General features: G+C 31.3%; 1 protein-coding gene across 2 annotated transcripts; it reads right to left on the minus strand.

The window, feature by feature from the left end:
• Nucleotides 1–6,502: 6,502 nt before the first annotated feature.
• Nucleotides 6,503–49,474, minus strand: LOC111638372 (male-specific lethal 1 homolog). Of its 2 annotated transcripts, XM_023384074.1 has the most exons (4): nt 49,069–49,473; nt 19,110–19,279; nt 18,746–18,925; nt 6,503–7,066 (listed from the first exon to the last, which is right to left on the minus strand). In XM_023384074.1, the coding sequence occupies exons 1-3, from the start codon at nt 49,369–49,371 to the stop codon at nt 18,913–18,915; spliced, it is 486 nt and encodes a 161-aa protein (XP_023239842.1). In that variant the 5' UTR covers nt 49,372–49,473; the 3' UTR covers nt 6,503–7,066; nt 18,746–18,912. The 2 variants fall into 2 exon arrangements, with proteins under 2 accessions (XP_023239842.1, XP_023239841.1); XM_023384073.1 differs by lacking the exon at nt 18,746–18,925 and having other exon boundaries at nt 6,619–7,066; nt 49,069–49,474.
• Nucleotides 49,475–56,398: the final 6,924 nt, after the last annotated feature.

Raw genomic sequence — 56,398 nt, forward strand, 5'->3', positions numbered from 1 at the left:
AAATAAATAATAATAATAATAAACACGAAAAGTCCCCTGACAGCCAACTCGGCCAGGTTACAATGGGGAGCAACAATGCAAAGAACCCCAGATGGCCAACTCGGCCATAATACAGGGGTATACAACACAACACAAGAGTCCCCTGATGGCCAACATGGCCAGGACCCAGTGGGAGTGGTAACAAGACTGGAATCTCCAAATAGCCAGTTCGGCCAGGTTACAATGGGTGTTTCGAGTGAAGCTGACAGCTAGGATGCCCAGAGAATCCTAGAACAAAGGTACCGTGACCCCGGTGCCCATGATGAAATTCTTTAAAGCGTTTAATGTCTGCTTACTCATGAAAAAGTCTTTTGGAGCACAGGGCCAATGGAGGCTACACCTGTACAAAGTCTCGGTGAGGGTGTTTCTTAGTGTCTTAAACTTGGGGCACCTGAAGATTATGTGGTGGGGATCTTCGTCTTCCCCCGAACCACAGTCACATATTCCATCTCCTTTGTGGAGAAATCTTCTTAAGTAGGCACGGAAATTCCCCAGCTATAGGGACTCGGACTCGGGCTCTGGCACAGTAGCAGCGTTGGTTGGTGAGCAGATGTATTGACAGAGAGCAGCAGTGGCGCCGATGCGATGCAAAGTGTCTTTCAATGTGCACAGGTCTTATGGAAAAAACGCTTGAGTCACATTGGCACCACTGCTGCTCTCCGTCAACACAGCCGCTGCACCAACTAGAGCAGCTAATGAGCCGGAGCCCATGTTGCTAGCTGCTATGTCATTCTGTATGTTTTGAGTGTTGAGGGACAGTAGCAGCTCCAATTTTTTTTTTCAGTGTGGGTGGCGCGAAAAAATTTGGGAGATTTTAACAGTGTTCCCGGAGTCGGGAGATTTTAAAAACTAAGGATCTTTTTCTGGGAGAATCCCAGAATTCCAAGAGAGTTGGAAACTCTAACACCAGTAGAAGAGAGGATAATAGTACAATAAATACTGTATCCATCCTCCACATCTGTCTTATTTCTTGAGTGAATGGAGTGTACTAGTTGATTTTTCAGTGTGAGCATTTTTTGTTATAAGTGTTTGGAACAGAGATGTCTATTATATAAGTAATCTTACTGCATTTGTTAATGAGAGTGATGTCAGGTCTATTGTGATAAATTGTTTTATCTGTAATTATGGCTCTGTCATAGTATATTTTGTGTGTGTCATTTTCTAAAACTGCCTTTGGAGTATATTTGTAGTATGGCACTTGGATGTTTAATAATCTATGTTTGTGTGAAAGCTCTTGTTGTGTTATATTTGCTATTTGATTATGCCTATGTAAATAGTTTGTTTGTGCTAAGAGCTTGCAACCAGGAGTTATATGTTGTATTGTTTCTGGCAGAATGTGGCATTTTCTGCAAGAGTCATTTATGAGTGATGTATCCTTTGGGATGTGTTTTCTTTAGTTTTTAGTGTTTATAATCTGATTTTGAATGGCAACCATAAACCCTTCAGTCTCTTCAAATAGACAGCTCTTAGTCAGTCATTAGTTTGATGCAGTTTTGTGAACATAGTCCTGAGCTAGGTCATTGGTGTGCCTGCCATAAAGTGCTTTTTCAGCCCAAGACTGCTTAATAGTCTATTTTTATTGTGTTGAACTATGTCAAGATGTTTAGAATGTAAGTTTAAAGGTGTGTTGTTACTGTCTGCCAGAGTTATAGCTTTATGTAATATTGATGTTTTTTGTTTTTTTGTGGAAAAACTCTTGCAGTGTCATAATTTGCTTATAGTGCAGGTTAACTATATTAGTAAGGCCACCTTCTTTATGAGGAAGAGTTAGTCTTTTAATGGATGATTTTGAGTGATATTGTTTATGCTTAGTAAGCATTATTTTTGTTTTCCTTTGGAGGTGCTTAAGATCTGTCTGTGTCCAGTGTATAACTCCAAAAGAATAAGCAAGTACAAGGACAACATATGTATTAATAGCTTTGATAGTATGTTTTGCATTTAGGTGTGTTTTTAACTGCATGTAATTTGTTCTGTATTTGAGTGTTAACCTTTGTTTTATCTGTGATTGTTCTGTAAGTTTGGCCTGTTAGAATCCTAAATATTTGTGAAACTTGCCCTCTTCCATGGGCTAGATAATATCTCCACTTCTGAATACAAAGTCTCCTTTCTTCAGCACTCCTTTTTCAATGTGAGTGTTTTTCATTTGTCTAGTCCAAACACCATTTGTATATCATTTGTGTGTGTGTATGTAGTTTCTAAGAGATGAAGAAGTTGATTCTATGTGGTGTGGATGAGTAAAATTTGATATTGCTCATTTACATGAGATGTGATAATGTGAACAATATTGTTTTGTTGTGTCTGATATTGTAACCATATTATGTTTTGTTCAATGTTTTAAATAAAAGGTAAAGTACAAGGCTGAACCAAAGAGGACTCAAGGAATTTTCTTGAAAAATTCTTCACTTGATGTATATTTGATTTGTTTTTATGTGAATGTTATGGAGGTTAAGATGTAATGTCGTTTTCCAGTGAAACATGGTAAAATAGGGAAACTAATGAGTTGGGGATGAATTTTGTAGATGTGAAGTGTGTGTAGCAGCAAAGTGTGTGGGACATTGTTGAATAATTTTCTGTAATCAATGTATGCCATGTATATGTTTGTGTTGCTTATGAACTTGCCATAGGATAACAGAGTCAATGAATAGTTGTTATTTGCAACCTTTGAGATTTCTACAGCAGCGTTTTTGTTGTTCTGTAAGTATGCCATGTTCATCAATATGATTGTATATTTTGTTTGCAATGCAAGAAGTAAGAATCTTGTAAAGTGTTGGAAGAAATGTAATTGGTCTGTACTGTGCAGGGTCTTTGGTGGGTGTGTTTTTTGGTTTCATATAGGTGATGCCTTGCATAAGAAAAATTGGCATGTTTTGTGGATTGTTGATAATATGAGTTAGAAGTTTAGCTAGTTCCTGGTGCAGGATGTGAATTTTTTTTTACCAGAAATTATAAATGTTGTCTACACCAGGTGTTATCCGGTTCTGAGCTTTCTGCATTGTGCAATGGATGTCTTGTGTATTTATTTAAACACAATGCATACTAGGTGTGTCCTGCATGTTTTTGCTCTTCTTTTTGATACAGTCTGCATCAGCATTGCACTTAACAGCAGTAGACCAAAGAGAAGACTGATAATTTGCAAGTTCCTCTTCAGTTGGCATACCATTGTGTTGGGAATCAATAGAAAATTAGGTATTAATTTGCCTTTAGTAGAGTTTTTCATTGTGAATAATTTATTTTGTTTTGTCTGTACAAAGCAAATTTTGTATCATTTGAATCGTTGTGCTTTGGTTGCAAGTTTTTGTTTGAGTGTCTGTATTCTGTGATGTGGACTTTGTGATGTTTGTGCTTTGTGCATGTTTTAATTTTCTTGAAAAGTTTTTTACTTGTTTCAGTAATTTAGATGTTGTTTTGTTATTAAAATATTGTGACAGCCTAGTTGCTATCTAATATTGTTTATTTATGTTTCTATTCTTCTTTGCCAGGAAGGACTTCTGAAGTGTTTTTGATTTGTATTCTTCTGACTGTTGATGCAGTTCTAGTCCATGGTAGGTCATTACTATGACTGCACCTGCATTGACTAGTGTGTGAAGATCTGAGAGTGCAGAAATAGAATTGTGCAATCTGGTAATATGTAAATGTTCACATAGTATAGAGTTTTCCCTATTAGTTTAGAAGTGTTGATTTCAGGAATGCTTGGCCATTGTGCAGGGTTCGTGCATGTAAAAGAAGTGAGTGCTTCCTGGAAAAGAAGAGAGAGAATATGAGTTAAAACTAAATCTATTTCAGACAGTGAAGAACTGTTATTGTCATCATCAGTGAAAATAGTGGTGGTAGAAACAGTATTGTCAATGCATGTATCTTGATGAACCTGATGGATTATGTGATCATTGATGTTGGGAGTATTTGTTTGCTGATGTAATTGTTCTGCAATTTGTTGTTTGATATGTTCTAGTGTTGTTTGTGGTGTAAGGTTGTTATGTATAATTGATTTATTTAATTAACAACCCTTTGTGCAGTGACTTTGAGATGAGGATATTGTTGTGAAAAGAAGTGATGTAACTGTTGTCTGTATACTATCATGCCTGTTTTTTCAAGTTTTGTGATGGAGAAGTAAGTATGGACAATAAACTCATTCAGTTCCTATGTCCACTTCATCCATTGGCATGGTTTACCTGCCTTAGTGGTCTCACTGTCTCAGAAACATCAAGATTAGTCGAGTTTCCCACAACTGGTATGGACATTGCAATAGCCATACTTGGATCAGTGCTGCTTTCACCAGTGGTAGCCAAGGGAGACTGACATATTTTTCGAATGAGAATCTCTGCCTAACTCACAAGCACAGACCTTGTTAACTCAGGTGATATCTGAGTCTGTATTATATTTGGATTGTGTTATCACCATGGTTAGATCTCCACAGATGTGGGTTCAGTCACTCTTGGCTTCATTTCTCTCCACAAACCTCACTGGTAAGGGTGACCCTACCAGGAGCAGAAGCTCCAGCCAGCATATCTCTATGGTTCATCAGAATTACTGAGCTCTCTCACCACAGCAAGGTAGTGACTGGTGAGAGAGTTGTTATTATTGCTATTATTATTATTTTTATTGGTATTATTATTAAAAATGTTATTATTGAGTGGAACTCTGCATAAGTTAGAAAGTATTCTGTTGGTGATTAAAGTTTAAAGCAATCATATGACCACTAAACATGATTTTTTGCAAATAAGTACAACTCGGCAATGTTGTACTTATTTGCAAGGCCAATGTTGCGATGAGGTCAGAATTATGAAATTCAAGTTATGGTCTGAGATATTCAAGGTCAAAGTTTGCCATAGTAAAGTCTATGAGCCAATTGCTGGTCACATGCTACATGTCAATCTAATTTTCCAATTGCTTTCAATTTACATTGATCTCTACAACAATTTTTTATTTTGATCTTATGATGGGCATTTAACATGTACAATACAAGCTGCAGTTGTACATGTGTATGTTTTAATCAATTGCTTAGGTTAGTAGACCAATGGCTACATGTGAGTGTTTTAAATGTTTCTTGACATTTTTGACATTAGATTTGCACATCCTTCCCAGAACTTGCATGCTTTAAACTGCTTTAGACAGAATGTTATAAGCATTTCTCCACATTTGTATTTTCATGTAAATCTGAAGCAGAAAAACCTATGTTGCAGAGCTGGGCCGTGTTCAGTAACACAGAACACCTAAGTTAGAATTCTGAGTGGCTTAGTGAGCGGAGCTAAGAATACAAAAGAAGCTAGTGGTGGGAGGAGTCAAGCAGTAGTTAGAAACGAGTTCAACATTGCAGCATAACTAGACTTAGCAAGAATTCTGCATTACTGAACATGGCCCTGTTTCATCTTCCTAGAAAATACCTAATAATGTGTAAGTATAAATAAATTATTATAATGTACAGTACATTGAGTAATTTATATTTATTAATTGATCTGTCTTTTCACATGAATGACAAACAATTATAAATTTTTCCTTTAGGACAGAATTTTTTTTGTTCATTAAATCAACAGTCAACTATATTTTTAAAACCAGCAATAAGAAATAAGTACTATTCTTAAAGATGATTTGCAAGTGCAAATCATCTTTAAGTTGGGATACACTGCAAACTATGATTTGCAGTGTATCCCAACAATAATAAATGGAATTTTAATATTTTATTTGGAGTAACTTACAATAAATTAATAATTAGCAAGAAAATTAACTTAAAATATTCCATTTTAAAACATAATACTATTATTACAAAAATTATTACTATATAACTGGATTGCTGTATATTAGATCTCTATTTAATACGTCTCTGTAATCTAACAAATGGTAGACGGACTCACAGCAAATTTTCAGTTAGGAACTACAATTTTATTCTCAAAATTGACAAATGCATTTCAGGTTGGCTCAGTACATCCCAACCCCTCATCAGTGCTAATTTTTAAAAATAATAAAAGCAAAAATAGTCAGTTCATGACAACAAACATACCAACAGAAAAAATTTTTTCTTACACACTTAACTCTTAAAGATAAAAAAATTGTGCATGGGACACCAACACAACTATAACACCAACACATGCTATACATCAATATAGCATGTGTTGGTACCGTAGAGATATCATACAAGCTCAAAGAGCACTTGAAGTGTTTAATACCACCGGATAACCTCATCACTAAAAACAAAACTTTTTAATGACTATTTTGTAGAATTAATAATGGTGTATAAAAACAACATACATTACTTACTGTTAAAATATATAGTGATATAAACAGTTTATGAACAATAATTTACAAAAAACCAAGTTAAAACCTTAGCACCTTTGAGCTTGTACGATACCTCTACGATGTATTGATGTATAATATGTGTTGGTGTTATAATTGTGTTGGTGTCCTATGCACAATTTTTTTATCTTTAAGAGTAAGTGTGTAAGAAAAAATTTTTTCTGTTGATATATTTGTTGTCATGAACTGACTATTTTTGTTTTTATTATTTTTAAAAATTAGCACTGAGGAGGGGTTGGGATGTACTGAGCCAACCTGAAATGCATTTGTCAATTTTGAGAATAAAATTGTAGTTCCTAACTGAAAATTTGCTGTGAGTCTGTCTACCATTTGTTGGATTACAGAGACGTATTACATAGAGATACAAAAATTATGTTGTATTGTTACTATAATTATAAAAAATTCCAAATATGCTGTATAATTTCTAACAATAAAAATACTATTATAATTACCTTGAATCTCATCTTGGTTTTGATTAGAATTATTTAGATCTGTATCTTCTTTTTTACAGGCAGATAAATAATATAACTCTTTTGTTTGTAGAGAGTTTGTTAATGCATTACTATTTAGACATTTTGAGACTCTCTCTGAAGTTTCTGTTTTTGTAAATGACTTTGATAATTTAGAGAAGGAAGAACTTTCAAATTTTGTATGTGGAATATTTGAATTTATTGACTGATTAATTGTAGAAACTACTTCAGAGGACTCTGACAATAAAGAGTCAGATTGATTGAATCGCCTATAATATTAAAACTTTTATTAGAAAAATTTTATAGTTTTATTATTATCTGTTATAATAAATAATAAATCTGTTACAAAAATAAAATATAACAGATATTTATATCAAGTTAAATTTTAGTATTATACATTTTATTCAATTTTGAAAGTTCTAAAATTAGTTGTTATAATATTAACACTACAGGGTGTCCCAGAAGTCTTTCCCTGATTACAAACATACAGAAGGCAGAAAATATGGCACATACACACACATCTTTTATCTTGAATTGCAGGTAACATATTCACATTTTTGTGTGTACAGTACATACATACTCACTGTTACTTTGTTTGCTACAGTACAATCACAGCCAATACCTATCTTGATATGTTGCAGTTATGTGTTTTGCTACAGATTCAGGACATTCCAGACTTAATTTTCCAACAAGATGGTGCACCACCTCATTGTGGGTTAGATTTTCATGCCTATTTGGATACAGCGTTTCCAGGAAGATGGATCATGCATGGTGGTCCCATCAACTGGCCTCCACGATCACCAGACATAACTCCAAAGGAAGACATCCAGTGGTGTTATGTCAAGGACCAGGTTTATCAAACACCAGTGAACGACATCACAGCATTACGGCACAGAATTACTGCATCATAACATCCATCCCTCACGATATGTTGAGCAACACATGGGTGAAATTGGAATATTGCCTGGATATCCTTCAAGCAACAACAGGAGCACGCATTAAAATTTATTAATGAGTATGTATGTACACACAAAACTTGGATATGTTACTTGCAATTCAAGATAAAAGATGTGTGTCTATATGTCATATTTTCTGCCTTCTGCATGTTTGTAATCAGGGAACGAGTTCTGGGACACCCTGTATTTCTAAATCATTTAATACAAATATAAAAATAATCTACAAATTGATAACTTCTATTTAATATTTTTGATATTAAATATTTTAATATAATATTTAATTTGATTTATTGACATACAATAGCATATTCAAACATTGTGAGACTCAGCACTATGTAATTTATTTACATAACTAAATCATAACATAATGTTTTGACAATAAAATTTTGTCAGATAACTGTCAACTCTCACACCTAGGAGTTAATCATTTGTTAAGTTCTCAGCAGTAAAAGCGATGCTTTCTCATAACATCATGACCTATTGTCTTGATTTCATCAGTTGAATATAGCAAGGAACTGCAAGTTTAGGCAGTCGTCACTAGTTCCTCAATCGAACCCCTCATTTTTCCTTGTGTTCTAACTTATGGATACCCTGTGCTCCTTAGGATACCTCATTTTTGGAAACCTCCTCACCTACTGCCATAATATCTATTTTTCACTCAGAACTGTCAGAATAAGAACTGTCCTCCAGAATTTTCTTCCTTTCTGTCCAACCGGCTCACAGCAGATCAAGATCTCCTACAAGATCGTCTACCTTCAGAACATCACAACCAAGATCCTCTAAAAGGTATTTATCCCAGCACATATCTCATGTAAACTCTCTCTCGCAACCGCTAGAAGGATAGGCTAAGTCAGTATAACCTAATATATCTATTGTGTATTGTATCGTGTATTCCTCTTCATTGAAAACAAATGATTATTTAGTTGTAAACTTTTGTATCTGTGTACTTTATTTTCATCAGGCTGTCTCTCAGTCCATCCAGAATCTGATTGCTCGCATATGAAGCTGCTCGTGTGACCTACATTCTAATCACGACCTATGTTCTAATTCTATACAACCTACGCCATCTTGGCTTCCGTGTCAACCGAGACATGGTAGTGTCAGTCCTGACAAGGCACTAAAGGGTGCCGACCCTCTTGTTTCCAATAAACAAGTTTTTGGTGAACATGCAATATGGAGAGACAAACTTAAATATTCATTTACTGTTACATTAAATAATATTCTATCAGATGAATTTGGAGGAAAATTCACATGTAATGATCTAGTGGAATGTATAGTTAAAACAGCAATGTCCCTAAATTTAATTTATGATGTTATATGTTGTTTAAAACGTACAGATTTAAGATATTTATGGTATGATAGTGAGTGTTGCACAATGAGAAAAAATCTGTGAAAGTTGTTTAAGAAGGCAAAAAGTTAAATATAGATGAATGTTGCACTTTGTATAAAAATTATTTAAAAGAATATAAATTACTAGCTTACCCGTCGCACATTGCTGCGATCTCAGAAGAAAGGAAATTCAAGCAAACTCATTATGATAAAATTCAATTTACATTTTATTATTTTTATTGAAACTTATTATTATTCATTTTCATCGGGAAAACATTTCAAAGTGTTGTTTCAATTCTCTTTATTTATTGGAGTGTTTGTGGATACATGATATTTTTTGTTTTTCCGTCTGGTGCGTACACGAATGAATCGGAAGGTTTTTCGACGCGTGAGCCGGCCACATACAGTTGTCCATGCGAGAAGCACGGATTCTCCAAATTTAGCCCACACACTCGCTGCGATTGTCAGAAGTGTGATATTCCCCATTTTTATATATATTTTTAAATCCTTTATAATTTTAATTATTTAATTGCTCCTTCCTCTCTTCCTTGGCATGTTGTGAAATTTCTGATAGTTGGATAATAAACCGTTTTATTGTAATTTGTCTTTTTAAATTATTAGATGATATTAAAATTTGGAAAAGGGGATCCCTAGATCGGAAAATAGGTGAATTTCCTTCTACAACTTCGGTTGCTGTTCGGTATACAGTTAAAGTTTTAACAAAGTTTGAGCAAATACGTAATTAGCAAAAAAAAAGTTGAAATAAAGTGATTAAACAAACATTATTACGAATATCGTAAATAACAGTTCACAAATGCATATATAGAAATATTTTTTGAAGGGGGAAATGGTCTTCACAATTTGAAATCGATCGAATACACTGTGCTCGAATGCTCGTGTAAACGCGCGCCATCTATCGTAGGATAAATGTATTATGCCAAGAACCTTCACGGGAGTGTATTAAAAAACTTTCCAAAGTTTTATGGCAATTGTACTATGCCACAAACCTTCGCCGGAGTATATTAAACAACTTCCCAAAGTTTCACGGCAATCGGATAAATGGTGTGGTAATGCAAGAAGGACAGACAGACACACACACATACATTCATTTTTATATATATAGATTATGTCAAAAGAAAAAAGAGTCTTGCTTTTGGAACTTAAATAAAAGATTGATGATCTCTAAAATATTTTGGCATATAATTAATGGCTTTAAACATAAAAGTTCATCATGTCATAGTTTAGGAATTTCCTTGGAAAAATGGTTCAATTTCTATGTTGCTAAATTTTCTATAGGTCATTATTTATGTATTAACAATGAACAATTGTTGATGTGTATAAAGTATTTCCAATAGGAATGGAATGTTTTACAGATTTTACACTGGAGGAGCTAAAAGGAGCTATTAATAATAAAAGCAATAGTTTCTTCTTTTTGGATTAGACTGTTGAAACTATACGATAACAGTTATGTTAAAGTAGCATATAACAAACTGTATAAATTAAGTTTGATGACAAATAATTATACATATAACTGGACATTGGCATTGAAAAATCTGTTAGATTGACACAGTTTCTCATTTCTATGATTGTCACAAGATCCTCATTTGATTGAAAGTTATCAAACATTAATTATAAAAGTGTGTTGCAAACAGAGCATACAAGAAGATTGGTCTTTGTTGGAAAAGAATAAGCATTTTCAATTATATCATGTTTTTAAAACAACTTATATGTGTGAGGATTATTTGTTTATGGACATAAATTATCATGTAAAATGATTAATTCTACAGCTGAGATACAGTCAAAATTATATTTTAACATATAACACTAGACTAATAATAGGTCCTGAGAGAATTTGCAGTAACAGTAGTTTGCAAACATATGAAACTTGGGAACATGTTCTTTCACTGTATCAAATTTGAAACAAATAGGAAGAAGCATTTGACAAGATTTAAATCCTGAAATATATCAATAATTAATTTATTGCATTTTTCAAAAAATGATTATTATTGTGTATTTTATTTTGTCTTATCCTAAGCTATTTCATTAATTTGTTAAATTTTCAAGTGTATTATACTAACATAAAAACAGTTCATTTATATCAGGGCTTATCACATCAGTTAACATGAATACAAAATTTATTAGATTCAATATACCAGGGGTGACCAACAAGTCGATTGCAATTGACCAGTCAATCGCAAAGACAATTTTGGTCAATCGCTTGCGATGTCTTCACTTAATGTGTTACACTTGTAACTGAATGCAATGTGTGAACATAACGTGCAAATGCAACTGTAGTGATATCGGACCTCCGCGTCCTCCCTCCGATGAGGTTTTGTTGGTCCATGTGCAATCCATTTGCGTACAGTTGTAAAAGGGGAATAAGAAATGTAGACAAAGGGTTGTAAAACCAAAAAAGGCAGGAAGAGGGACAGAGAGAGTAAATTGGGACACAGTAGAGAGAGGAAGGGTGAAGTGGTGGTCCCCAAAAGTGACAACAGTGAGTTTCAATTTTTCTTCTGTTTAAAATGTAAGTACTTTTTCTTCATGTTTTAAATTAAATTGTGGCTTTTCTTATCTATCTAAACATAGTATGTATTTCACACCTCCCCTTGCCACTTAGACTATGCCTACAACAACAAGCTGATTGTCACACATTTTTAAGATAAAAAGTAGATCTTATGTACACAAAAGTTGGCCACCCCTGCAATATACAGTTGAGTTACAAAAGATCTTACAAAGATTAATTAACTATATATTGAATCTAATAAATTTTGTGGTGTGATAAACTGGTGTGATAAGTCCTGATATAAATGAACTGTTTTTATGTTAATATAATACACTTGATAAGCATAAGGGCAAAAAGCAAAAACAATATCACTACATTGCTAAATTTTACTAATTTCTGATTTACATAATATGTGTAAAAATGATTATTATTGTGTTTTATTGTGTAGTACTAAGCTATTATATTAATTTGTTATATTGTACTAACTTCAGTTTCTTTGTAATACTTTAATCACCTTGTAAGGATGATGTGATGTTATGTTATGTAACTGTGATGTTATGTAACTTCAAACAATAAAGAATTGAATATAAATAAAATTTATCTGGTAACCTGTGAGGTTCTCACTAGACAAGTGTTGTTTACCTTTACATTTATATTTATTATTATGTTGGGTTTACGGGTTATACTCGATTGACACCGGTGGCTGTGTACTATGCCAGACCAGAGTCAAGGCATAGCAACCAAAACAAAACTAAAATTAGTGTGTCAGTGTGTGTGTGTCTGTATTCAGGAATTTCCTAACAATATGACATGTATTCAATATAGTGGCCTTCTGTAGTGTGATGTATGTATTTCTATTCAATTGTAATGTTCCCAGGCTTTTGTGTAGTGTGTATATGGTATCACACCTGTAGAGAAGAGAACAACAAGTACAAGAAGCACCCTATCTATCCTCCACAGATTCCTTATTTCCTGGATGAGTTCTGTATACTTGCTGATTTTTCAGTGCATGCATTTTGTATATTATGAGTGTTTGAAATGGATATGTCTATAATGTATGTGATTTTATTGTGTTTGTCAATGAGTGTGATGTCTGGTCTGTTATGGTAAATTGTTTTATCTGTAATTATGGCTCTGTCATAGTACAGTTTGTGCATGTTGTTTTCCAATACTGTCTGTGGAATATACTTGTAGTATGGTTCGTGAATGTCTACCAAGTTGTGTTTCTTTGCAAGCTCTTGGTGTATTATATTTGCTACTTGATTGTGTCTATGTAAGTAATCTGTCTGTGCCAAGAGCTTGCAACCAGAAGTGATGTGTTGTATAGTTTCTGGCATAATGTGACATTTTCCGCATGTGTCATTTGTGAGTGTTGTATCTTTGAGTATGTGTTTTCTGTAGTTTTTAGTATTTATTACCTGATCCTGTATGGCAATCATGAATCCTTTCATCTCCCCAAAGAGGCATCCCCGAGCTAACCAGCTGTTTGATGCAGTTTTGTCAACAAAATCCTGGGCCAGGTCATAGGGATGCCTGCCATGGAGTGCCTTTTGAACCCACGATTGCTTAACGGTGTCTATGCTTTTTATGTTGTGAGTGTAAATTTAATGGTGTTTTATTTGAGTCTGCTAGAGTTACTGCTTTATGTAACTGTGATGTTTCTTGTTTTTTGTAGAAAAACTTTTGCAGTGACTGTATTTGTTTGTAATGAAGGTTAACTATGTTGATCAGGCCCCATCTGCCATCTTTATGTGAAAGGGTTAATCTTTCTATGGCGGATTTAAGATGATGTTGTTTATGCTTAGTAAGTGTTGTTCTTATTTTCCTTTGGAGTTGCTCAAGATATGTGCGAGTCCAATGTATAACACCAAAAGAATAAATGAGTACTGGGACAATATATGTGTTTATTGCTTTAACTGTGTTCTGAAAATAGCATTTAACCTACTTTGGTATTCTTTAATTAATCTTTGCTTTATTTGTGTATGTTCTGTTAGTTTGGCCTGTTGGAATCCTAATACTTGTAGACCTCACCCTCTTCCATGGATTCAATAACGTCTCCATTTCCAAGTGCAAAATCTTCTTTCTTCAGGATTCCTTTTTCTATGTGAAGTGTTTTGCACTTATCTAGGCCAAATTCCATTTGTATGTCTTTGGTGTCTGAATGTGAGATTTCTGGAATCGATGAAGTTGTTTTTGTGTGGATGCATAAAGTTTTATGTCATCCATGTACATGAGATGTGACAGTGTAAACTGTGTTGTTTTTTCATGTCTGATATCGTAATCATATTGTGTGTTGTTTAACATATTAGATAATGGGTTCAAGGCTAGGCAGAACCAGAGAGAACTCAAGGAGTCTCCTTGAAAAATTCCTCGCCTAATGAATATTTGTTTTGTTAGTATTGAAGTATTATGTACCCTGAGATGTAGTATTGTTCTCCAGTATCGCATAGTGTTTTGGAAGAATGCAATGAGTGATGGATATATTTTGTATATGTGTAGAATATGTAGCAGCCAACTGTGTGGAACAATGTCAAATGCATTTCTGTAGTCTATTTATTATTATTATTAATTAACAAAAACAGTGTTCTGTATACATATCCATATTCCAGTTTCTTAATAAATTACATCAGTTACAAAGCATTTGTCATATTGTACAGATATATGTAAATCTCAGATAATTCAAAGTCATGATTATTTTGTCCTCTGAATTTCAAGCTAACAAGAATTTCCTGTATATACTCTTTAACTGAAATTAGTAGTGTTTTACCCCTGTACATCATACTTTTCCTGTTAGCAATAGTCATGCTGATCATCTATCTAATTCCTTTCAGGAGAAAATTTTGAATTAAAATAATGTGACTTCTGGTTTGCATTGGAAGTTTGTATATAGTTAATTGATGCCTCCTGCCCCTAATCTTTCCATATTGGCTTTCATCTATCTAACTGTTCTTGAGATTAAGGAAGGATAGACAGATGACAGTAGGAATTTACAGATCTATAATTTTTCAAATTGCAGCCCAATAACAAAATATACTTGTAGAGCAGAAGGGTTTCTATGGGAAGTCCAATTTCAGGCAATTTATGAGAGTTGGTATTATTATGATGATTAGAAGGGAACATTTTACCAGAATTCTCAGATCACATCATCATGTATAACAGATACATCGACAATGTCCTCATTTTGTGGTGTAATGAATATGACATTGAAAGCTTTATTTATATGAAAAGTCAATGATAAATCCATACAGCCTGTAGCTCAATTGTGAACAGAAGAGCTATAGAAATGTGCATTTCGTAGACCTATCAATTATTTTGAGAATGGAGAAATAACTAAAAAAGTTTATAGGAAATGAGAATATCATCTGCTGTACATCACTGCAATACTGAATAATCCCTTCACCTTTGAGATCACAGCCTTTATAGCCCTAATAAGAAGGAAATTCACACATTGCTCAAGCATAACAAAAACTGACCAGGAAATAAGATTCCTTACAGAAATTGTGAAGCAATATGGCTATCCATCAAGACTAATCAAGAAATTAATTTGTAAATATACTAACAAGGATCTGAAACAAAGAGACGCAATGAAAAATCAGGTTATTCCAGGGTTATTAATTATAATCACATATTTAAAAACATACACAGAGAAGTGACATGCACAAGTAATGACAACATCAGTTACAAACAAAACCTTAACTTATATCAACTATTGAAAAATGACAAAAATCAATGGGACCCCTCCAGAATCCTAGGGGATACAAAGTTCCAGTTTAAGACAACAGATTTGAAACTGAGTAAATATATAGGTTTAACATTTAACATCATTATCTGCATGCATTAAAGAACACCAATGGAGCAACAAAAAGGATATATAAGTAACTGCATTGGTAGCATGCACAACAACTTCAGAGATATAAGTCAATCTACGTGTGGTCAAGATAATCAGACCAATCAGAAAACAGGACGATCTTAGAAGCCTGGAGCAATTTGAGATACACTTATTCTCAAGAAATAAAAAAATATATAAATTGGAATGGAAAACTAGAAATGGAGACTTTATCAAGCACAAAGAAGGCAATGTGTGAAATTCAATAATAAGCAGATGGACAATAATTCCCAAGCACACACATTAATATGAAGTAAAGTGAAATAGGATTTTAATTGAAAGACTGCATTAAGAAAATATCTATATTCTATGTTATATATAAGTTTGGATTTATATTTATATGTATTTTTATTTTTATAATTTTTTTAGTTTTTAAGAATGTTAAAGAACATTAAAGTTTGAATTTCAAAATGTAAAATTTAAACTGTTCTAAATTAGAATGTCATAAGGAATGGTAACATTTGTATCCAATAAATGTTAAATTTTTCAAATCTTACTCATCTGAAGATGGCCTTTGAATAAAGTCAAAAGCATTTGCAAATTAAAAAATAGGTTACTGGAATTAGAGTATAAGGAATGGTTTCCAGTTAAGAGAATCTACTTAACCATACTACTCCAGATATATATAAACTTTTAAACAAAATCTTAGAACTGATTGATGTAATATGCTATTCGTCCTTCATCTTTGAGGACAATACAAATAAACAAAACAGAAGGGATATCTCATACCCATGATTGGTCTATTCTTTGAACTTGTCTGTAATGTAGAAAGTGTAGTTATTCCTATATTCAATTCTTATTGTATAAAATATATCAATCATATTAAAATTATATGGTACAAGAAGGTTGACATTGTAATTTCTCATGAAGATAAATGACAACCTGTACAGGCTGAAACTAAAACTAGATCAAGAAAGCAGTCCTAATGTGCATTTTGGTGATATTGACATCACATTGGCCAGAGGTCAAATTCACATAAATATAGATAGGAAACAAACTTTCAACCTTCTGTGCATCCCTGCCAACTCACACAGCCTCTTAAGATATAAAATATCAGCATTTCAAGCACTCATCCCATTGCTCAAGTGTTTATGGCAGATGGAAAAATCTATATTAAATCTGTATCTAAAAAGCTATACTGAATAATTCCTCAGATTACTTAGTTGTTTCTTGATCTAATTGTAATTTACATACAAATAATGAAAAAACTAAGTGGTTATATTTTAACTCTGTCTGATTCAATAATTAATTAGAGATCTGTAAAGCAGCCACTTGTGGCCTTCCTACATATAAAGCTGAACACAGCCTTGACAGATATACTGAAGAAAGAAAATGGCTGAAGATATTTTTATTAGAAATAGGTTTTCTTAACTTGTATTTCAAAATATTAATAAATAGGAACAAGTATCTTAGTGGCCAAACATCTGGCAGAAAATCCAATTGTGAGAAGCCATGGGTAAAGTCGATCGTTTACTTTACCACTTATTCAGCAATGAGTCAGTGAGACTCGCTCACTTTGTCAATGGATGGCTTTATTTGGATATTTGGACAAAAGAACACAAATTCTCTGTCCAGTCAGGACTGACACCAGCTAGAGTAGTATATTCGCACCCTAACTCATGATAAAACTTTAAATGAATCTAAGAAGGAGGGCTTAATTCTATGAATGAGGATATCGTAAGTTCTTCAATAGGTCTATATGTAGTTTAATTAATTAATCAAACAAATTATTTGATTAACAACGAACAAATGATGATTAAAAGTTTTTGGAAACAACTATGTCTTTTTATCTTTAAAGAAAATTTTATCATCCAATGAAATTTTAAAATTAAAAAATTTTGTAATAATTTGCCGCCAGAGGGAGGAAAGAGGATAATCTACATTAAACAGCGCAAATTTCCAGTGGATATAAGGATCCAAAACTCCCGAACGGAGAAGGATGAATAAAGCAAGACATTGTAAGGTCATCAATTCCAATTTTAAGAAAAATTATTACTTTTTAATTGGTTTATTTCTGTGTTTTAAGGAACTTTTTCCAGGACAGCCACGTAGCCTAAAAAGAAAGGTCTAGTCATCTGAAGTTTTTACTATGGAACATTAAAAAAAAAATAAATGATGGTCACCCAAGTTTTTGGAAATGACTACGTCTTTTTATTTTTAAAGAAAATTTTATCATCCAGTGAAATTTTAAAATTAAATGAAAATTTAATGAACAAAAAGGAAAATACAAATAAAAACAATATAATATCATATATACAGAGAGAGAGTTTACAAAATTATAAAAATACCTCTGTATTATATACTTTCCTTTCTTTATGGAGGTGGAAGTATGGAGACCAGGCACAAAATTATATGGCTTGACGAATCACTCGTTACGATTAATCCATGCTGAGTCTGATGTGCTAAATCCTTTTATACTTGAAGTTATCTCCAATGAGGAGTTAATTTCTTTGTCATATGACAATGAGTTGGGTTAGTTCAGAGTTTAGTCATTGGATACGATATGACTTTTTCAAGGAAGCAAATAGTTGGGAAAGGAAACTGTATTTCCTTATCCTCTCTTAATTTCCTTCAAAAAGTGGAAAAATGTACAATTTTAACATCAAAGTATTACGTTGATTTTTAAAATTTAGAAAGATAAATTAATCTAATATTCGGATTCTCAAACAATGAAATATCAAAGAAAAATAAATTTAAAATACTTTTTCGGTAAAGATTAATGAAAGTTGAAGATTTGCAATATTATCAAGTAAAAATATAATTGCAGATGGAATGACTAATTAATTAGGACCAAAACTGCTACAGAAAGCAATATGATATTATGGATTATGTGAAACTGCTTAAGGCAGTTTGTTAAATTATATATAAAATGCCATATCATAATTTTTTATGTATCTTCATATTTTCATAGCTATTTGCTCCCTATTTAAACCACAGACCAAACAAACTCTCTTGTTTCCCTCTTCATTTTGATATAAAAAATGCAGTTCAGTTCTGCTCTAGTAACGATGTGTATTGGTTGTCTTGTTTTATTAAGTTTAACTCACATTCATTTATATCCATTTAACAAAAAATTTAAAAACTTTTCTCAGACACATCATAACTATATTAAACTGTAGAGGATTATATAGCATGTTGAACTTATATAATTAATATGTTGAAGGGGAAGTTATGTAACAACATCATCTTTTTTTTCTACAATAAATACTAACTAGAACAGTAAATTAATATAAAATAACTCAAAATATGATTTACTTAAACTACTACTAACTTTTTATCCCAATTTTTGATTGTTTTCTATCATCAAAAGAAAAGTGATTGCACAATCAATGAAAGCATTTTTCCACAGTTGCACAGACCTTCAACACATCATCCAACAAGCAAGCAATTCAAATTATTTATAATTGCATATTGGTTAGGAGTATAATGACTTTTTACTCATTTTTGTATACTAAAGCAAAAGAATCAGTTTGTATCATTTTATTTAAATTATTCTAATCCAATTATTCATAATATGTTAAACTTTATACACAAAGCAAAAATGAAATATATAGTCTATAAATCAAATTTACATCTTCAAATTAAGTTTGCAAATTTTACATATATAAATTATTATATACAAAAACATTTCTTACCTTTTTGTTCCTTTTATTTTTGACTTTGTAGATGTTTTATTAAAACTATGTGGTACAACATGATTTAGAACAGGTGATTTTTTAAAATTACTGTTGAATAAGTTGTTTTCTTCTTTAATGGAAGCTTGTTGGAAAACAGGTTTTTCCAGTTTTTCAATTTGAAGTTTCAGCTAGAATAGAATTAATTAATTATTAATAATAAATCAATGCTTTAGAATACATTTAAAATATAAATTAAGATAACTGATATTTTTATTCATTATTTTGAAAAATGTTAAAATAATTATATTTAAAAATTATGATGATTAGTGTTCAGAAAAATCTAGATAATCTTTGGAATGCTAACTTTTTATCTTAGAAACTAAGATAATTTTCTTTGTTTTTTTTGTTTATATGTGTGTGAAATAAAAATTTCATTCATTTACAGTCAATCCCCCTATAACACGGGTTCCTATAGTTCGGATTCCTATATCATGGCAAAAAAATTGCGACAGTATTCGTACAAACATGCTAAAAAAAACTCCTATAATTCAGTAAAACGTCATCGCCGACTCGTGTCGTGACAGGATTGGTCGAATCTAGACCAATAGTGGATATTGCACAAACCGTTGAGTTTAAACGAGCAGCGGACCTACTAAAACCATTCATTATTTAACGTCCATAAAAATTATATTTATATTAATGATGTCTCCAAAGTTCAGCAAATTTTTCACAAAAAAAAAATAATTTATCAGGAAGCACACGAGCGCCATTCAATGACAAGCTCCATGACAAAAACAAGCTTAAGCAATGGCGTAGTCGAACGGTGCACACTCGGTAAGTAATCCTACAATTTTTTGTTTATAGCATAGTTTATATGGATTATTCCCAAAAAATTATACGTATTTTGGAAATGTTGAGTCGAATTAGTCTAGAATCAATTAATTTTATGGAAGAAACCTTTCAAACAGCCGTAGTCTGTAAACTGCATACGTGCCAGGCTGTGATTGGCTGGACTCGTAAAAAATGGATTCATAAAAACTGGAACGTATCTACCATGTTATAGAGGTGGTCAACTGTATATAATTTTAGAGGTACAGATAATTTTTGTTAGAATTGAAGCAGTCATTTACCATGGGGGTGACTAGTATATGAATATTCAATAGTAAGAAAGCTATGTTCAAATTTAAATGCATTTATCTTACTACAGTATTGTGCAAATTAATGTGAACACAAGTGAAAATTTGAAAAGAAGACATTTATTGGTTAAAGATGAATAGAATTGAAAAATGAATACAATTTAAATTGTTTTAATATGAAATATGTCCTCCCTTGGCTTTAATAACTTCTTGAACACGTTTTGGCATGGAATCAATGTCTTTTACAGTTTTCTGTTATTTGCTGGTCTCGAAACCATATCTGGATTATAGCTTCAATCAGTTTTGTTTTTGTTATGCAATCTATTTTATGAAGTCTAGCTTTTACTATAGCCACAGATTTTCAATCGGATTAAGATCTGGTGAATTTCCTGGCCATTCAAGGCATGATATCTTTTTGTCTTTGAAATATTTAATCATGACCTTGAAAACATGACAAGGAGCCGAGTCTTATATACTGCTTGATCATTGGCATCAACTTTTCTTAGTTCAACTTCCAATCTTTGTTCTAACAAGTCTCTCTATTTTTGCAAGTTCATCATGCCTTCAACCGGCACAAGGGATCTGGTACCTTTATAAGAAAAACAGCCCCAGAACATCTTCTTTAACAGATGTTTAACTGTTTGATCAATATCAGCTGCCGTAAGTTTTTTGTTGTCATTTTTTCTAACGTAACAAGATCATTGTCCTTGTACCAAAAAATGGCTCTCATCTGAAAACAACAATTTCCTCCAATCTTCAACAGTCCACAGCTCACAATATTTTTTGTCAAATCATATTGTTTTTTTCATCATGGCAGCAGTCAATAACTGTTTCTTTTGAGGTCTAACTATTTTTCTTCCACCTTCTGTAAGTGGTTTTGGTACAGTGGAGTCATGAACAATAACTCCAACATGTGCTAAGTCTTGCTGAAGTTCTTGACTGCTTTCTCTAGATTTAATTTACTTTCCCTTATTAAAAAAGCTTCATCCTTTGCTATTGTCTTTCTTTTCCTTCCACATTTCCCTTTTCTGTTCACCTCAATCGTCCCAGTGTCCATTTTTTGCTTCAAAATCTTGTTTACAGCTCCTAAACTCACATCACATTCCTTGGCAATATCTCTTTGAGTCATTGATGTGTGTTCACTCAAAGTAACAATCTTACCCCGTATTCACCAAAGCGAGTTAAACAGAGTTGACGAACTCCAGTTTAGATGTAACTCGAAGTCAGATCACGAGTTATTCTTCTTTCATATTCACATAAAAATATAACTCTAGAGTAGCGAAACTCTAGAGTTAACATTTTAAAACAATCCTGCATTTGAGATTAAACAAGTCTTCTTTCATAAGCAGAGTCTTGATTGGTTGAAAGCAAACATGTGTAGAAAATGGCAGAAAGTAAAATGGAAAATAATGCACGCTGTAATTTTACTAATTTTGAGAAGGAAATTCTACTCGAATTAGTTGAAAAGTATAAATCTATAATCGAAAACATAATTTTTCAATGACGTAGAAACTAAATTGTGACCAATTCGTTCTAGTATGTTTCTTACGCTCTCTTTTGGCAAATGATATCAATTAGTGATGCCACGAATAGTGATTTTGCCGAATACCGAATACCGAACATTCAGCTACGCTCTTGGCCGAAGCGCCGAATATTCGGCAGCCGAATGTTCGGCAAAATATGTGTACAGTACATTTCGCGGGTGATATGTTACGACCTGATACATTACGGTGGGTGCGGTGGCGACACTGCGGGCACATTTGTTTTATTTGCGAGTAGATCATGTCACAACATGCATTATTTGTTCATTGTTACATCAAATTGCGTTACTAATTATTACTAAAAAATATCACTGTATCACTTTATATGAAAACTGTTCGCCTAGATCGGACGGCAGACCTTTACAAGTGGTGGTCAGCAAACGCAAAACAGTATCCAAGCCTGACAGAATTCGCTAAGATTTATCTATCGTCTCCCAGCAGTAGTGTATATAGTGAGAGGCTATTTTCAGAAGCAGGTATAGTTTATGAGGAAAAGCGCAATCGTTTGCTATCAACAAATGCTGAAAAAATTGTTTTCATTCATTACAACTTACCACTGATAGATTTTAAGTATTAAATGTAATAATTTATGATTAAAATAAATACGTTTTTGAGTAATATGTGCGGTTTTTTTTTCATGATTTGGTATTCGGTATTCGGCCGAATGTTGCGTACTATTCGGCCGAATACCAAATATTAAAAAAAGTAGCCGAATACCGAATAGTAGCCGAATATTCGTGGAATCTCTAATATCAATATAGAAAGTTGTAATTGTTCAATTGTTCAAGGTCATTTCTTCTTGGAGAAATAATTCTTTGTTCCATACCGCCAACTTCTTTGTTCCATACAATCTATATAATATAACAAATAACAAATATGTACTGGAAGTAGAATAAGTTAAAAAATAAACTACACCGATATAAATCCAGCAAAATTTAATAAAATAATAATGTTTTCAACCATTATTATTTTATTAAATTTATTATAATTTTATTAAATTAAATTGTAGATCTATATAATCTAGATATTTCAGATTTTCTAGCATCTCGGCTTCGTCCTCGTCGAATGTCCCCATTTTTCCCTAAAATAGATCGCTTTGCACAGACATCAAACCCAAAGTTATCGTCTACTCACTGATTTTCTAGAGTTAGAGTTATTGTGTTTGACTCGAGATTCACAGTTGGTGAATACCAATTTACCAATAACGTGAGAGTTAACTCTAACTCTAACTTGCATTGGTGAATATGGGGGTTAGTGCGCTTTTTGGAAGTAATATCCATCTTCAAAAAAAAAAAAAAAAAGCTAATAAAGCCTCAGTTCAGCTTAACTTCACCAAAAACACAGTAGTTAGAAAAAAATAACAAAATGCAACACATCTGTAGCTTGGTATGTCTTATTACTCACTGACTGTCAGATCAGTAAAAGAAAATGGCTGCTACATTGACATAAACGTGTTGCCAATTACAAAAAAAAAAAAAAAAAAAAAAAAAAGCAAAATTGTGTTAATTATAATGTGTTCACATTAATTCGCACAGTACTGTAGCATGGACTTAAATGTTTTAGCTTTTTAAAAATCATTTGCAACCAAAATAAAGCACAGTTTCAGGAAACAAAATCTTCAATGATCAACACAATTGTAAAACAAGATTTTTGTGTACAGTTTCTGACATTTGGACAACCAACAACAAGAGTTACATGGGAGTGACCATTCATTATATTGACTCAAATTCATATGACCATAAATAATTTTTTTAGCCTGTTACAAGTTCCAATACAAATGCATACATGACAGAATTGCTAATCTCTTATAACAAATTTTCTATGACTTTACAACATGTGGAGGAAAATAATTCATACAGTAACAGACAGTGTAAGTAACTTTGGAAAAGCATTTAATATATAAAAACCATAAAATAAACTGAAATGATATATAGCAGGGGTGGCCAACCTGCGGCTCGTGAGCCGCATGTGGCTCTTTGAATGATTATTTGTGGCTCTCAATAAATGTACCCGAGTTCCCTTTTCATTTTTGTGTTATTATATTTTTAAAAATTATTATCGTTCTGTATGTGTTTCAAAATGTCTTTTAAATTACTAACAACAAATATGAAAAATTAAGTGCAACGTTGTAACAAATTTAATTTCCGTCCAAGTTAAGAATGATATGACTCATGGAAAACTGCGCGAACGAACATAAACAGTGGCATAATCGTCCGTTATCGACCGACTCCAGACCGATTTTGAATTTGTAAACTGTCATTGCAATGGACAGCTGACATTGTGCTCTGGAAGAAACAATTTGTATCACTCTTGCTACGGATATAATTTGTAATCTGGAATTTTTTGCATACCTTTTTAATACGTATTTAATTGCGGCTCGCGAAAAATTTCAAATTTTGAAAAATGGCTCGGACTATCAAGAAGCTTGGCCACCCTGAATATATAGACTCTCACCTAAACATCAAATTTCCAGCAAAACACCCAAATTCAACATTCAAACATTTTCAGCTACTCGTTAATCGGCCTTCATCAGGAAATGTGGCTGATTAACAAATGGCTGAAAACGTTTGAATGTTGAATTTGGGTGTTTTGCTGGAAATTTGACATTTAGGTGAGAGTCAAAAAGCTTTTAAGTGTTTTAGTATGCTATTAATGACAATTTAACCTCAGAAACTTTTAATTTAGATGAAGAGACAAATAACTGGGAAAATGCAGTTGATGAAAGAAATTCTAAAACACTGGATTTTTCAGATCTTTTTAGCAGATGTTTAGACAATGAGGACAAAGTTTTTTGCCAAAATAAATGAAATGTTTTTATCATACAGTAAACTTAGTAGCCATTAAAGATTCAATGCAAACATCAGATTACAACATGAAACACAAATCTGCATTTAAGAAAGTGTCAACATTGTGGAATTTAGTGAGTCAACACACAAAAGCTAACAATGAAGTTGAAAGTATATATAACACAAAGTTCATAGTATCTTGTGTAACATGTTGGAATTTTTACTGCACTTCAATCAAAACTCTTCTTTCTCAGGAAACAAAACTAACTGAACTATGTGAGAAGCTCAAACTTACATCATTTACTATTGTTGATATCGAGTTTTTGTCTGAATACATTACGATCATGGAACCTATTGCAACTGTTGTGACTTAGAAGATGATTGTTATTCAGGTGGAGTTTTATTACAATATTTCAGTTAAAAAACAGTTGAAACTATGCCCTTCAAAAGAAATGGAAGTATTGTGAACCACTCGTTAAAGTCTGGTTTAAAAAAAAAGTATAAATAAATGTTTTTCTATCTTGGATTTCACAAATGATGAAACAAAATGGTTCATTTTGGCTTGGCTAGTTTTGACATTCCAAATTTCAGAATACTGTAATTACTTTTCAACACTGTATCAAGAGATGTGCATAAAAAATATTTTTGAAAGTGTGTCATATCCTTAATACTCATGAAGCAGCAGAAGAAAATAATGATGAGACAACTGACACTAGCATTATTCATTTTTTTAGTTCTTTTTTAAAACTGATGTATATAACATAATAAACCAAGTTAACCAAACTTTCATAATTTATTTAGGTTCATTATCTGGGATTTTTGTCATCAAAACTTACATCTGTACAAGTATTGAAAGAAGTCCCAGTTGTTCAATAAGTTTTTTAAAATACAGCAACAGGAGTCCTTCTTCTGCCCCAATAAATAAATGTTTAGCTTTGATTTCCAGATTGTCATTACATGATGAAAACAGCTTGGGGACAAACTATTTAAAATGTTGCTTATATTAAATATAAAACAGAACAAGTTGTTATATATGACATTCTGTAAATTCCACAAAGACCATAAAATAAACTCAGTTAATTGAAAAGGTTACAAGATTATTATTTTTTCTCTTTAATATTGATAAGTAAAACTTATCTTTTACCTCAGATAAAACATCATTTATCTTTACCTTCTTGTCTAAGATGAGATAAAATATTTCATATATTTATCTAGATAAAACTGAGATAATTATCTTCATCGTTATCTAGATAAAAATATTATATTTTCCCAACAATAATCACGATTTATGCATTTCATATTAGAAACACAAATTACAAACGAATATATATGCATAGTTAAAGTGTAAAATCATTTAATAATCCATTTTATATTAAATCAGTTAGAACATCTTTAGTTGTCATATTTGTCTTATTATTAGACTAGTATTCATACAGATAATTAGAGATCTAGTTTTTGATGTTTAAACATTATTAAGGATGATTAAACATATTTAAACCAAAATGTCATGTCAAATATAATAGTACATTCTTAAAAAGTTTCATCCTGTTCCAGTAAAAATTTTTAATTTTCTAACATTTTCGGATATCTAAGCAGCCATCATCAGGAATGAACATATAATAGAACAGTTTTTTAAATTTTTTGCTGGAACAGGATGGAACTTTTTTAATTTTACATTTATTCCAGTTAAGAAATTTTATTATTAAAGTACAGTCTTGCTAATCAGAATTTATGCTAATCCACTAGCATAGCAAGGGTGGCAAGGGGGTCTCTCATCCCCTAGACACCACTTGCAGAGGAGTACCAAATGGTCTCCAAGACAAACAAGATTTGTTTCTGGAGGGGAGGTGCCAATAAAGTGTCGTGTCCCAGGCGCCAGTTATGTTCGCTATGCCACTGTGCTAATCCGAACTCCACTTAGTCTGAATCACTTTTGCTTGTCCTTTTAAAATGTTCCAGCAAAAAACAAAAAATAATCAGAAATTATTTTTTGTAATATGCATTATACATATTAATATACTGTAAATATATATGTTAGACTCAAACAACAAAAATGTTCAATAAAATGACCAGATTGCATTATGAGTTTACAGAAACATCAAATTTGTCATCCTGGCTGCTTATAAAGATTCATGATGCATTCTGGCATTTTAAAAAATGAACCAATGTGAAATTCATATTGTGACTGTTAAAAAAATGACAAAATATTCCAGTACAGTATTACCAACATACCTCAGCATGTGAAAGTTGTTTCCTGTTTATTCTGTAACAACAAATGAAAAGTTCAAGATTTATGAATAAATATGTAAAATAATAAGAACAGAGGCTAAGCTCAGATATTTTTGCAGGAACTGTTAGAATGACACTCAAAATTATAGTTGATATCTTTCAAACAATATTTGCACTTTTTATTGATGCAGTATCTCTCAATACAGCTTAAAAATGTTATATTTGAGAACAATTAGAGATAGTAAACTTGAGAGCACATCATGTATGTCAATGAAGTTGTTCTCAGCAATTGTAAACTCATTGTGAGCATAAAACCACTCAAGTAGGACTTTTTTGGTACTCAACTGATAAAGCCCATATATGTTTCCTGATGTGATGTCATATTGAAACTGACAAATGACTGAGATGACTTTGAATTGGCTCTGCACGTCTTAATGAAGTTAAGATGACAGATTACTGTATGCATGTGTGATAAAAATGTCTCATATTGTTTCTGCAACAATGCATTGTGGCATGTTAATAAGTCTGGAACACACTGTGATCAATTCTTTTTAACAGTGCCAAAACAAATTTTTCATCATAGCCTTTTTAGCATGCTCCACTATTGTGGTGAAGTGCTTATGTTAGGACTTTTGTATGTCTGTCAGATGTTATATATTCGAGACAGCAATTGACAGCAAATGTATTTATTAGTTTTGCCAGGAGACCATTTGAAAATCAAGTAAATACATGCAAAAAGATCAATTAATGATAAAGAACAATTTGAAAATCAATTTTCATTTTATAGAGTTTAATATACAAAATTTTTGCATGCAAATATTTACCAAGTAGATTCAATTGTACTTTGTCATGCTTCCATTCAATCCATTTATTGTGCATGTACAGTACATACGCATGTGTAATGAGACAGTTCAATTTTGTTACCTAAGTTATGTTCCACTCAATCCATTCATTGCGCATGTCCACATGCACAAGGGAACTGAAGTTTTTCGTTTATGGTCACTGTAAGTTATAGTAAAAACTACCCAGTTCCTCTGGAATCTATAAACCACATCCCTTACTGTATATTCAGTGAAAAATTCTTCTGACCAACTACTCGATTCCAAGAATTTATAAAATTTATTTTAAACAAAATTAATATTTGATTCACTTTTGTGGAGCATGCTATCAGATCAGCTTGACCAACCTTGTTTAAAATGTCAGAATGTGTCATGACTCTTTATAAGCAGTCAAGATGCAAAATTTCTTTTTTGCAGCTGCTTCTATAAAGCCATAACATACTATAGTTGTTTTTTCTTTCTCATTATTTTTTATCTTTGAGCATAACATGTACTGTACATTAAATATAGCATAAAAACATATCTGCCCCACACACTGAGATGAATATAAAATTAGACTCACTTCAACCATTAACTGGTGTGAATTACTATTAACTCTTGAATATCAAATATTTTTGTAAACCCTTCTGGGTTCTTCCTCAGACTTCTTTCAATTCTAAACCAGTTGGATCTTCTAAAACATGAATATAAAATTTGCATGTGCATAAGGACATGTTATTCGAAATCTTCGTCTCACCATTTGATTATATTCACGTTTTAGAAGATCTGGCTGGTTTAGAATTGAAAGAAGCCTGAGGAAGAACCAAGAAGGGGTTATGAAAACATTCAATATTCAAGAGTTAATCGTAATTCACACTGGTTAATGGTTGAAGTGAGTCTAATTTTATATCATAAAAAGCTTTTAAATACTGTACATGTACAGTACTTGTCTACAGTTCTTTCTGACTTCCTTTTCTTTATATGTGTCAGATAACTCCACTAATCTGAACTTTTTACTAATACAAACAGTCCTGTACAATAAACAATTTGGATTCATAACTTAAGAGTTCACTGTATATAGTATTGCCTTTATTTCAAAGGATAATCTTTTATTTTAGCTAAAACTGTCCTTGTCCTTTACTGAAACAAGAATAGACACAATTTGCCCTCTATTTTCATTTTTCAATACCTGTGTTTTGCCTACCCTTATACATCAATCTATATCCTTCTCCACAGAAAACTATAGTTTAGTATTAAATATTTTAAATTCTAAATGAAACTAAAATTTGCAAATATTTATAATCAATATAAAAACTTTAATTTTGAAATCAAAACTTTAAAAAATATAAGAATGTTTAGACATTAAAAAATCATAAATTTTACTTTTTTGGGATGGGGAGAATGTAGTTGGAGAATGTAGCAAAAATTGTTTTTAAGAATCCTTTGATCCAGTCTTAGATATCTGGCAACCATAACTGTATAGGATAAATAAGTTAAATATTTTTTAATGAAAAACATGACTTGCTCTCCTGCTTTGTTAGCAAAAACTATATTTTATATTTAAATATAGCATCACGCTCAAATTAATTAACAACTGAAGAATAACTACATCATCTTGGATTAAAGATTTGATACATCTTTTCTTGTAGGTTCAATTTTGTAATTGATAGAATACATCAAGAACAGATGACTTCTCATTATAATAAATTTGTTGGGACCACAACTTATTTCATCACACTGACATTATGTTATAATAAATAACAAAAAAACAAAACAAATTAGAAGGTTTAAGCATAATAATTCAGGATGATGTAAATTTGCACACTACGATTTTTTTCTATGAAAACAAAGTGTGGATTAATACTGGCTCACCAAATTTATTTATTCATTGTTATTATTAATTGTATTAATGAAAAAAGAAAAGGGGGTTGATAAAAGCTTGATGAATCTTTGAAGGAGAGTCAAAAAAGTTTGGGGATCCTTGACATAGATGACATATAAAACTTATTATACAAGAAAATATTACAAAATAAGAGCAGATTGTACTTGGCTTAACTTTTATATTTTTAATGTCTTGTTTTATTAAGATAATGTTAACATAAATAATTATATATTACATAAGTTAAGCAATAATAAAATAAGTTATGCAATCCTTTTGCATCCTTTCTGGGATACTGGGATACTGGATCTCCTGAATTAAAGACCTGTATCAATAAGAGAACTGGTGGCCACAGTTAAAAACAACCTTACCCTCCATAACATGAGACATTCTCAGCCTCTTTGTGATTTCTGAGCGGTAAGGGGCCTAAAACCACAAAAAAAAAAACCATGAGCCATTCTTCACAAACTTCCACATTATTTCTGGTGGCATGGGGGTCAATACTTGAAAGCCAGAAAAGTAGACAAATGCAATCATTTATGCCCCAGCCCATAGTAATACAAACCACATAAAACTCCTTCCATCTGGTAAAGGTAAAGTGGTTTCCTAGGAAGACTGGACACACCCAATACTGGCCAGGTGAATAGTGCTGTAATGGATTACAGGATTCTGCTAACTGTTATTTACTTGAGAGATGATAGGCAAAGCCCATCTGCAACATTACTGAAAGTCAACATCATTTGTGATTGAGTATAAGTTTTAAATTCTAATATTTTTAACTTTGATTGTCAAGCCCTACTAAGCCAACACTACTTAGTTTGTTTTTTGTAATGCAAAAGGGAGCATCTGGAGAAGGAAGTTGTCAGGTCTATCTGGTGAAGGAAGTGTAACATGGGATCTAGTTGTTACAGGTGTTTGCCACACTTCTGTACTACTGTGTAGTCTGTCATTAGTAACCATCTTAGCAAGACATAGTTTTGTAACCTTTATTCTTTTTCATTATTATTAATGTTTTGTTACTGTTGTTATATCTAAAACAACTAGACGATACCAAAATTTCTCTTAATTCCAATTCTGTTAAAAACTCCCAATTTCGATGCTTTTGAATGCTTTCTAAAGTTTATCTTAGTTTAAAAAAATGAATGATTTACTTCATGAACATGAAACAGTACATTCATTAATTAATAAACATCAAGCTTAATCTAATACATCTACAACAGCCGTAAATGGTCGGGCTATATTTTGGATAAATAATTATTTATCCAAAATATACTGCATCTTTTAGCCCGATCATTTACGGCTGTTGTAGATGTATTAGATTAAGCTTGATGTTTATTAATTAATGAATGTACTGTTTCATGTTCATGAAGTATATCATTCATTTTTTTAAACTAAAATAAACTTTAGAAAGCATTCAAAAGAATCAAAATTGGGAGTTTATATTGGGAAGTTTATTGGGAGTTTATATTGGGAGTTTAAAAATTGGGAAATATAACCTGATCATTTACAGCTGTTGTAGATGTATTAGCTTAATGTATTGGGTTTCAATGGTTGTGTATCAAGCTTAATGGAAAATGATTGGAAAATCCATAATCAATCTTTTGAAAGAAACCTGAAGATTCTTCATTTATATGTGAATATGCATGCTTTTATTGCATACTACAAAATAAATTTGTAATCTTATTTCAGATAAAGTTAATATAATAACACTACCATCAAAGAAATTACAGCTAATTTCCTTTCACTCAAAGAATTATCCCATCATGTCACCTACAGTTGCCATTTTTAGAAACTGCTTCGTTGAATGATGCAATGATCAGAGAGAGGGGGAGGTAAATGAAAAGATGAACTTCTTTCTTTATGCTTCTCACAATTGACATGCCTTATAATGCTTTAATTCCAATCAAAACTTCTTCTTCCAAGAACGTCAGTCTATGAGGCGTTAAATATACTTGAAATTATTTTAATTTACGAGCGCTTTCGACGTAAATAAGCACGTCGTCTTCAACGAAAGCGCTCGTAAATTAAAATAATTTCAAGTATATTTAACGCCTCATAGACTGACGTTCTTGGAAGAAGAAGTTTTGATTGACATAAGTTGGCGTGACATCCAACCCGTGAACTTAATACACCTAACAAGATGCTTTAATTCCATTATATTTAGCACTAAACAAGGTTCAGCAAATGATGCAACAAGCTGAACAAATATCACCATCATTATGAGTTAACCAATTATTGAATTCATTCACTTGGGCTAGTTTTCCTAAATGTACAATTGTATGAACTTTTTTTGGAGGAAAATAATCAAACAAATATCTAGACACTCATCTTGAAAAATCAATTTTTAAAATTCAAAACGGTAGTAAACTTAGCACGAGTAAGTATTTTTACTTAAAACTGCACGAATCGTATTTAAAAATTTAGCATACTACAGCATCATCTGTGAATCATAACAAAAACTTCCATAGTTATAATGAGAAAATCATTTTATCAATATAAGTAAATGTACTAAATATTAAAAATAATTTTGTATAATATTTTTTCAATTAATATATAATTTTATTTATATTTTAAACTGTTTTGTTAACACTTAAATATTTTTGCTGACTGCTGGCCTTGATTTGAAATTACCAATCAAGCCAGCCCAATGCTGGCCAGATGGCAACCCTAATGTCACCTTATCTCCCCTAAAATGAAGACAGTTAGTGCTGACAAGGGCAATCTCTCATTGCTTTGACTACACAAATAAAAGTCTGCCAGGACAGACATTACCTCATGTATGGGATGTTGCATACTCTCTGCTTTGTTAACATAAAAGTTTCCAATAAACTAATATTTAATTGTTAATATTGTAATTTAAAAAATTTTTAACTTTCAACTGAAACAGATAATTAATTTTCTTATTAAATGTGGAAGAATTGTTTTAAGAATTGGAAATCATGATGAGATTTGCTCAATTCCAATTCTGATTACCAGAAAATGCCCAAGTTTTCCAATTCCCAATTCTGATTAATTGTTCCACCACTAAAAACAACCAAGTTTTCTTTACTGATGTCTTTGTTTCAGAAGATAAGGTGGTTAAAGGTCTATAATGTGCTAGATCGACTGTACTCACCCCAAAAATTAATAATGGGAAGAATGTCCCAGTAGAAATGAGGAAGTTGTCCAAGTCAAGATGGCTATGGTGGGATGACCCTGGGCAGGTGGTCATTTGAATACATAGTTCTCCTAACCAAACTAGATATGGAAAGGCTCTTAAATACTTACTTCAATTCTTGAAAGGATGCAGGACATACTTGAAAGGTTGGAAGTAGCCCTTTCTTATTTATATTTATTATGATGGCAAGAAAAAAAATTTGCATATGAGATTCAGAGCTCTACTAAGTTCAAAAAAATCAAATCCTGAGGTGATATATAAATAAAACAAGGTAAATCACCAGTTGATGGAAGAGAAGGATCAGCAATACATTCTACACCATCATTAACAAGAGAAAGTCCTACAAAAAGTGGAAAAATAACAAAAATTCCAAGTTAGCTATAATGGAGTCAAGTAACCTATTGTAGTTGTGGAGAGAGCCAGAGATACTGCTGACCCTTCCTCAAACTCCAGCCCAGATGAGATTGATTACAACACAGCCTGTGAGTGAGAGGTAAATGGTGATGAGTCAATCCACTACCATTAGAAATGAACAAGTGTTGCAAAAGAAGTTCACCAAGTAGGGATCAGCAGAGTCAGATGATATTTGTTTTGGTGAAGTGACTTCCAGAGCCCTCCCACTGATCATCTGTTAACTGGTGGTGTGCAGGTAGCCAGACTGTGGCAGAAAGCATTGAGGGAAACTAGAGGCATTGCTCCTAACAGTGGAGAAGTCTTGCAAGGACCCAAGACAAACGAAGGTTATGGCCAACAAAGTGATGTTCTATTACAGCTTCCACTGCCAGAAGGTATGAAGACACCACAACAGTGCAGTTGAAGAGCTCAGTGACAAATAAGGAGATTGAAGAAATCTTGTTGGAGCTGGTGGCTCTGCTAGGCAAGAGACCTTGACTTTGGAAAATGATTATTGGGTGATAACCACTTTCAAAAGTCAGCTGGTTCTGTCATTCAACTCTTTTTTCAGAAGATGATCTCAATACTATTGAGACAGAAGGCCAAGCTTAGTTCCCTTACAAGTCAGAACCTTAAGTGAGAAAAAGACTGTCCATATCTTTCCAACTGATCCACAAAGACCAGCAAGATCAGCTGGTCTTTGTGGATTGAGCTTAGGTTCTTGCTCACCTAAGCTCAAGTAGTAGGCAAACTCACCCAGCAGCTAGCTGAGGAGCCAAAGTAGATACCAGCCCTACTGCTGTATCTACATCTAGTAGATGCTGGAACATGTTCTTGTGGGTCCATCAGTGGCCGAGCAGATAAAACCATTGAACACTGATAGTTGGTTATGAGTTTGCATTTCATCATCAAGCTGGCCACAGGAGTTTTCAAAGTTTTCTTCATGTTTGTAACACCTGAATAGGGGCCAGTTTCCCACAGAAAGTTCTCCCAGGAGCATCCCCCTCACCCACATGTTGCATTGCCATACCCAAATAAACAAAAACAAATTCTCCTTATGTACCCTAGGGATGGGAAGGGACCTAGCAATATAGTTCAAGAGTACTTAAAAAAGAATACAAATCCATTAAACTTAAGGTGAGAATTAAAAATGCCCACTGGGTCAGAAGGAATGTTGTCCTATTTGAGGCTGCAACCCAATGGCATGTCAAAGTACTTCAAAAGAAGTTGACAGAAAGGTCCCAAATGCTGAAAAAAGGAAGTTGTTTGCCAACTGGTGACATACAGACATCTTGCTTTTCATCCATCCTGTGGGGTGTTTCTGCTTTTATCTACTGGAACAAGCACTGGAAAATGTAGATTTTGGAAGCTGTCCCCTGTTGCCATAAATGTGTATACTCTGGAACAAAGAAATAAATGGTGGTCCCTTCTGGACAGACTTTGTCTTCAATTTTATAAATAATCTCCATCAGACAGAAAAAATTTACAAGAGTAATAAAGAAATTGACAATATATATACTGTAGAAATTTAATTCTCAGTGAAACAATTGTTTTGAAGTAGAATTATGATTTATTATTTAAGGAGTTGAGTAAGATATTTGGGTAGAATTATCCCATAAACCAGTAAAATATCATCATGAACCCCAATTCAGTTTTTTCTGTGGACCCCCAGTAATGTTACATGGACTCCGGTTGAGAACTACTGAGCTAGATGATGGCAATGACAAGTTGTCAGAGATCATCTCTGTCCAAAATGACTTGGACATGCAGATTGATAATCTGAAGTGTAAGTTTGCAATGAAAGGTACAGAGAACCACCTCAACTGGGTCTGTAAGGTGATGGTTCCCCTATTTAGGACTCCTCAAAAGAGAGCAAAGTCCATGTAGAATAGATTGCAAACCAAGTAGGAAATTAATGCCTATCATTCAGTGGAGTACTCAAGTATGTATTTAAAAGATTAGATATGTTCATGAGAAATACCAAACAAGCAAAATTATTTTTTTAAACATTTACTAATCTTTTTCAGCTGTTTTTATTCAAATTCTTTTTCTAGTGAATTAACATTTTTAAGTTTTAAAGATCAATTTTGTACACTAAAAATTTTTAATTAGTTAAAGTTGTTAATTAAAAAAATATATATTTTTAGAATCACTGAATGATTAAAAGTTTAAAATAAGGCATTTCATTATGTCCAAATAATTTATTCTGTTATGAATCCACAGCCAAAAACTACATGACTATGAAAAGAAAAGCAGATTTTTATTATTATTGTTCATGAATAAATCTTGTAATTCATCACAAAAGAATAAATTTATTAAATTTGTCTCTTAATAATATTTATTTACAATGATTAAATACATTATACAATATATTAATAGCATGAGATTACTGTCCCCAATAAAATGCTTAATACTGTGAAGTCTCAACAGATGTCCAAAATCTTAAACAAAATTTGTTTTAAAAGAGAAAATTGTTTTAAACACTTCAAAACCTTTATATATGAACAGTTAATAAATTTAATTAAATATGTTAAAAACAAGCAAGATTAAAACAATAGAGGCTTTAGAAATTTTTAAAGCTGACAAGAAAGGGAAATGCATCAATTTCAGGAAGAAAAAACATCTCATGTCAAGCATATTAAAACAATCCTAATCCAACTCATGGAAAGTAATCATAAAATCATAAATACATGAATATTAATATTTGACCTTTACCATTATACATCTGCATCTGCAGCTATTACATAAATTTTGAATAGAATTTCTTAAATGTAATGTCCTCAGACAATTTCCAAATATTACCTTATAAAAAAAATTCATATCTTATCATTTTTTCAAATATTCCAATATCGAATAGAGAACAAAAAATGACCTGAAACAGATCTTAGATTGAAAACATTTGCCTTTAACATATTTAATTAAAATTCTTAACTAGTTCCATATAAAGGTTTGGAAGTGTTTGATTCATTTACATAACTAGTGTTGAAAAGAAAATTTTGAAAATTGTTTTATATAAAAAGTTCTTGGTTGGTAAAACATTTTGTGAGAAAGTGTCAAACAGGAATTTGACCTTTTCTCTAACAATACGAAAACAACAAAATAAAATGTTTAATGAAACCAAATGTCATGCAAGACCAGCTGGAAATATTTATAACTGGAGTAAAAACACTTAACTTTGATTTACAGGTGGAAATAGCAACAATTAAATAAACATTTTCGACCAGTGTCTGATTTTCAAATTCAGTCCTGAATAGCTCCAGTAACAAACTAAGGGCCAATCAAAAAAAGGGGAAGAGGGGATCACAACCAACTAGAACATCTGATTGGTGATATGGAACTTTTAAAAACCCAAAACTCAACGACACAGGACTTTCTCCACCAAGACAGTCCTATTTTTGGAAAAATGATACATATGAATCAAAAACAAGCAACAAACATTCGACCTTCAGTGTGACAGTTCCTTCAATTCTTTTATGAGTGCACTATCCATTTAGGACACCAATCCATCCTTAAGAAGGCATGACAAACCCCAAGAACCTCATACTACAGAGACATTGTATCACCAAGAACATCATAAACATTGTCCAGACTTATTTCCTTTTGAATTAGTTTTAAGGAATCTTCTATACCTTTGTAAGATGTCTTTTGTATTTTAATAAATGGGTATTAATTGTAAACAGAGTTTTTGCCTTGATTGTCTAATGCCACTACCCACATACCCAGTTCACACCTTCTTGCCATCCTCAATGAGACATCTTCCTTAAATAGGGGAGTAGCAACCACAGTATACTAGATAATATCAGGTCCATCCATGATAAGATGTCACAGAGGTCTTCACAATACACCCCATGAAAACAGAAAAATCAAAGAACAAAAAACGATAATGTATTTATTATTTTTTGTCCTTTAAATATAAATTATAAAAATTAAAAAGCAGGTTATACAATTTATAAGAATGTATGTATATAAAAATTAAAAATTATGTGATATAAAGAATGCATATACAGTGAAGTTTCAAAAATCCAGACTTCAAAAATTTGGTCATTGAAAAATAAATATTAATTAACTCTTTCAAAGAGAATTTCATTGTTGATGTTCTTTCAATCTTGCATTGTTGATATTCTAACATTCATTCAGAATTTGTAATTTTTTAATTTTGAAATTATGATCAGTGTATTTTTTGTTTAAATATAATGATTCTATAAATTATATTTGGAATCTCTGTAAATATTCCTAATTCCTTGTAAAACACTGGCTTGAACTTAGAACACCTAAACTAGAATTACAGTGAATTTGCTAATTTACATGTATATTTGAAAATCCAGATGGGGTCTTGCCCCAATTATTCTGGATTTTCAATACTTCACTGTATACAAGACACATTCAATAGAATGCTGGAAAAGCGCTGTTAAAAGTCAGGAAAATGAGCAATAGCACAGAAATTTTGATACATGAAACTTCCAAGTCAGAGGCAACAGTAACTGTGACTGACAGTGCTGTTGATGCACAAGAATGTGAGACAATAGACCAGGGTTGTCCAACCTTTTTTCTTAATAGGTCAAATTAGAATTTAGGTATATTCAGCAGGCTAGAAAGGTACTTTATATAAATATATGCTTTTAAAAAGTTCAAAATGTAAATATCAAATTTTAATAACAAATATATATGTAATTAAAAAATACTTTATTATTGACTGTAAATAAAATTATACTCAAACAAAATAGAAATAAATTCAATGTGATTTTTGACATTTCCTTTCTTTTATAATATTGTCAATATCCAATTTTATGATATTAGTCTTAACTCTAAGAATGATAGTTAAATGAGAATTGCTCAACCTATTTCTTTCAGCAGCTTTGATGTTTTTCATGCACAAAAAGAATTGTTCACAACAGTATGTACTACCCCACATGCATAACAGTTTTCTAGATAAATTGACAATTTCATCAAATTCATTGAAAGAATGAACTTTATAAAATTCAAGAAGGGAATATTTTCTATGATAAGGGTTCAAAGATTCCCTGCTTTGAAATTCAATGAGTTCTAGCTGGTATTCGGCTGTGCTTCCACATAATTAAATGAAAATGGCTCACTAAACAATTTTAATTCATATTACTTTCAAAAAATCAATTTTTCAAAAATATTTCCTCAAAATTGATGAAAAAACTTTATGGGCTAATTGTACATAAATAACCCCCGTTTTTTTGCCTGGACCGCATTTAATCAGAGACAAAGCTTTTATTCGTATTCTTTATTTTCTATGCATTTCGGGTGCAATATTTTCTTTAATTTGCACCCCTCTTCAGGATTTTTACATTTCTATAAATTTGGTAAATTTAATTATTACATCGGTAAATTACTACAATAGTTATAAAATGGTTAACTAACCTGTTTTAAGTTTTAGATTGACATCTGCCCAGTGTTGATGTTATGTCCCCTAAGGCATTTTTAGACCGTTTCCCCCTCTTTTTGTTTTTCTTTCCCTTTAGCTCCTCCCATTTCCTTCCACACATCGTCTACCTCCATTCCATCATTTAGGTTTATGGTTTTGTTTTTATTAATGATTTCGAAGTGCTCTTTGAATTTTCTTAGATAAATATCTTTTTCTTTATGAACAATTTTTATACTTTTTTCGTTTATTGTGCATCCAAATTCCTTACAGTGATTTGTCCACGGTGATTGGTTATAATTAAATTTAATTGCTGCTTTATGTTCTTTAATTCTGGTACCGAGTTGTCTTCCTGTTTCGCCAATGTATATTGCTGGGTTCTTACATGTGCATTTTATTTCGTATATGACACCTGCTTGGTTTAGTATTTCGTTATTTTTGAACTTATTGGTGTTGATGTTGTTTTTAATTTTATTTTTTAATTTGGCTGCTAGTGTAACACCATGCTTACTGAAAATTTTTTTGTATTTTTCAAATGTTCCCTTGATATAGGGGAACGACGTATATGTGGTGTTCTCATTCTTATTTTTAACGTTGAATCTGTTTTTCTTAAATGCATTTATTCACTTTTTTATTAATCTGCTTGGATTAAATGCGGTCCAGGCAAAAAAACGGGGGTTATTTAGATACAATTAACCCATAAAGTTTTTTCATCAATTTTGAGGAAATATTTTTGAAAAATTGATTTTTTGAAAGTAATATAAAGTAAACCGCATCATGGATATATAAATATCTATTACTTATAGCAGACAATTTTAATTCAGTTTCTATTTTTCAGAAGTCAAAAAATTTGGTTGTTAAATCTTTCAACAAAAGTTCATATAATTTACTATATTTTTCAAAGTTTACGTGAAATTCTTCTTTTCTTTTTAATAAACTCTGAAAATGCACAATTTCACACCTCAATTTTTTCATGACAAATAAGGCAGATATTGCATGTTTCAATTACAAAATATTTTTCTGGCCAAAAGATATTAAATTTTCTCTTTTCTTTTGTTATTTTTTTCTTAGTATTAGATGCCATGACCAAATGCTGGGTTATTAAATATTTAAATTTAATGTTTAATAAATAATTACAAATATAATTGGAGGTTGAAAATATTTAAATTATTATGTTAGCAAAAGAAATTTGTAGATAGACCTAATGTCTGTATTATATACCTGTAATTAGAAAGAATTCCAAAGTGAGAGGAGCTAATTTATTCTTTATTTCTATAAAGAATAAATTAGTCCCTCCCACTTTGGCATTAGGCCTAGCCTTGAGTCACTAAAAATGGTTGACACTCTTTTGAAAAGAAGGATTATGTATCTTTTTTTTTATCTGCCTGATGAAAGATACCCATTCTTTATCACTAACATCACTTCATTACAAAAATTTTTTAAACTGAAACAGTCAGAATGACAGACTATGCCATCATCTTTTTTGATTGGTCAGTTACAAATTGTCACCAATTACGTCATTACAACATCAAAGTGTATCCAAGAAAACAAAAATAATTTTTGCAACATACTTTACCAAAATAAATGAGAATGCACCTAAAAAATTTAGGGTGCAGTGGGCCACATAAAAATATTAAGTGGGCTACAGGTTGGACATCCCTGCAATAGACCAATAAAATGGCAGTGCCTCTGCAGCAGTGTCCAGTTTTTGACAAAAACCAATCAACATCCATTAGTACATGCATGTACAGTACATCAAGGAGACAACTATATGAGTTGCACACAAGTGTATGAGTGGAGTTCTAAGGTTTCAAAAATAGTCACAGTTCCTCAAAAGATTCTCCATGTCATTTACTGCAGTCCCAGACATAGAGAATCTTTCACAGAACTGTAGCTATTTTTGGAATCTTAGAACTCCATTTGTACACTTGTGTGGAACTCATGTAATCGTCTCCTTGATGTACATGCATGTACCAATGGATGTTGATTGGTTTTTGTTCAAAAATTGGACAACAGTATGTTGCTCCTGCTTCATGCACTGCTGGAGAGGCGCTGTCATTTTATTGGCCTATTGTCTCACATTCTCATGCATCAGCAGTGCTGTCAGTCACAGTTACTGTTGCCTCTGACTTGGAAGTTTCATGTATCAAAATTCCTGTGCTATTGCTCATTTTCCTGACTTTTAATGGCACTTTTCCAGTTTTCTATTGAATGTGCCGTGTATATATTAAAAAATTACAATAAAAAATTAAAGATTTTTTACACTTAAATTTTAAATGAATAAAATAAAAAAATAAAAAAGATTCCATATTTAAAGTTGCTGTAACAGCAGAAAAATTTCTGGAATTTTATGAATTATTTATAAACTTAAAGTAAATTTAATTGAAAATGAACTTGTTACATAATCAAAATTATTTAAATAAAATTGAAAAATTATGAATGGTACTGTTTAAATTACAGTTATTTATAATGATAACATCCAGACTTGTGAAAAAACAATAAAAAAGATCAAAAATTAGACAGCTCCTGAAAAGAATGAATTTTATAGATTCTGGCTTAAAACATTAGATCTTCACACAAGGATAGCTGAACAGCTTAATATCATACCTACTATATCTAGCTTAATAAAATAAACTGAATGACAACAGGTAAGACTTACCTCCTGCAGAAAGACACATAAAAAGTGCTATGTCAAATAACTATTGACTTTTTTCAAACTGTTGACAGATATTAGCTGATGCCATCCAGAAACACATGGAAGAAAATAATCTATTTTCAGTGGAATAAAAGGGAAATTGATGAAACACTCAAAGAATAAAAGACCAGCTCTTAATTTCAAAATAATTCTAGAAAACTACAAACAACAATAACATGAATATATAGCCTGAATTGACTAAAAAGAAATCAGGCATGAGTACTGGAGTTTTAATAACAGCACAATTAAAATACAAGCGTAAAATTGGGAAACTATGTCAATAATTCCAATTTAAACACTTTTTATTGTTCCAGCAACTGTTTATGTGAACTTACATATGTTCTTGGTTGTCTTGATAGACCTACTTCAGGTAGACCACTGTTACAAAGATGCACTTTATATAATCCCATAAAAGAAGGGAAGGAGAGATAACAAGAATAATGAAGATAGAAGTGTAATGATCTAAATCAAAATTCAGATAGCTGTTATATATGTAGAATTATTTATTTTTTAAAGTATGATGTATGTTAAGTTTATGTTTTTCTCTCTATGTAGTTTATTTTTGTAATATTAATTGTTTACTTAATTTTTATGTATTTTAATGATAATTTGTAATTTTTTATTTGCATTTTGTGACTAGCCATTGGCTGCTTAATGATTTTAAATTTAATTTTACAATTTCAAACTGTAATTTCTGCATTCAAACAATAGTTTTGATGAATGTTCTAATACAGTGATCTACCTGAAGCAGGCCTATCAAGAGGCTGAAAACATTCTTAATAATTACTTGATATTTAATTGATGGCAATTGTTTACTTGAATGTTTTCAAGTAAACAATTGTTGAAACAATAAAAGGTGTTGAAATTAGAATTAATAACATCACATACATAACATTATAGAAAGTAGCCATAGTAAAACAGTTAACACATATCACTTAGAAAGTTCTTAAATACAAATACATATGCCAACAGCACATAAATAAAATAACTGCTTTTTTTGGTTATTCTATGCTTTGACCTTGCATTAGCCTTAGTCTGGTATAGTATTAGCCAACAGTATCAACCAAGTAGGAAACAATCCACCAATGATGATGACTACAGAGACTGTCAAGAACTGGTGAGTGACAGACTACAGAGACTTTACTGTATTTTTATTTTTTTAATTTATTATTCTAATTTATTGTAATTTTATTTGTATTTATATATCTTTTGTATTTGTTTACAACAGCGTTTCTCAAAGTGGGCAATAACGCCCCCTTGTGGGCGATGAGTAAATCTAGGGTCACTGGAGGCAGGGTATTGAACAGTGACCAAAGACAAAATTGGGGTCACTGAAAGCCGTTCCCTTTCCTCTGTTAAACTGATAAGAGGAAACATTGCATTTAATGGTTTCCAGATGTTGAGAACAGTGTACTGTATGGTAAGGGCACAAAGTGTGAGATTCATAGAAAAGTTTTCCTAAGAATATTTCCAATCCTTTCTCACACAAGAGAAATGGGTTAGGGGGCATAGGGTATAACTTTATGGAACAAAGGGGACAGTGGATCGAAAAAGTTTGGAAATCACTGGTTTACAATATATTTTTAACAGTTGTAACCATTTCTTTTTGAACATCCTATTCAATTGTTTATAATGCATTCAATTTTTAAATTATTCTTTTATGATATTCTTTAATGTAACCTGAAGATGGCTCATAAAGTGAGTCAAAATCATTTTGTTTGAAAATAAATGTTAAGGTGTTATTGTTATAAAATATGATAGAAGTATAAAATTAATTTTTTAAAATTTGAAAAATTTAAAATAACCAGGATGAAATATTTACAAAATATTTTAAATGACGACAAACACAAAATAATTCTCATATGTCCATCACAGCAACAGAAACACAGTTAAAACATGATAGACAGATTTCTTGTTGTAAACTCTTCTATGCTCATCTATAATATTTTTAAAATTAATTTTTAAATGTTTTAGCAAACTTAAACAGTAAACCTGACTAAATGAAAAACTTCAGAATGGAACAATATTTTATGTTAAATTTCACTCTAAGCCAGAAACATGTCCAACATAGAAAGAGATCTTTTTGGGTACAAAGAACATAATTTAATCTGAATAAAGTGGAAAATTAAGATTCCACTTGTGGAAAGTTAACCAATATACCTGGAGATTTTACTTAACACAGAGCATGACAAACCATTCTGAGAATGATTTCGAACCTTCTCAGAGAAATGAGGTCATGTGATGAGAAAACAAAGACACTAGATAATTGTTTGTTTTGTCCAGAAAGTATGTACTTTTGCAACAATTTTAAGTCACTTTTTAAACTTGTTCAATGTAAATCTGAAGAGATGACATCAAATTGATGTTAAAGTGTACACTTCCTGAATAAATGAACAAGGCTAAGGTCCATATTAGAAGTAACCAGGGATGCTTTCAAGAATAAAGAACTTTCAAGATTTGAATGAGTTTCCAAGAAAACACAATTTAATTCCATTTTAAATTTGAAAAAGAAATGTTCAATGTTGTTTTGAATTTGAACACAATTTACCTAATGAGGGATCATAAATAGAGCCAAAAAACATTTGAAAAAAATTTAAATACCCTAGTGGTAAAGTGTTTTTATATTTAATTGTGCCATATGTAATTGCAGTGGCAAGTCCAGAAGTACCAAAAGGGTATCTAACTCAAAAACAAAGTATTTAAATTAGAGATGGGTGAATTTCACTTTTCTTGAGTTTGAATATTAACTAGATCTTGAGTATTCGACTACCTCAAATATTTACCTTTTGGGTGAACTTTATTACATTATATAATTTATTTAGTAAATAATAAATATTAAACAAATTATTAACCCTACAATTGTGACGGTCTCGAAAAAACAAAAAATAAATGAAATAGAGGAGTTTGTTGAATCCGTTCAACCACATCAGCGTCATGTATAAAGACACTATATATAAACAATGTTTATGGATGGCTATAGGTGCAAAACTTCAAATAACAGGTAGGTCTAGTAGAATTGATATATAGGCCTAGTATTTAGATCACACATTCTTTATTTGAATTTGGAATATAAGTCTATTAATTTAAATTTTCTATATTATAGCAGAATGAAGCAGAGAAAAAATGGGAGGTACAAAGAGATAGATATATGAGAGGAAAAAAATTAATAAAATTAATACTGTTAGTGGCAGTGATGTTTCCTATTTGGCCAGAAGTTTTACATATGTGTGTTCTGGCATAAAAGCATAAAACAGAAACTGAACTGAAAGCTGATTTCTGATTCAGTTTTCTGCCACACAATTTTACGCATATGTGTTATTGGCCTTACTGTGCAGTGCACTGACCAGTTATGCCTCCTGGACATATGAGCAACTCTTTCCTTCCAGACATTTAAACTTTAGATATAACCATCCAATGGTTATCCAATGATAATTTAAATTAAGATTGGAGAATACTATCTGCAAATATTTGAATGCTAGAAAGTAATTTGAGATTCTAAATCTCAAATATTACATTGATAAAAAATAATAAATTAAAATACTAGAAATGCCTCCAATAACACACCATATGAACAGTCACAGCAGTAGATCCAGAATTAATCAAAGGGGTGGGTAACTCAAAAATTAAAAATATTTCAATAATTAATAACTACCTTTTATTAACATGTGCACAACAATTGTATTGTGGACAGTCCAATAAACCATATTTGCAATCTTAAATGTTTTTAAATACAATGTTTTAAAGTTTGAACAAATACATTTCGAGTTAATTTTTTTGTGTGTCAATGGTATTTTCTTGTATCCATCACTGCGTACAGACAATGCCTTCTCAGCACCTCTGGTTTAATTTCTGACGAGAAAAAGAAACAGATTAGATCCTGAATGTTTTCAAATTGTTTACTTAAATAAAAATCTGCAGTAGGTAAGAATGAGAACAATTAATTGTTAATCTATTGTAGTTGAGAAAAGAGTGCCTAAAAAAAGCTATTTTAAAACTCAAAATCAAAAATTTGAAGTTTCATTCTTAAATTTTAGTAAATTGTTTTTCTTTTTATTTTTAGTTTTACTTTATTAATATTGTATATTTAAATAAATAAAACAAGTTAAATAATAAGTATTACATAAATATTAACTAAAGTTATACAGTAATACCTTGACTTATGTGAACCCGGAGTTACGCGATTTTCAAATCTCGTCAATTCGTCTTTTGTTTGAGCGCCACGCAACCCTTGATTACTCACTCCCTCCACACTATTGTTCAGCTTATATGTTCAGACGTGTCGCGCGGAATCGACACATAGCTACAATTTATTTTGTGTTATTTATTTCTGTGTTTGTTATATCTACGGAGACTTGAGAGACTCTATGTGGTGATTTCTTGTAACCGTGAACAAATCAAAAGACGAGATAAGATTAACGAGAACATTTATTAGCTTACATACATCCGATTTGGATTTTACACAAATTGCGAAATTATACCCCGACTTACGCGAATTTGACTTACGCGGTTACTGCTCGGTCCCACCTATTGCATAAGTTTGGGGTATTACTGTATAAGGTAATTAAGTTCACTAAGTATTCAGAATATTCAAGTACAGTGAGTGATCGGTTAATGAACAGTTTGGATAGTGAACAAATCGGACAATGAACACTTTCACAAAAAATTTTTATGTTCAGACAACAAATACATGTTTGGATAACAAACACCTCATAGAACAAACACAAAAAGTGACACCGTGTTTAAGATTTGTAAAACTGTATTTTAATTGCATCTATACATGGTTTATGGAACGAGACTTTCACAGTTGTATACAAAACCTTTTTTGCACTAGTTAATTTCTGTTCTCTGAATTTTTTAAAGTGCTTTTCTGAACCTTTTATTTAAAAAACTGATATTATTATGGGGTCTAAAAAGAGTAGACTGTCAAAAGCTGTGTTCAGTATAGAAACTAAGCAAGAGATAATAGCCAAGGTAGAGAGTGGGCAGAAGATGTCTGATATTGTAGGCATATGACTTAAACAGGTCCACAGTAGATAAATCTTAGCTAAGAAAGATATAATCAAAAAGACTCAAGCTGATAAAGGAGTACGAAAATCACATCTGAGAAACAAAAATGTGCCATCCATGAAAAAATGAAGAGATTGCTTTTAGTTTGTTATTACATGTAAATAAACATAGTAAGAAAGTATATAATTAATTATTTTTGTGGATCTCCAGAACAAATTAATCAAATTCCTACAAAAATCTATGGTAAATTGAAAATCAATTAACAAACAATTCAGATAGTGAAATAGTCTTGGAATGGATTATGTTCGTTGACTGATCATCCACTATATTTGAGATATTCAAATATTCTAGATTTAGTTAATGTTTGAATTTGAGAAAAGTGATATTTGCCCATCTCTAGTTTAAAGATTAAATAAAGAAAAAATATACTAAAACCTGTTCAAAACAGAAACATGTCAAAATAGAAAAAATTCAGTACTGTTCAAGTCTGCTTTACACAGGTATCTAAAATCATTAAAGGTTTTATCAAAAGGACACACTGACAAAAATTATCCCGTAATTATAAAATTCAATGGATTTTGATATTTAGTAAAATTAAAATTTTCATTCTTTCTTTTAGACCTTTCTTTCAAGTTGATATCATTACATATCAGTCTAAAAGGGCCCAAAAGAAAAACTATTAATTTTTGTATTAAAGATTGAAAAAAAAATTTTTTAAATATAAGACTGCAATAACACTAAAATATAATAAATCTATTATTATTTTTCTACTGTCAAGAAAATGATTAAAGTAAATAAAAATTTATTAAAAATCTTGAATGAAAAAATGCTACTTACAGTATAAATGTTAGTAGTATAAAGACATTTATATATTGAATATGTAAAAAGAATAATTTCATTAACTTTACTAATAATGTAAAATTAAATACTGTATTCAACCAAATGAACAAATTGAGCTATATATTTGTTATTACTAATGATTAGATATTAAGTATTTTGGTACTAGAGGTAAAGTTAACTGTACTATGGCATTGTTCTATATGTAAAAATAAAAATTAAAAATATTTCAATGTAAAGTTTAAAGTGTTATATTAAAGAAATTATATATATACCAATGTATGAGTATTAATTTAATATAACTATATAAACTTCGAGAGATTTTAAAATCAAGGACTGCTTTTCAACTATGTTACATTCATAAAAACTAAATGTAGAAAACTAAATTTTAATCATTTAAAATTTAAAGACTCAATTTTGAGGATCATATGAATTCTAAAATATACTCTTCACTATACAAGATATTTTTTAAATTATAAAGAAAAATTTCTCAGAACCAAAAAATTGGTAAGTTTGTTATTGTATAGGCATGTCTTGCTAATACAGCAAATTGGGTTCCAGACCCATCTTAAAGTAAATCGCAAGCATTTTCATTTGTCAGTACATATAAAAGCCAACAGGCTTTTATATGCACCTATGTAATGTATATAACCTACGTACTGGCACTAGACCAAAAATAAATAAAAATATCCCAAAAGTAAAAGGCAAGCAATGAAAATAAATTGAAAAGCACATATTAGTGAGACACTCTTCACTTAAAGCAAAGTATGTTTGTACTTAAAAATTGCATTACAAATTATAATATTTAAAAATATTAATTATTAACAAAAATCTTTGTTTTAAAAACAGAAGTAGATCTTAATAAAGTCAAAATATATAATAAAAAAATAATTTTATATCTTAAAATAATCATCTCATTTCCTGTCTATAGATGAAAATATATAGCAATCATGTTGAAAAAATGCTAAAATTTTTAGGTTTAGAAGTTAATTTTTTCTGGACATTTATATTTGATATTTTATGATTAGAAATAGAAAAAAATTAAGGAATAATATTTAAAGTTGCGTGAATTTAATTTTTTATATCTAGTTGTCACTTTCACTATACAATTCTGAAAAATCAAATTAGTAAAAAGAGTTCCATTGATTTTTAGTATAAAGATTACTGATATAGATAGATAAATTGATTGATTGATTGTATATGAAGAAATCATAAAATTTGCTGATATTGAAAATTTCAATACAATCAATTATTATTGATTATATTTTACTTTAAAGTTATCATTCAAATTAAATTTTTTACTACAAACCAACAAATATTTGAAATACTGTTAATTAATGAATACCCAACTGAAGTACTAATCAATAATTAATCATTAACTAATTTACATGATAGGTCATTTAACTGATACTTTCTCCATTCATATAGATGTGAATCATAGTAAGATCAGATTAAAGAAAATAAGAACAAAAAACTATTGAATTTTGTAAATATGAAATATAATATGAATTCATTTCTTTATATAAAAAATTAAAATTTTTTTATTGTATCAAAAAATTATATTACATTATCATACGTAAATTAACTAAAAAAATTTATTTTTTGAGTGAAATTTGTTTATAATTTTTAAATGAAGATAATATAATACAGAATATACAAGTTTAAAACTAAATAAATGAATTATGCAATTAAAGCAAAATTGTTTATTATCTGAACGAAAAATAATGAATAAATTTGAACAAACACATGTTTTTGTTTGGATAATTTGAATGAATCAAAACATTGCCAACCTTTCTGAATCATTCATGTTCATAAGTCAAATTAGTTATATTGTATCTATACGTGTAACATACAAACTCGTATAATATCCTTTACATTTCGACTGGTTTTGTGAAAATTTTATTAAAAAAAAAAAATCCTTACTTTGCGGCACGTGTATCAGAAGCATTGCTTTTATTTGATTACATTATTATTCTTTTATTACTTTATACGAAAGCAATATAAAGATTTCTTTTATTTAATATAATATAATATATATTTCAACTGTATTATAATTATAGATTTTATACAGATGATCAAATACACGGATGAAATCGAGTAAATAACTTACTGCTTGTTTTTCCTTTCTCATAATTTGTAACTGTTTTTCTTTTTTCATTAATTGTTCTTGTTGATGATGAATCAAATCCAATTGTAAAATAACCATTTCTCTCAAACGACGGACTTGCTGCTGTAAATTATCGTCGGATGTAGTACCAGACTGATTGTTGTTCGGAGTTTTTTGTAAACAAATATCGTTTTCTCTGTTACTTTTCGGCATATTCGCTTCATGTATAGGCTGTCGAGGTTTTACTTGTATGCAGGGATTCATTAATAATTCCGCTTTCATTGTAAAACAATTTTTAGTCGTCATGAAACTCCGAATTCACATAATAAGAACCATTCTAAACATAAACACGAGACTTCGTTTATGATTTAATCAACAGTAAGCATCGCTTCTGATTGGTCGATTTCTGAAACACCATTTCTTGAGAACTTTATTTTCATAAATTAATTCTATAATCTTAATTATTTTACGACTAATAATAATTCAATATTTAATAATTAAAAATTGTTATCTAATATTCGATTTCTTTCTTAATTCGTCTTAATTTCGATATCAGTTTTAATGGAAAATTGAAAAAAAGACATTAAATGAGAATAAAGAGGCTTTAATACAAATGTATAAGCAAGCCAGCGATAGTCCATTTCAAATGAAACATGTTTATTTGGTTTTTGCTTATCAACTGTATTAAAATTACTTTGCTAGGCTACGCGCTCTGTGTAAACGAATTTAGTTGAGTCTCGATAGTTTCTTTCTTTCTTTCTTATCTCTTTATTTATGTACCGTACCTATAAACTAGATATTATATACATTTTAGATATTTTCCTTCAGTTTTTATTATGCATTTTTATTCCTAGCTGCTTGAATAATAATAACTTATATAGAAAGCCAGATAGCTATAGGCTGACGCCTTACCACGACCAGAGTCGTTAGACCAACTAATTTTACACAGCCGCTGTTATCAACTTGGGGTTTTTCTCCTAAATTTTGGAGGCTTTTGAGTGTTTGGAGGGAAATTTGAAAAATAACCTAGTGTTTTTAGGAATACTTTTTTAATCTTTCCGCCCTATGGGTACTATGAGGGCCATTATGGGTTTTAACATCAGGCTCACAGTAGTGAAGTCCGTTCCCGTCCGGGTGGTGTCGGACGGGAACGGACCTTCGAAAATTATTGAGGTATTTTGTCCCGACCGTATTCGATTCCGGATCTCTCGGAACTAGTGTTGCCACCAGGCCGGTTTTCATACGGACAAGTCGGTTTTTAAATTCATGGTACGAATTAATTATTAATTTATCCAGTTTTTGTAGAAATTGTGAAATTATGATAAAACAAAATAAATTTGTAAAAATATTTGCGATTATTTTGCAAATATTAGGTTTGTTCCAACACAAGTCCCTAACTGGTTTAAAACTGGCATGTGCATTGTTCAGTTCTTGGCTATAAAATGGCATTGCGCATGCCTCAGTATAACATCTTAATTTAAAAATGTCCGCAATTTTGAAAAGGTGGCAATTTGCTCGGAGCGGTCTGTCACCTTAAAGGGGCTGTCCACCCGACTGGTGGTAATCCTGTTTCTTTCTTCCAGTGGAATGTGCTCACTGGAAGGAAGAAAGAGGATTACGACGAGTCGGATAAAAGTCGGACAAGGGGAAGAAGAAGAGGTTGAGCTTCAGTTTGTTTTGTTAGTTACGGTAAGCAACACTTGGGCAATCTGCCTAGGGGATGCCTTCGGGAGGTCGTTTAAGGGTAACTGGCTTCTATTTAGGCGTTAAGACGTAGAGAAAACTACCCAATAACTTCCACGTGGTTAGCCCGCGAACCCACGATCGAACTCCCAGTGTTCAGGGACTATTTCTAAATTATAATGCAGAGGCGTGTAGCGATAGCTGCTCGTGATGTCATTTTTCGCTACACTCGCTACATAAAGAAACGTGGCGTAACCTGACCTTTCCCGGGGAGACATAGTCCCGTAACGGACGGGCCACCAAAGTCCAAGGACTATATACTACAAGGATAGTCAGATCCTTATTCTACAATGTTAGCCAGGAATGCGAAGTTAGTGATGTCAGCACGAGACCTGACGCTTTGTTTACCTATAGCAGCGTGTACACGTGTTTAGTTTTCACTTAATTAAATATTCGTCCAATTTTGTAATTAACGAAGTGATTTATTTTAATATTTCTGTAATTGTTTATTTGACTAAGTTGCTTTTAAGGTAAGATGATTTAAATATAAGTCATTAAATATTTAAAGCTATATTTTTGTCACGTGAAGAACAAAATGCCGGGTACGAGGTGTGCTGTGTATGGTTGCAATAATAACCTTGTTGCAGTAAAAGCTAAAGGAGAAAGTGTAACGTTTCATGTGTTTCCTAGTTTCTTAAACAAAAAGACTTAATTTCTAAAAGCATTAAGTCTGAATGGATTAACCGTTGCTAAAGAGACGATAAATTTAATCCAGATACAAGTAAAATATGTTCTGTTCATTTTGTTCAAGGTGATTATAAAAAGATTTAAAAAATGAATTGTTGGTTAAGTCATCAGTACATTCATATATATTACTTGTTTTTGCGCGTGAATGTTTAATTTGCTTGTTTTAGTATAAAATTGCAGAATATTTTCTATTTCAGGTTTACCAGTTAGAAAGATTCTGAAGAAAACAGTTGCCATACATTAAATTTACCGAATAGAATGAACCCAACAGTTACAGAAGGAAAAAGAAATTCAAAAAGAAAGCAAAAATAGGTTAATGATTCTTTAACAAATAATAATGACAATAGTAACAATCTTCAAGATGAATACCATTACGAAATTAAATATAAGAAGCTGTTAGAAGAATATAATGTTTTAAAATCAGAATATGAAAAATTGAAAGTAGATTATAAGAAAAGAATAAAGTAGCAAACGATTTATTACGATATTACAAAAGAAGAAATATCTGTCGTCCAAATCTACAAAAATCAAACCAGATAACTACAGATTTGTGACACAGGTCTTTGCAAAAATCAAATTTCTTTACTATCAAAAAAGAAAAAAACGAGTTAACTGAAACACAAGATGTGTCAATAGCCTCTACATTAAGGTATTGCAGCAAGAAATGTTACTTATATTTAAAAAATAAACTGCATTATCCTTTGCCATCTTTATCGTCTTTGAAAAAATGAACATCTCAAGTAAATTTACGACAAGGAATATTAAAAGATCTTGTTAAAACCCACGGTTAGGCGCGCGGGGTGATGTAGAACCCCGGCGAGTTTAAACGCGTGTATTTTTTAAAATTTTTAGTGCTTAAAAATGATGCCCTCAGTACCTTCCTTCCATGGTGTGAAGATTGCACCGAAAAAATTTCAAATTTGCACGAAAAAAATTTTTTGCATAGACTTACAATGGAAATCAGTGGGGTGCTGTAGTACCCCGCGCGACTAACCATGTAATTTTTTTCGCGCGACTATCGGAGGTGGGTGGATTTGTTTTGCTATTTTCAGAAAACGCTTATTGGTTGATATCGAGTCAGTCATCATAGAAATGACCAATGACAGCATAAAAGGCGTAAAAACAGGATTTTTAAAGCCAATAAAAGGCAAAAAAGTTTCCCATAGACTTAACATTGACAGTTTGAAAAGTGGCGTTTTTTAGCGATATTTATTGCTAAATGGTGTTGAAAACATGTTTATTCTTCTATATAATGTCAAGCGACTTATTATTAGCAAATTAGAAGTGGAAAAAAAAATTAAAACACGCGATTTTATAGCGATTGTTTACATACTTCCATGTGGTGGCCTTCGGCGGCGTGGCATTTCGCGGGAATATTTCCAGCAATTGTTTTTATAGGTCGATCTAATAACAGACATATAAATTAACCAATTACAGTGCAAAAGAAGTTTACTATCGATGTTATCTGCCAATAATCTCCATTTTTACCTCTACTTGCTGTGTGATTTCACATGGTGTTTTTTTGGAAATATTGAGATATTTTTGGCCCGGGGTTTGGTACAAAGAATTTAATTGTTGTAACAGTTAAAAAACACATACAGGAAGACGATTGACAACTTAGATAGCATCAGACTTGTTTACAGTTTGTAAAATACACTCTTGAAGTCGACCAATTTTTTTTGAAAAATTTCTAAAAACGGGAGACTTTCTGTTTTTCGTTACGAATAAATAAAAACGATATATTTGAAGTAGTTTTCTTCACTAATACATCAANTTTACAATGATTAAATACATTATACAATATATTAATAGCATGAGATTACTGTCCCCAATAAAATGCTTAATACTGTGAAGTCTCAACAGATGTCCAAAATCTTAAACAAAATTTGTTTTAAAAGAGAAAATTGTTTTAAACACTTCAAAACCTTTATATATGAACAGTTAATAAATTTAATTAAATATGTTAAAAACAAGCAAGATTAAAACAATAGAGGCTTTAGAAATTTTTAAAGCTGACAAGAAAGGGAAATGCATCAATTTCAGGAAGAAAAAACATCTCATGTCAAGCATATTAAAACAATCCTAATCCAACTCATGGAAAGTAATCATAAAATCATAAATACATGAATATTAATATTTGACCTTTACCATTATACATCTGCATCTGCAGCTATTACATAAATTTTGAATAGAATTTCTTAAATGTAATGTCCTCAGACAATTTCCAAATATTACCTTATAAAAAAAATTCATATCTTATCATTTTTTCAAATATTCCAATATCGAATAGAGAACAAAAAATGACCTGAAACAGATCTTAGATTGAAAACATTTGCCTTTAACATATTTAATTAAAATTCTTAACTAGTTCCATATAAAGGTTTGGAAGTGTTTGATTCATTTACATAACTAGTGTTGAAAAGAAAATTTTGAAAATTGTTTTATATAAAAAGTTCTTGGTTGGTAAAACATTTTGTGAGAAAGTGTCAAACAGGAATTTGACCTTTTCTCTAACAATACGAAAACAACAAAATAAAATGTTTAATGAAACCAAATGTCATGCAAGACCAGCTGGAAATATTTATAACTGGAGTAAAAACACTTAACTTTGATTTACAGGTGGAAATAGCAACAATTAAATAAACATTTTCGACCAGTGTCTGATTTTCAAATTCAGTCCTGAATAGCTCCAGTAACAAACTAAGGGCCAATCAAAAAAAGGGGAAGAGGGGATCACAACCAACTAGAACATCTGATTGGTGATATGGAACTTTTAAAAACCCAAAACTCAAGGACACAGGACTTTCTCCACCAAGACAGTCCTACTTTTGGAAAAATGATACATATGAATCAAAAACAAGCAACAAACATTCGACCTTCAGTGTGACAGTTCCTTCAATTCTTTTATGAGTGCACTATCCATTTAGGACACCAATCCATCCTTAAGAAGGCATGACAAACCCCAAGAACCTCATACTACAGAGACATTGTATCACCAAGAACATCATAAACATTGTCCAGACTTATTTCCTTTTGAATTAGTTTTAAGGAATCTTCTATACCTTTGTAAGATGTCTTTTGTATTTTAATAAATGGGTATTAATTGTAAACAGAGTTTTTGCCTTGATTGTCTAATGCCACTACCCACATACCCAGTTCACACCTTCTTGCCATCCTCAATGAGACATCTTCCTTAAATAGGGGAGTAGCAACCACAGTATACTAGATAATATCAGGTCCATCCATGATAAGATGTCACAGAGGTCTTCACAATACACCCCATGAAAACAGAAAAATCAAAGAACAAAAAAGATAATGTATTTATTATTTTTTGTCCTTTAAATATAAATTATAAAAATTAAAAAGCAGGTTATACAATTTATAAGAATGTATGTATATAAAAATTAAAAATTATGTGATATAAAGAATGCATATACAGTGAAGTTTCAAAAATCCAGACTTCAAAAATTTGGTCATTGAAAAATAAATATTAATTAACTCTTTCAAAGAGAATTTCATTGTTGATGTTCTTTCAATCTTGCATTGTTGATATTCTAACATTCATTCAGAATTTGTAATTTTTTAATTTTGAAATTATGATCAGTGTATTTTTTGTTTAAATATAATGATTCTATAAATTATATTTGGAATCTCTGTAAATATTCCTAATTCCTTGTAAAACACTGGCTTGAACTTAGAACACCTAAACTAGAATTACAGTGAATTTGCTAATTTACATGTATATTTGAAAATCCAGATGGGGTCTTGCCCCAATTATTCTGGATTTTCAATACTTCACTGTATACAAGACACATTCAATAGAATGCTGGAAAAGCGCTGTTAAAAGTCAGGAAAATGAGCAATAGCACAGAAATTTTGATACATGAAACTTCCAAGTCAGAGGCAACAGTAACTGTGACTGACAGTGCTGTTGATGCACAAGAATGTGAGACAATAGACCAGGGTTGTCCAACCTTTTTTCTTAATAGGTCAAATTAGAATTTAGGTATATTCAGCAGGCTAGAAAGGTACTTTATATAAATATATGCTTTTAAAAAGTTCAAAATGTAAATATCAAATTTTAATAACAAATATATATGTAATTAAAAAATACTTTATTATTGACTGTAAATAAAATTATACTCAAACAAAATAGAAATAAATTCAATGTGATTTTTGACATTTCCTTTCTTTTATAATATTGTCAATATCCAATTTTATGATATTAGTCTTAACTCTAAGAATGATAGTTAAATGAGAATTGCTCAACCTATTTCTTTCAGCAGCTTTGATGTTTTTCATGCACAAAAAGAATTGTTCACAACAGTATGTACTACCCCACATGCATAACAGTTTTCTAGATAAATTGACAATTTCATCAAATTCATTGAAAGAATGAACTTTATAAAATTCAAGAAGGGAATATTTTCTATGATAAGGGTTCAAAGATTCCCTGCTTTGAAATTCAATGAGTTCTAGCTGGTATTCGGCTGTGCTTCCACATAATTAAATGAAAATGGCTCACTAAACAATTTTAATTCATATTACTTTCAAAAAATCAATTTTTCAAAAATATTTCCTCAAAATTGATGAAAAAACTTTATGGGCTAATTGTACCTAAATAACCCCCGTTTTTTTGCCTGGACCGCATTTAATCAGAGACAAAGCTTTTATTCGTATTCTTTATTTTCTATGCATTTCGGGTGCAATATTTTCTTTAATTTGCACCCCTCTTCAGGATTTTTACATTTCTATAAATTTGGTAAATTTAATTATTACATCGGTAAATTACTACAATAGTTATACAATGGTTAACTAACCTGTTTTAAGTTTTAGATCGACATCTGCCCAGTGTTGATGTTATGTCCCCTAAGGCATTTTTAGACCGTTTCCCCCTCTTTTT

Source organism: Centruroides sculpturatus, unplaced genomic scaffold, assembly GCF_000671375.1.
Source record: "Centruroides sculpturatus isolate CEXI.00-Female unplaced genomic scaffold, Cexi_2.0 scaffold1141, whole genome shotgun sequence".
In the NCBI taxonomy this organism is placed as follows: Eukaryota; Metazoa; Arthropoda; class Arachnida; order Scorpiones; family Buthidae; genus Centruroides; species Centruroides sculpturatus.

Excerpts from the sequence above, each read along its gene's own strand:
- LOC111638372 (XM_023384073.1), bottom strand. The coding sequence starts at position 49,371 with ATGACGACTAAAAATTGTTTTACAATGAAAGCGGAATTATTAATGAAT. Across the intron at positions 19,280-49,068 it reads TGAGAAAGGAAAAACAAGCA|CTGAAACTTCAAATTGAAAA; the intron begins GTAAGTTATTTA and ends ATTCTATTCTAG. Across the intron at positions 7,067-19,109 it reads AAAATAAAAGGAACAAAAAG|GCGATTCAATCAATCTGACT; the intron begins GTAAGAAATGTT and ends TTAATATTATAG.